Genomic DNA, 72,089 nt, shown 5'->3' with positions numbered 1-72,089 from the left:
GTACATGCATTATATTAGTGGTGTGGGGTTAATTCTTCAGTGTAGACAGAATGTTATATAATAATAAGTTTTATAAAGTAGTAAGGTTAATGTTATTAGTGGCAAATGTTCTAAAATGTTGAGTATGCTCTAGAGAGCCTTTTTCTACTTGAGAGATGGGTTGGGTGGCTTACTAATTGAATTTCTTATTTGTGGTTAAAAAAAATGTCTTTATGTTTATTTTTGACGGTGAGACATAGTAAGGGGTTATTGTATGTATTTGTATGCAAGGTTTATTACCTCAAGTAGTTGTGCACATGCTACATGCCACAAGGTTCACGTCGGTTTTAGTTACAGAAAAAAGTACACTTATTTTTTGAAGAGCAACCAAGTTAACGAGAAAAATAATACAATTATGTAAATGCAAGTTTTAGGCTTAAAACAGTATGAAAAAAGCACACAACATGGCTTGTTATGTACACATATATAGTTGATGCGTTTTAAGCAACATATATATATAGTAGCCTCCAAACGAGAAAAGGGTCATTCATGTTATATAAATATCCATTTTAGCCAACATCCTGCAGAGGCTTGGAATTGAAGTTGTTGAAAACCCTAGGTGTTGAGCACAGCAATGAAGGTATAAAGTTATGGATAGCTCATATCTGTCCCTAGCCATAAGTCCAAAGGCCCGTAAATCTCAGTAGAGATTATAAGCTAGCAAGATGTTCAGGCTGTTAGATATAGAGATGGCAGTGAAAGATCTTGATTTGCATAGAAACCAAACATGAGTGTTTCACTGACTCAAGTTTGGTTAATTAAAAATACAGATGGCAAGGTGTATACACCTGAAATCAAATTTATTCAGGTCTGTACCATTATCCACTCAACCCACGAGCAAGAAACGGGGAGGCATGCCCTGTAACTATAAATTATGTTACACCATGCCAACAGTCCTTTCATCCACCACCCTGTTGCTAAGAGAGCAGAGCGCCCCTTCCCAGCATTGCCCAACAAACTCCCACCAGCAGCTCTTCAGGACAGCTGCTCGGTGGTTAGGTGTGAGTAACCAGACATGGAGTCCCAGTTTCTGAACATTGCGGTCCCTGTCCCTCCGCCTAACACGTTCCATCTCTTTGTTAAGCCATGCCTGGCCTGATTGTACAGCATGGTCCGTCACCCTTTCTGTAGGCCTTTCTTTGGGAACCACCGAACTGGGTCACGTTTAGCTGTGAACCAAGGTTTGTTGTTACTATATATACGCAAGTTCCTGGTTGGTATACAAAGATCTTCTCACAGAAGCTGACATATGATGTTACAGTATCTGTGAGTTCATCCAAATCTGCAGAGGAGTCTTTAAAAATATTCCAGTCTGTACAGTCAAGGCAAGCCTTCCGCAGCTTTAACTTTGCCTCTTCAGTCCAAGTTCTCACTGGATTTAGTTATTGGTTTTGTGGCTTTAAATCTTTGTTTGTAAGCAGGTACAAGGTGAATCATGCAATGATCAGAATGGCCTACAGCTGCTCGTGGTAAAGACCGATAAGCATCTTTCAGTGTTGTATTAGCAGTGGGTCTAAGATATTCTTGCCTCTGGTGGGACAGTTGACATGCTGAAAGTATTTTGGAGGGTCTTCCCTTAAGTTTGCTTTGTTTAAATCTCCCAAAAAATAATAAATCCAGTGAATCAGGGTATTTGGCTTCAGCCTCCATAATCTGATCGGGCTAGGAGTTCTTAATGCCTTTTTTTACAGACGCTTGTGGATGAACGTGAAACCAAAAAAAGAACAGAACTGGAATTCATATCTCGAGGGGAATAAAAGGGTTTGCCATTGCAAGCTAAGGACTCCAAGTTTTCATCAAAGCAAGAATTTTTTGAATTATTGTTGTGTGCTGACAACAGCTTTTGTTGATGTATATACATAATCCTCCTCCTTTTTTTTCTTTCCCTCTGATAATTCTGCAATCCTGTCTGAATCGAAATATCTGAAACCCCGTATGCACATGCTATTATCATCAATGCTCTCATTTAGCCAGGTTTCAGTAAAGCATAGGGCAGATGCGCTAGAAAGTAATCAGAATTGCATCTGTTTAAAAGAAGTATTTCATCTATCTTGTTGGCAAGTGAGCATAAATTGGTAAGAAAGATTGAAGGGAGCGGGGTTTTTTTAATTCCCCTTATTCCTTAGTCTATTTTAAAATTCTCACTCTTTACCTCCTTCGCCTCTGCCGCCGCTTGCAAGCTTGTTTCTTTGCTGATCTGTTGTTGCCGGGAAATGGCTGCCTCCTGTGCTGAAATTTCCTCCATGGTTGTAAAGATCTGTTGTTGCCAGGAAATGGCTGCCTCCTGTGCTGAAATTTCCTCCGTGGTTGTAAAGACAGATAGGGGTAAAGTTGCAGAGAGCCACTCCTTAAGGAAACGTTCCCTAATTCTTAGCAGATGGTCTCTGGAGTATGAAATTCGTTGTAAATTGCAGGAAATAGTAGAAAGTGTAGAAGCCATTTGAGAGCATTCCACCGAGGCAGCCCTCGTCGGCGCCATCTTGGGGGAGGAGCATTTATACAGTATATCAGGCACCCATCCAACCTGAGATCAAACGTGAGACTCTGTATGTATATCTGTGTACATAACTGAATATAACTGTAATTTTCAATCTTTTCAAACAACCAAGAAACATTTTCCATATTGATTTGTCTGCCATGGTATCACTGAATGTTGAAGAATATTCTGAGGCATATTCTAGACTTCCCTTTCAGTTCACGCAGACAGTATAGGGTCTCAGTTATTATGGTTTTTGCACATAACATTTTTCATGGCTGTTCATTCCCTAAGATGACCGGTGATAAGTAAAGCTACATTCTAGAGAAAGTTTGTCCACCAGTCCTGATGCTCTAAACAATGCAGAGTTATTAATGCTGTTATATCACATTAAGACAGTATTTGAGGATATTTATCATATTATAAGCTTTGATCGATAGCATGCAATGATAATTAGTACTTCATCTTTGACAGCTTGTGAGATGTCATAGCTGAAGCCTGCCAAAATAAAATCAAGAAATGGAAACAAGCTTAAAGCACTCAAATTTTGCAGCAGAAAGCTCACATTTTAAATTAACTTTGAAATTTCCCATTAAAATTTTGAATCTAGGACACTTAGAATATTTACAAGTATTTCAGTTTTTCCTCCTCTCTCACCAAAAATAGACCTGCGAGCTGGAGGCTACTAGATCCATATTTCATCAGTGAAAAACTCAGGTGGCTGCAGCTGACAGTGGAAACAGGTGACATCAATGAGGGGTCTGCCTCTTCTGTGGTAGAAAGACCTGGCCTCTTCTCTCACGTACTTTCATGGAAAACTGTGTGGGATGAGCTCCTGGATACAATCCCATGCTGTCAAGGTGCCACTCATGTGAGAAAAACCCTCACAATTAGCTCTGCCCACATGGTTGTAACACTTTCAAGCTACAGAATCACTCTGGAGAAAGAGGTTGTCATGCCAGCACCCAGTACCGAGACTACATTACAGGAGATACACTCATACCTAACAATGCCCACTAATGTCTCTTGTCTCCCACTGACCCTCCAACTCCCCCTCCCCACCCACTCTGTATCTATTATCCCTTTCTTCCTATTTTATCCTTTGTGCTATTATTTACACTAATATGGTGCTTGGAAAATTACAAGATATTGTCTGAGGTTTTTGTTGTTGTTCAAAGCAAACAGTAGATAATATATTTAATACATAGCATTGCAGTAAAAATAATTAATTGAATTTTCTACAGTCAAATGTGACACTTGGGGCTGGATTCTGATTTCCCAACTTTGCTACTGTTACTTATGAATTTGAATTACCTCCCAGCAGTGGTGGGATCCAAAAATGTTAATAACAGGTTCTGATGGTGGTGAGATTCAAACAGTGGTGCCACCGCACACACGTACGATCCAGTCCCTATTGGGCAGGGAGGTTGCTTTAGTAACCCCTTCTCGGCACTCAGAAAAAATTAGTAACCACTTCTAGAGAAGTGGTGAGAACTGGTTGGATCCCACCTCTGCCCCCCAGACTGTGAGGGCTTCCATCTGAAATTTGAAACTACCATATGGAAATATGAAATAATAAGCAGGAACCCACAAGGACTTGCAGGAGACAACTCATTCTCTCCTTCCTCACTATTTCCTCTTTCTCGTTCCTGAAAGTCCCCATACTTGCAATTTTCCTTGTAAGCTGTGCAGGTGCATGCCCCCACAGTTACAGTACTGGTGCCATGCAGCTAAGGGGCCACCCAGCAAGGGGAGCTCTCCCAGGCGGCTCAGTTCTGCTCAGTGTCTGTGATGTTCCATGCAGCACTGGGGAACGATTACAGGGACTATTGCACCACCACAGTTTCTTCCCATTTCTTGCTTCCTTCTCTTTCCACAGGTTGCCAACCTCCAGGTAGGGTGTGGAGATCACTACAGATTTCCCAACAACTGTTCCTCAAAGACCTGTGGGATGGCACCTCACTTTCTCCTGTATCCCTCTTGCTGTGCTATTTTCTCTTTCCCTCCTCCTGGCAACCCTTATCCTCTCCTCTTCCCCGGCTTCACTCCTTCTCAGCCATTCACCAACTTCCATTTTATCTACCTTCCATCTTCAGCTATATTTACTTCATTTCTACTGCACCTTTTTCCACAGCAAGAACCAAAGCAGCTTACATTATTCTCCTCTTCTCCTTTTCATTCATACAACAACCCTGTAAAGTAGGTTACTCCAAAAGTATGTGACTGGTCCAAAATCACCCACAAAGTTTCCACAGCAAGATGGGGATTCAAACGGAAGCTCTAACTGCTACACCACAGTGACGTGTGTAGTAAGATGACTTCTGTCAAACAGTAGCAACAGTTGAACAATAGAGTTATGCAAGTTGTATAGTACTAAGTCACCCAGAAGTTGCTTCCAGGACTAGTGCTACCAACCTCCAGGTGGGATGAAATTTCCCATACTTACAGTTGAACTCCAGACAACAGAGATCTGTCCCCTTGGAGAAAATAACTGCTTTGAGCTGTAGGGCATTGCACCCTTCTGAAGACTCTCTCTTCCCCAAACCCTGCCCTCCTCCTCAGACTGCATCACAAAATCTCCAGTAATTTCTCAACCTAGAATGGGCAAACCTCACTATCCTGGTTCCAATGAGTCCTCCCTCAATGGCCAAAAATAGGCCTAGAAAGGACTGCCATTTAACTTACAGAAACCCAGCCTGCAATATTGTAGTTGCCTATCAACAGACACTGAGAGAATCCGTTATTTAAACTTACAGGCACTCCTTTTATCATTTTTGTTTGTTTATTTATTTTTAGATTTCACAGTTTTCTGCAAACTCAGGGGCCTTTTTAGGTTTGTAGAAAGATCTGTCTTGCCCATTTGCAGCTCCAATCATCGGATTTAAGTATCCTCAGATTTGGCTGACTTGACAAGTGGGTGTCCACAAGGATTTGCAAGGAGACATCTTGTTTTCCTTCTACTCCACTATTCTCTCTTTCCCTTTCCTGAACACCACCATGGCCTCTCCCCTTTTGTTACTTCATTCTTTCCTTCTAGTGGTATATAGGGGTTGAGGTGCTAGGCTGGGACCTGGGAAACCCAGCTTCAGATCTGCAGTCATGCCATGGAAGCTTGCTGGGTGACCTTGCACCAGTCATACACTCTCAGCCCTGAGCCTGGCTAGTATTTGGATGGGAGACCTCCAAGGAATTGTGACGCAGAGGCAAGTAATGACAAACCAGCCCCACCTGTCTCTTGCCTTGAAAACCGTATGGATTGCTATCAGTCTGCTGTGACCTGACAGCAAAAAAGTGTCCCCAACCTCCAGAAAGGCCCTGGAAATCTCCTGAAATTACACCAGATCTCCCAACTACAGATATCTGTTCCATTTAGGGTTGCCAACTCCAGCTTGGAACATTTCTGAAGATTTGGGACTGGAATTTTGGGGAGGATGAGATTTGGGGATGGCAGCGACCTCACCAGGGTATGAGACCATAAAGTCCACCCTCTAAAGCAGCCATTTTCTCCAGGGGAAGTGATCTCTGTCATCAGAAGAGCAGATGTAATTCTGGGTGATCTCCAGCCCCTGCATGGAGGTTGGCAACCCTAGTTTCCCTGGAGAAGCCAGGCTGAGTTGAATAGTGCAAGTTGGGCAGTATCAAGTCACCCAGTTGTTGCTGCCAGGCTTAGGCTTGGCCCCAATCAATTCTCCCTCAGCCAAAACAGTCCTGGGAAGGACACCCCCCGCCCCCCGCCATATGCAGAAAATGAAGCCTGCAATGCTGTGGCTGCCTACCAACAGCCACTGGAAGCACAAGGTTTTTTTTAAAGCTACAGGAACCCCCACTTCACACACACACACTTTTTGTTTTAATATTCCAATGTATTTTTTTTATTTCAGATTTTTCTGCAAACCTGTGGCCCTTTTCAGGTTTGTAGAAAAGATCTGACACTGGATTTAAGCATTCCAAGATTTGGCCAACATTGCTATTAGAATATAAGATTTTCCAGCCCACAGTAGCTAGCCCCACATCAGAGCATTATTTGACCAGATTTCTTTAAATGCCAGGTTACCTAGGATGCAGCAACTATGACCATACTGCAATGTATTTTTCAAGCTTAACTTTTTAAACAAATCAAATTCTAATATTCCTCATGATGCATCGTTCAGTGTCTAATGAAACACCATCTGGTGAACTTTTGCTTGTGGCACACAGGATCAGAAAGGTTTACATTTCAAACTGGGAACAAATTCCCTTGAGTCATTACTTGTAATGCCTCTGATCCTGATGATCTTGTCCACTAGGCTTTAAAGGCAGAGGCTGCAGTCATGCTGAAATCCTGACCAGATCAATGCTTGCAAGTGTAAAGCTTTTCTCACACAGTGTAGAAATGACGGAAGAACTCCTCTGCATCTGAATTTTAATGTAATGAAAAGAGCATCTGGCTTTCTTCCTTCCTGATCCCTAGCGCTATGACAGAGAAATGTGAATGACATCTATCATTCAAGTAAATTCCTTCCATGCCTCACTCAGTTGTGTAGGATTCTATTTTTAAAAAGCCATATTGCTTTAAAACATAAAAGAAAATGTCTACTCTCTGTAGTGAAGATCAAAAAGAAACTAATATTCATGTATTACAGCTGTGACTTAAAACAGCTGGAACACAATCCAGCCCCAAGTTAAATTCCATTAGTTCAATTATAGCAATGTAATGTTTCGTGCAGATTACACCCCTTAAGATGCTTCTAATATTCTGTTATTCACACAGTGGGGTGGGGTGGGGGGTGTCAAAGCCCTGTCTTATAAGGAGAAGCTCTAGGTATAGTAGTTTAGGGTAGCAGGAAGAATGGCACTCCTCTTGATGGCCTCTTCCAGGTCATGAGACATTGGCCTCACCCCAGCCATGGCTGTAGATGAACCACTGCCCCCTCTGGCACAGCACATGCAGAATAATGCACTTTCAATCCACTTTCAATGCACTTTGCAGCTGGATTTTATTGTGCGGAATAGCAAAATCCACTTGCAGACAATTGTGAAAGTGGATTGAAAGTGCATTATTCTGCATGTGCAGAAGGGGCCTTAGCTTTGCCCTGGCAACTGGCCATGGCACTGTTGATTGGGGAAGCTCTTTGGAGGTCAGGCCAGTTGTGATGGGTGATGGAGGATAGGCTGGAAGGGCCTTTCAGGCTTCTGAGGGAGGAGTTGGAGGGACGGAGCTGCAGGACGAGTGAGAGAATTACCTGAACCTCCACAATCAAGGGCTGAGGATACCCCCTGCACTCATTCCTAGCGCTCTGAGTGACAGCGGGCTCAAAGCAACAGCAAGAGCTAGGCAAGACAAAGGTGCTTGAAACCATTTCCCAGGGGACTACATTAGCAGACCAATAGGATGGGGGCCTCAGCACTCAGAAACCTTTACCCTTCCTTTTGCAGTCTCAAGAACTGCCACAGCTAGTCTAGACCATTTATTTTATTTGAATGTTTACATTCTGCCTTTCTCAAAAAAGATTCAAGACAGACAACTAGCTGGCTCACAATAGAATTTTACACCTAGCTGATCGTGTATGTTTTTATTCCCCTCTTCTTTCACAGGGCAAACAACAGCTCCCCAGGGCCATTTTGGATCAGGAAAACAGAACAGTGGAGAAGCTGAAGGCTCTTCCTGCCTTCGATCCCAACCTGAATGAGGTCCCTGCAGCACTTCAGAACTGGGTTCCCACAGGGAAAGTGCAGCTGCTATCTGGCTGCAAGTTCCTGGAGCAATCACATTTTACACATAATGTTTAGTTTGGCTTCAGTTGGCTACTGGGAGAAAAAAAAGATTTTCACAGCTGGGTCAAGAAAGGTGATGAATGGAAGCTGCCAATTACCGACATGTCAGGGTGCAATTAAGCCGGATAGTCTTGGTGTGATTCTTGATGCCTTCCTATCTATGGAGGCTATCTATGTTTCTTGCCTGGCTTTTTTCCATCTTTACCAGGCTAGACTATTGGTGCCCGATCTATTCCAAACTGATCAAGTTACAGTGATCCATGCAACAGTCACCTCTAGACTTGTTCAGTGCCATTCTCTCTACACAGCACTTCCCTTGGGCTTGCTCCAGAAACTCCAGCCAGTGCAAAATGCAGCAGCACATGTCCTTACTGGGGCCCCGTAACTGATGCACATTCAGCCAGTGATTTGCCAGCTGCACTGGCTCCAGGTGGAGTACAAATCAGGTTCAAGGTTCTGGTACTTACTTTCAAGGCTCTGAATCAGTGGTTCTCAACCTTCCTAATGCCGCGACCCTTTAATACAGTTCCTCATGTTGTGGTGACCCCCAACCATAAAATTATTTGTGTCTTGGTTCCTAAGACCATTGGAAATATGTGTTTTCCGATGGTTTTAGGCAATCCCTGTGAAAGGGTCATTTGACCTCCAAAGGGGTCGCGACCCACAGGTTGAGAACTGCTGCTCTAAATGGTCTGGGCCCATTGCACCCACAGGACCCTTTCTTCCAATAGTGCCCTTAAGGATACTGTGTTTGGCAAGTAGCAACCTACTGGTGATCCCGGACTCAAAAGATATCCAGCTGGCCTCTACCAGGGCCAGGACATTCTCAGCCCTGGCACCAGCCTGGTGGAATACTCTGTCCTGTGAGATCAGAGCCCTGGAGGACCTGATGCAGTTTCACTGGGCCTGTAAGCCAGAGCATATGGTTGAGGCATATGGTTGAGGCAGCTATAATTCCTTTACCATCAAAACAGCTTCTCCCCTCCCCCTTTGCTTATATTGTCATTGAGATGTAGTCATTGAGATTCTTGGTACTTCAGTATTTGGCTTAGATTGTCTACCTTGCTATTTAGCCATAGATTTTCTACTAATGCTTGATTTTATTGTTCTCTTGTGTTGGAAGCTGCTCTGAGTCTTTGTAAGGGGAAGAGCAGCATGTAAACTGAATAAACTAAAACAAACATATAGCAGCCTATTAGGGAATCCTAACATCTGAGACTGCTCTTCTTTATTAACTCTCTTTCTAATCACAGTATGGCATGAAATCCAATAAGGAGAAACTAAATCAGTGATTCAAAACTGCAGTGAGAAATAGGCTGGACTGTCCATGATGTGACAGTCTACCCCTCCACATTGGCAGTTGCTAAAGGAATGTAGACTCTTCCCAGAAAATCAGGGCCATCTGTGTACCACGTACAATTCAAATATTACAACCCATACATGCTGAGAAGTGTTTGTGGGCTTTGCAGAGATTCCTAAATTCTTTAAGATAATGCCATAGTTTCCCCCAGATTGTGGAAATGTTCAGCAGTAACACTGGAGAGCCCCTATTTACTCCCCTGGCATTTAAAAAAAGTGTTTAGTAGCAAATAAATAGCACATTTAAAGTGCAATCCTAAACATAGTTATACCCTTCTAAACCTCTTGACTCTAGTGGTCTTAGAGAGGTGCATCTCTGCTGAAGATTGCACTATTAATTTGACAAAGACCAGATCTCTGACTGCATAAATTGCAGCTGAGAATCAAAGGTGTCTGGGTAATTAGAAACAGGTCTTGTTACTTGCTTGGCAAGTGTGAAGAAGAGGCATCTCAGTTGAGCAGCTGCAGGCACTTGACAGAGCAGCTTTGCTTAATGCCACTGTTCTAATTGTGATACTGTATTCCATGCAACATGAAACTGCAAGTTGAAATTTATAATGGAAGTTATGATCTACCTCTTTCAGGAGACTCTGGGGTCTTGTCACTGGGTCTTGAAGTTCCCCTTTATCAAGAGGGAAATTTACTGAGGCAAGGCTGTTAGTCTGCTCCTGTGGAAGCTAGATTTGCTGTTCTTTTTGAAACATACTGCCTTTTAAATGACTTATGACGCATTCTAGGGATCAGAGACCTGTGACTGCTCATTAATCACACTCTTGATTAAAAATGAATACAGGAGCCAGGATGCTCCAAGCATCAGGTCACGTGTTCTTCCTGAAATGCTTCGTGGAGCTTGTCAGCAGAAGCTACTAGGCTTGAAGCAATGACAGGTTCATTACGCATGGAATACTTACCTCAGGCCTGTTCTCTGTGACGTGGGCTTATAGTGGGCTCTCCTCTCAGTTCTCTGTTTACATGTGAGGAGGCAATCTGCAGCATGGTTTGTCTGCTGAACTCTGCTGAGCCTCTGCTTCTCCAGATTCTCTTAACTCTGCCTATCAGAAGCCTTAAAGGCACAGAGCTGATACTCTTTTCCCCACTCCCTTCCCCTCTACACACACATGCACACAAACACACACTCTCTATGTATCTCTGCTACTGTCGGCAGAGAAGAGAACAGAGAGACTTGTTTGAAAACAGAGCCTTGACTGAAATAAAGTTCTAAAAGCCCTCTCAGCCACTGGGGAAGGCAGAAGCAGATTGGGGGAGGTGGGATGGCGCCATAAAGATGCCTGCTTGCACTGTTTCTTGCAAAAGACCTCTTTATTGTTACTTTGTATTGAAAGATCGATCTCTCAATCTGTGCACTTTAGAGAAGCAGGAAGCAACAGGCAGCATGCAAAGGGGGACGAGGGGGAAGGTCGATTCCCCACAGTCAATTAATCGCGGGATACTCGGGCAAAATATCAAGGTTTCAGCAAGAACTCCCCACTGCTTAACTGCTGAACACAGATTCATTCTGGTTCTGGCGCTCCTACCATGTGTTTTTTAAGAACCTGCATGGAAGTACACCTTTTAAAAAAAACACGTGCTGAAGCTGGATGAGTGGGGAGGTTCAGGGGTTGAATGTAAGTTTGTTTCCCAGCCGTTGGGAGTGACGTGGAGCCTTCCAGCCAATCAGAGTGCAGTGGGATGTGTGCAAAGTGCGCACAGCCCTTTTTTTGTTTCATGCTGGTGGAGGCAACGTTGAAACGTGGCTGCATGGAAGTGATTTCTGTGCCAACTGTAAACTAAAATTAGACTTTCGTGCCAGCACACCTGCGTGGGTAAAGAGTGCCGAAGCTGCGCATAAATGTAGCTTAGCGTGAAAAACTGCTACCGTTCTATCTACGCATGCGCATGCTGACGTAGCTGCGCAAAAAAAGTTGTTTTTAAATTCCCACCCCAATACAGCACAACAGCCAATCAGGATGAGAAAGAAAGAACCGCTAAGCAGATCATGCGATCGTGGGGATCGCTGCATCACACACACGCTGCAGTGGGGAAGGTGAAATCGCGATGAAAAGGTGCCATTTCTTTTGAAACCTGGTTGTATCCTGCTTTAATTTCTCAGTGGGGAAATGGCCTATGTGTGCAGGGAAGTGGACAACAACCACAACTTTATTGCATACAAACTGGAATATATAATCTGTACATTTTAAAAGCACAGTTATAGTGAAATGGTAAAATCTCTTCTGATAGATGATGAAAGAAAATCTTTATTATCTTTCCCTACTCCCCATAAATACAATAAGAATGTGACCCCATAAATCTTGTAAAAGTTGTCCCTCCCCTTATAACCAAGAACAAAGCACCTACACAACAGCATAGAGTGACAGACCTTGGCAAGAGCCAGCTCCTTACTTCCTGGCAGATAACAGATCAGAATTTCTTTTCAGCTTTCAGCAGGCAGAAGCTGGCAGGATGTATAAACAGCTGAGCCTGAATTACCTTAACAATGAAACAAGATTTACAAAAGCAGCAAGCTAAATCTGAGGATAGCTGCAGAAACTGATCTTCATTAAGCACTGTTAAAAACCACACACACGCTCAAATACATAACATATGCACACACACTGCAGGGAAGGGTACACATTTGAACCTTCCTGCACCCAAGATATAATCAAGCAACATCGCTTGGAATGCAGTTGATCCCCTCACGTTTGTTTTTACATATTATACATGTATCTATAAATACTTCCACAGCTTCTTTGATAGTCACAACTTGGCTGTTTCTTCAGCAAGCCATAAAAGGAGGTGAAATGTTTCTGGGTGGAGAAAATGGCATCTCTAGCTACCTGGTGGCTACTTGCATTTATGTCCGATCAACCACCATTTTCCTTAGTGATATCTCCACTTAGACCAGTGGCTGCCTCCTGCTTTGGGAATGGCTTGACTGCCACAATGGTGTGTTGGTTACGCCAGTCTATGAATCCATGTGGCAGTGCCTCCACAGTGGAGCTTGCTATAAAAGTGATCAGTGAAGGTCACTCTCCGCTGTTCGGCACCTTCGCTCCGCTGGACAAATAGAACGAGAGAGGGAGAGAGAGAGAGAGAGAGAGAGATTAGACAAAAATGGTATTGCTGCCACTACACTCACTCAGAACTATGATGTTGTATTTTCTATAGCCAAGATAAATGGAAAGAGATTAGAACCATTATTTATTTGCATCACAATTTCAGCAACCTGCTTGTTCCCTCTGAAGCTCTGCAAGACTACATGAAGCTGGTGTGAGAGGCTGCAGTCATCGAGTAGGAACTAACTAAAGCAGGGATCAGCAACCTTTACCACCCAAAGAGCCATTTGGACCCATTTTCCACGGTCCTGAAGATCTACAGAGTCGCCTCTGGTTCAGCCCCTCCACTCACCTTTTCTTCCAGCGCTGGGAGGCAGTGGCGCCAGGCAGGGAAATCCCCGGGCAGAGAGGGGTTGGTGGTTGTGGGGATGGCAGAGGGGGGATGGCAGCTGCTCTGGAGGGACACACCCACGCTACCCTCTGACCTCCAGGGGTCAGAAGGCAGCGTGCACGAGTCCCTCCAGCCCTCCAGAGCTGCACTGGAAGGAGAGGTGAATGGAGGGGACGTGAAAAGGATCACTCTCACGCATGGAACCGCCTCCGGTTCGGCCCCTCCACTCACCTTTCCTTTCAGCACTGCTCTGGAGGGCTGGAGGGACATGCCCATGCTACCCTCTGACCTCCAGGCTATGCGGAGCCACAGTATAAGGCTGAAAGAGCTGCATGCGGCTGCGGAGCCGCAGGTTGCAGACCCCTGAACTAAAGCAAGGCAATGGGTATTCTGAATTGGCATTCTTGAGCACAGAACTGGGTATCAGCTATCAGCTATCTGACATCGTAGGAACCTCAATATTAATTTTTAATTTTTTTAGAAAGAGTTTTATTAGAATTCTACAGGTTCTCAAAAGAAAAAATCCAACACATTCCTTGATTGGGATGCAATAAATAAATAAATATAAACAGAGATTATTTTTGGTGATCACCAAGAATGAGGGCTATTGCCAGGTAGGGAACAGAACAAACATTCATTTGCATTTCATAAACAAAGTGCAGAAACAAGATTTTAAAGTCCACAGACTGAAAAGCACAGAAATGCAGGACATGATTATGTGCTCTGATGCACACATGCTGATTGTGGTTTAAAACCCTGCAGCCCAAACCTGCATGCTGATTTCGAATGAATTTTGCTTCAAATAACAGTGCTAAGCTTTGCAAGGAACTAAGAAAAGCATACCTTGTGAAACTTTGTTGATCATTTAGAAGAGGCAAAAGAAGCATGAAAAAGAGAAAAAATGGAAATGTAACTGTCAAGAGTATTTGAAACACATAAAGAAACTCAGTAAAAGAGGCCAGCCCCTTGTACAGTAAATGATATGCATGTAGAGGTATATGCAGCAAAGAATTTTTCTCCTTTAGAAGACTCTGAAATTGTTTATTGCAAATTTACTATTGACTTTCTAACTGGATGTACCATGGGAAAACACCCCAATATCTCCCCACTATACATTCAAGCACAGATTTGAGAATGCTTAGAAGAGAGATGTGACATGCAAGCATACAGGCAGAAGGGTGAAAACCAAGCTCGAGTCTTCAGGGCAGCCCAAATTCTTATCCCATCCATCTATCGTAATCATCTTATGAACATTCTGATTGCTGATGCAATCATTTCACGGCCAAACTCCACCTGCTCTGTGCCACATGGCCAGAGATGCTGGCACAACCGCAAAGATTATGGAACTCCTCATTTACACTCACAAAACTTTACCAGTCAAAATACACTAGAGGTTAGTTACCTATTACCGACAAGCAGCGTTTTGATCTGTACGTTAGGGATGTCAAATAAACTTAGAATGAAGTACCTGTTTGACCAGTAATTCTTAAGAAGTGGTCACCAGCAGCCACTATGCAAAGTAAGTACTGCTGCCCTAACAACGACATCTGGTGTGCAGCAAGTGAATAGCCATGCCACCTTTAATCAAGGCATTTTTTCCTCAGAAAGAGGAAATGCAACATCCTGGTCTATGGCAAATTAAATTGCTATACTCTCCTCTCTTCAGAAATTATAAAATCAGCTTTGACAAGGATCACTGTCTGAGTGGGCAGCTAATTTGGACTCAGTCCATGACATATGATGGCATTCCCCAAGACAGACATATGAGTACTGTTTGTTAGACCAAGAAAATAAAAGATCTCTATTTCTGGATTACTCTGCTAGTTACACTGGCTAGCTGGCTAGATTCCACTCATGAGGTGCATCTTCAGTGCGCTTCCATCTCGACATGAATAAGTGGAGACTAATGCCTGAAACTTGGAGGAGAGGGTGGTTACAATTAATGCTGAAATTCATAAAATGAATACCAAGGCTTTTCAGAGTACATTATTAGAAAACCTCAGAACAGCAACCTTTTGCATATATTCCTCTCCTGCCTCATAGAGATCTGAGTGGTTGGAAAGAGTGTAAAATCTTGTGATTCAATAAAAATCAACATTTCAATCTGTTTTGTGTCGTGATTTTTGCATGTGGTAGCATAACAGATATTTAAAATACACTAGACATGTGAAACTTATTTCCAAAAGGCTTAGTCAGTTAAAGTTTCAATCAAATAACTCGTTCTATTAATTCCTGTGTGTCTTATCAAAAATTGCTGTCCACCCACCTTTCACAAGCAGGGGTGGCAGACCTGTGCTGCAGTGTCTCTATGGAAGAACAAACGTGGGCTAGGGCCTCATCAAGTTCTGTTCTGACAAATATTAAGCAGCTCTGTAATTGCTGATAGGTATAGAGCCCTGCAATTAGTCCAGGAGTGACAAGTGGACTGAATAATTGCATGTAACTAATTACAACTCACTAATAAATCCTTGAGGGTCAGTAGCCTGGCAGTCATTGACATCCAACTGTGAAAGCACACACAGTCCCTGGAAGTCATATCATTTGAGATTCTTGCCCACAAACCAATAAGACATAAAGAACAAGAACGATAATGGTAGGTAGACTGGTTCATGCTACTGCAGTGGCACAGGATCCCTTCCTCTGGACCAATAACACAAGTTACTGCTGCAGTAACTGAAAAACTGTGTGGATAAGGAAATTTACATTATTTCCTTCCCACAACACCCTTCTCTTCCTGGAAGCTAGGTAATATTTGCAAAGGAAGGAGTACCATTCACTTACTTTGCCAGTATGGTTCCTTCATATGTGTTACTCAAGTATCATGGAACCATGGGACAAAAGCTCCTCTTACATGTGGGCTCCCACCACTTCTTGCTTGAAAAGTGCAATTCAGAAGCAGAAAGTAGCCACAGTTTGATCATTTGGGTGTTACAGCACTTCATGTTTCACATAAAATCAAAGAAGGAATAGAGAACCCATGCACTTGTTGGAAGACGGGAGCTTAAAAAACCATGAGGTTGCTACTGAACTGAACTGAACCAGTGCAAACTTCCAACTGATACTGAGATGCTGATGATTTCTGGAAATGGGGGAGTCAAGAATATGAACTTCCAAACTAATTATCATTTAACCCTTTATTGTTCTTGGTGGATCCCAAGGCTCTTTAAGGTATAACCAGTTTCGTTTTGAGGTAAGAAAGGGGGGGGGGAACCATACAGAGCTACAACAATGTATTGTTGAAGGTTTTCATGGCGGAAACACTGGGGTGCTGTGCGGTTTCCGGGCTGTATGGCCATGTTCTAGCAGCATTCTCTCCTGACGTTTCGCCTGCATCTGTGGCTGGCATCTTCAGAGGATCTGATAGTAGGAAAGGAAAGCAAGTGGAGTATATATGCCTGTGAGTAAAGGTCAATAGGTGAGGGCATCTGAATAGGAGTGGCCTGGCAAGTGCATAACAATGGAGATAGCAAGGTCAATAGGTGAGGCATCTGAATAGAAGTAGTCTATCCTTTGTTCCCTTTGATTGTTATTGTCTATAGTCCTCCTGTGTTTGTGTGGAGCTGATTAGTCACTGTCTTGACTCTAGTGAACAGAATTTGGCTGCCAGTTTTGAAAAAAACTTCTATTCAAATGCCTCACCTATTGACCTTGCTCTCTCCATTGTTACGCACTTGCCAGGCCACTCCTATTCAGATGCCCTCGCCTATTGACCTTTACTCATAGGTATATATACTCCATTTGTTTTGCTTTCCTACTATCAGATCCTCTGAAGATGCCAGCCACAGATGCAGGCAAAACGTCAGGAGAGAATGCTGCCAGAACACAGCCATACAGCCCGGAAACCCCACAACACCCCAGAGCTACAACAGGTTTTTAAAAGCTTCTAAATTATGTGCAGGCAGTTTTTATATTATAATAGTTTCCTGATAGCTTGGAGCCCCTCTCTAGCCTTTGGAATACAATATTCGCTAGAGTTTGGGAAGGAACACTGGTCGCTAGTGACAGGGAGCACGGAACAGTTTGGAGACAGTTCTGCAATTTGAATTTAAAGAGGTAGCAAAAGAGTGTGGAGTTAATAGGACATGCAGTTGTAAAACTGGTAGAAACATTTGCTCTCTTGGATCCAGACCAAGATCAGGGGCTATTTTGCCTGCTTCTGTTATGCTCAGTTTGTAATTTTAGTACCTATTTTGTTTATACCTCGACTTGGATGGCCCAGGCTAGATCTTGTCAGATCTCAGCAGCTAAGAAGGATCAGCCCTGATTAGAACTTGGATGGGAGACACCAATGCATGCCAGGGTTGTTGTGCAAACCATTTCTTTGTAGATCCAGTAACAAAAATTCAGTAATTTGACCTAAAACTTGTATTTCTCAAAAAGAAAATAGTTTTCCTTCACTAAAATACATTGTAATTCTGAAATGAACTTTAGTGGTTTTTTTAATGTTGTAAGTCTTGCAAAAGAAAGAGCATTTATTACCTCTTTGGTACAAGTATTCAGCATAGAAAGTCCTGATTCCCTTGCAAGACCAACTGCTGCATGCAGACTCAGAGCCCAGTTCCATACAAAAAATATTTGAAGTACTTGTTACCATTCAGAAGGCCATTTTAGGAAGTGAATATAAAGTGAAGTGAATATAAAGGAGGAAAGGGGTTGTATGAATCATCTTGATGTTGCATCAGACTGGGGGGAAAAGTGGACAGCCAGTGTATCTCGGCTGTTTCCACACAGCCAGAGGCAGCAGCTTCCCACCAGCATAAATGAAGCCAGTGGAGCATCGGGACCATTCACATGGTCCCACGCGGGCAGTCCCGATGCTGCTGCTGCCCGCGGGGGCGGCTCCGCACTGAGCCGCCCAGGGTGTCTGCGAGGGACTTACCTTGCCTTCCTCTGCAGCTCCGGGTAGCTGGAAGGACATGCCCATGCTGCCCTCTGACCCTCAGGGGTCACAGGGCAGCGTGGGTTTGTCTTTCCAGCTGTCCGGAGCTGCAGAGGAAGGCAAGTAAGTCCCTCACAGATACTGGAGAGGCCAAAAGCAGCGGTCACATGCTGGTGCAGTTCGCCGGGAAGACACCGCTTTTTAAAAACCTTGTTCAGGGAGCCGCTTGGATGGACCCAGCACGGCCGCAGCAGCACCTGCTGTGCGAACAGCTCCCCAGAGACGGTGTTTTAACTGTGCCTAGGGCGCTGTTTTCCACCCGTGCAGAAACATCCATCAAGATTAAAGAACAGAGGAAGAAACGAAGAAGCAAACCCCATGCTTACCCACATTTCAGTGAGATCTTACCAATACAATGAATCAAAATAAAATAACTTGTGGCTGCACAGAGAAAATATGTTTAGCAGAAATACCTACTGCCATGAATGGACAGCTGAATTTCAACAATAGGAAAGGACAGGGGCGGGCAGGGGGGGGGGGACTACTGTTCGGTACTTACTCGCAAGAATGACCATGTCCATCCCCCAAAATATACTCATGATCCATCCAACCATTACAATGGCAGTGAGGATCTGAATCAGAGCTGCAGCAATGTTCAACCAGAAGACACAGCAAACGTGTCTGTCAGGGAGGTCAGTTCGGGCTCCACACAGTACTGTGAAGGCTGACACAAATGTCCCTATAAAAAAGAAGATTGCCAGTTAAAAGAATTTTCAGAGGACAGAGAAATACCACAGGTACAGTAGTCTCTCTTCATGACAATTCTTTCCAAGCTCCATGCCACATTGCATAGTTTTCACCATAAATTCCCAGTATACCCAAGTGCTACCTCAGTGCTTAACAAAAACAAACACCCCAGTACTTGTAGCCACTGGAAAGGAACTTGAAGCCACTGTAGCCACTGGAAAAGAATGTGGAGATGTGCAGGAAATCCCCCATTTGCAACTTTATTTTCTCAATGTTTGACAGTGACACCAATTTTTCACAAGGATTGTTTGCTGCAGATTTGATGTTACTGGGAAGTGTTTTCTTCTGCTTTTCCACAGAATTGTGGTGTTATTGTGTCCCTCCCAGGTTTTCCCAAAATTTTCTCTGCTCTTTCCTAAAGCTGTTTTATTGAAAAGTTTTGGGGAAAATTCCAGCAAAGCCTGGATTTGCTGCCTCTGTAGCCTGAAAATCTTGGATTTTCCCTGCCAGATTCATCTTCTTTTTAAAAAGAATCTTCTTTTAAAAAAGAATCCATCTTCTTTTAAAAAAGAATCTCCAAGATACTGGAAAGCTAAGCTACATGGTTTCATTAAGATACTGTTTCTGTCCAAAATCCATTTGAGCTTGTGAAGTAATATTCCTTTAGGACTTTACTCCGTGCACAGGAAACAAGGATATACAAATATCAATGCAATATATCAAACTATGCAAATCTCCCCATATGTTTTCAGAGTGTACTCACAGAACTACAAAGTAATGGTCTTCAGACATCTTAACCATAAAAGCAAGCAAATAGGAAAAGAATATTATTCATAGATCACAGACTGGAAGAAACCACTCCCACATATTACTGTTATCATGGATATATTTTAAAAAAGGAACAACCAAGGAATACAATGCTGATCAGATTCTATAACCTTTCTACATTGTTACAACAAAAACATGACCTAAATCATCTCCAAGTGCTGCTAAAAGGAGCACACAATTATAAGTGCAGTTAACATTGTTTTTGTTTTGTTTATCCATCTGAAGTACTTCTGAGCTGGCTCTCAATCTAGGCCAATGTGGCACAGTGGTTAAGAGTGTCAGATCAGGATTTGGGTTAGAATCCCCACTCTGCCACGAAAGCATGCTGAGTAACCTTGGACAAATCACACACTCAGCCTAACTATCTCACAGGACTGTTGTGAAAGTAAAATGGAGGAGAGAACAGTATAACTCACTTTGAGTTCCTGCTGGGAATAAAGGCAGGATATGAATTAATAAATGAAATTCCCACAGAAATTCACAGCAGTACAAATACCAAAATGGTATTTTTGGTTGTATAAACACCAAAAAACCCTCAATGAAAATAATTTGGAAATTATTCATTAGCTTGTGCACTCCAACACATGCCAGCTGGGTGACCTTGGGCTAGTCACAGTTCTTCAGAGCTCTCTCAGCCCCACCTACCTCACAGGGTGTTTGTTGTGAGGGGGGAAGGGCAAAAAGATTGTAAGCCACCTTGAGTCTCCTTACAAGAGAGAAAGGTAGGGTATAAATCCAAACTACTCCTCCTCTTCTTCTTCAGTGCCTGGACTGGTTGAGATTTCTCCCCCTCACAATGGGATAAACTACAGATATTACAGCAGTGTAGTGCTGGGATGAACAGAAAGAGTAGGAGATAGTTCAGGATGTGGACCCTGAACAGCAATGCTTGAACAAGGGTAGCAGTCAATCAACAAACATGTGGAATGAACTAAAACATTGGTGGGAGGAACTGTTCTGTCACAGACCACTGAAAATCTTTTACAAACTCAAATCATGCAGTTTTCACGTTCGGCACATCTAAAGGCTCCTCCCCCTCCTTTACTGCTGCTGCTTTCACTTCCAACTCCCACTTTCTTCTAAAGCCTCTGGAATTTAGAGAAGCAGTTCAAAAGAGCTGTAGAGAAATGAAGTGAGTGGGCGCTGCTCAGCCTATGGAAACTAACCCTACTTTGAAATGGGGGAGGGATGAGTTTCCTTTAGTGTGATAATTCTTTCACCTTCCCCAACAGTATAGCTCATCCAATGAATAAAATCAATAGCTGTTGTAGGCTGAGGAGAAGGTCTTCCATTTTGCAAGCTGGCCAACATGCTGGCTCCATGTAGTCAAGTCTTGTGGAGCAAGAAAAGTAGGCTCTGTTATAACTCTAGGATTGTCCACAGACATTGTTCTTTGTTATTCTTCTAGGAAGAAATTATGTACAACATTGTATATTTGTAAAAGAATTCCTTATTACCAGTTTTTCCCCTTACAATACATTATAGGATCCCCTGCAAAGTGTGAAATGTTGCTTCTCAGAGCAATTTTTCCATGTATTCATTGAATATATAGTACACACCCATGTGTGCTAGAAATACTACAGACATGCATATGCATTTCTGATACAAGCATTGAACTACATCTGTGTATAGTATCTACATGTGAAAAATCTTTTTCATGAAATTAGGACCAACAACAGATGCAACAATCCCAGTTATAGTGATACTGCTGTTGTGCAATATATTGCCCAACAGTGTGATATAGTAGTTAACAGCAGGTAGACTCTAATCTGAGGAATCATGTTTGTTTCCCCACTCCTCCACATGAGCAGTGGACTGTTATCTGGTGAACTGGATTTGTTTCTCCTACATTCCAACTGGGTGACTTTGGGCTAGTCACAGTTCTCTTAGAACTCTCTCAGTCCCACCTATTTTACAAGGTGTCTGTTGTGAGGAGAGGAAGGGAAAGGTCACCTTGAGTCTCCTTACAGGAGAGTAAGGCGGCGTATAAATCCAAACTCCTACTCTTCTATAAATCCATAATTACCATTACGCCAAGAATTGGAATGCAAACATGAGATATAATAAATTCTAAGTCTAAAGAAATACATCAAAGCTCGAGAGTGTGTAACTATCCAAACTTGTTTCATCTTCACTTTTTCCTATGTACAGTTCACATTTAGAACTGGCCAGGCAAAAGATGTCAAGTACAGCGTTTCTATTGGCCACTCCCCACTCCCCATAAGCCGCGGGGTCACCTCTTTAAAAGACAAGAGGAGAATGGACGTTCCCCACGTCACCAGCACCCACTGCTCAGCTGCCCTTAATTTGCCGCTCTCCCACCTCCTTGTGGCGCGGCAAATTAGGTCCTCTGAAAAGAGCAACATTTTCAAAAACCCCGCAGGTGCCACACAGGTGGGAACCTCGCTGTTTACGCGCGGCTGATTCGCCTGACGCCAAGAAGCTTCCGCCAATCAGGAAACAGGAACCGCCATTTTGTTTAGGAGGGTATTCCCACAGAAAGTGCTCGAAATTGAGACGTAGTACACAAACAAGACGCGGCTTTCAACATTGCTCTTTTTTTTACTCTTTTTGCTCTCGAAAGCTCCACTGTTTTGCAGCTTGGCAAAGTGCTGCTGGAGCACATTGTGGGTTGTCGGCGGGGTAAACCTAAACCGAGCATTTACTTTCATTTACTCTTTCTGCCCAAGCAATTTGCAGTAACAGGTAGCATGACATCAGCATGTGCAGACGCCTTTAAAAAACAATGCGCTCAGCTTATCCAAACGTAATCCTTTCTCGGGTCAGCCAATCAAAATGGAGCCCCGCCTTCGGCTGGCTGCGTAACTCCCAATCGCAAAATGATGCACACGCGTGCCAGCCAATCAGAACGCTCGATTGCCTCTTTGACTCTTGATGTGGAACCCCGCGCTATTTCCTGAATGGAAAATGAGTGGGGAACAAATGTCTCCGTTGTCAAAAGAAACGGAGGCTTTTCTACGAGGGGTCGCTGCGGGGTTGCACTCAGACGAGGTAAGTGGGGAGTGGCCCTATGATTCTGGTTGTAGATCTTGGGCACAGCAATCAGAAATTTAAGAGATCACTAGTTAATTTAAGAAATTTAAGAGATCACTAGTTATAAAAGGATGTCATAAATGTTCTCCTGGGAGAATGACTATATAGCACTCTGCACTGCCTTGATTAAAGATATATTTTTCAATAAATGCAATTTGCTCTAATTATAATTTTTCCTCTGAGCAATTTATATACTCCCTCCTTTCTTCCCATTCAAGTCCACACTCTGGAATGCAAAGAGACAATTCCTTTTCCTCCAGGAGTCTATACATTTCAGATTATTTTGTGGGATGTGTCCCAGGATATTCCAAGATTAGGCACTGAGGTCCACACCTCATTCTAAACTGGGTTTGTTTGGTTCATTTTCAAGCCCTACTGTTAAGGAAGTCAGTAGTATCTCATATAAAAAAGGTAGTGTTGAGCCAATAAGGCTATAGACAAGGAGCATTACTACTTTAAACTGCAGGGTCAGATGTTTCTTTGTATGCAGATCCAGAACAGGAAAGCATAGTTTTAATAAGCAAGCCAAAGGCAGATTTACCAAAAGGTGTCACCGGTCTGCTAATTCAGCAGGAATGATGGAGCATCCCCCCCATAGATAAATGTACTCAATAGAGAGCAGCATCAACCAGTCACTTCAAATATCAGAATCTCCTGAAGAAACTGAGAAAGCAGTATACAGTTTATAGGTGTGTAAATATAATGATAAATAGAGTCCTTCGTTAGCTATTACTTGAATAATTAGACTGCTTTCTAAGTAGCTAACATGAATGAATTACACCTTGGAAAATCATCTACATCTGACTTCTTAGGGACATTTACAATTTGCTGATATTTGTATTGATTTGTCCATTGTATTTTATATTTAACATCTGGCATTCCCCTAATGGCTTCTGATATGATGCAAATATTTGCTGTTCTCCTTTATGTTCAATATTTGATACTACTATTCCATTATCAATAATTTCTAAAAACAAAGGCCTGCAGCTCAAGCATCTCTGGAAAACTATTGGAAGCCCTGACTCAAGATCTCAGGTCAAAATGTAGAAATGATGGGTGTGATTGCCAAAAAAGCACTCTGTACATGCTCATGCACACAATTTTCCCCATTTGTAAACACTGGCTCCCACTCAACCCTGGTAACCCTGTGTTAACCTACTAAAATTTCCTATTTAGAATCAACACAAGTTTAACATCAAAATTATTGGGGAGTTCCAATTCTCTATTCAAAATTCAGTATATAAAACTTAGACAGTTAATGGTTACCAAGGAAACCACCAGCTTAAAAATACAGGAAAAACAGTTTTAAGATACTGAATTGATTTGAATTGTGCCTGGTCCCTGGATAAATTTAAACTTTTAAATCTCACTGAACTTTGGAGATAAACATACAAAATTTCAAAGATATTAAAGGTTACAATATATTGTTTCAGCGTACACAAGGGGAAATTTAACTAAGTACAATTTCTCCTATCATAGTTTTAGAACAGGAGGATTCAGAAGGATCTGTCCTATTTTTTCCAATCTTGTAAAGAACATTTAAAACTGGTGACCATCCCCTTGGCCAGAAAAAGAAACCCTGACCAAGATAATGTACAAAATAAGTCAATGTTCTTCATTATAGGCTCCAGTCATGACACATGAGATGAAAAAAATCCCACCATGAAATCATTTCCAAACTCAACAATCAGCAGTCACATGGTGCAATTCTTGCCAGACTGTATCACTTCAGACAGTCTGAAGAACTCTGCACATGTAAAAGCACCCACACAAACACTCTCTCTGCAGATAGACCACTAGAACATCAGGAATAAGCATAGCCTAGCCAGATTACTTCTCACAACATACTAATTTTCATAGTGACAGCCAGTATTGTACAGTGAGTTGAGTGTTGGTGTATAACCTAAGTCACTACCATGATAGTATCTTGTGTGGAGATTTTTATATAAATGACAATTTATGCACATACAATCCCCCACCTTCATCATGAAGTGGAACAGGCCTGAATGGCTACACCACAGGACTCTGCTGACTGTGCAGCTCAGTGCTAACAGTACAGCCCACCAGCTCTTAGAGACATTCTTTGGAAGATGAGTTAGCAAGAAGGAAGTGAGCTGAGATACCATCTCTAGGTTGTGAGATGCAAGAGTGCTCACAGGTACCTGGTAAGTGCAATATTGTTATACCTCTCAGGGGTCCCTTTACTACCTCTCTGCAAATTTACAGCTGCCAGGACCCTGTTGACATCTAAAGAGAGCGAGCTGAAGGAGTTAAAAAAAAAGGGTCCTGTAAAGCAGGGTCCAAAGACTCCAAACCATTCTGCTGCTGGATCCTGGCTGCTAAGTCCTGGAGGAGCAAAGAGAATTTATCCATAAAGAATGCTAACTCATTAAGTTTGCCACCAATGTCACCCTAGCTGTCTAAGCTCCCTTTTTAGATCTCTCAGGTCATCTGTATACCGAGGGATGAGGGAAGTCTAAGGGCATCAGAGAATATTGGTGGATAGTCTCCTGAAGACCTTTATTCCAGGTCTCAGTCAGCTCACTGAGAGAACTGCTGGCAAGACCAGAAGTCCTGCAGAGCATTCTGGAAACCAAGCAAGATTGACAAGTCTCGATGGGCAAGAAGCTAGGTTTGCCTTCCTGCAGAAGTAGGAAAATGATCTCAATTTGATCTTCATGAGAAAATGGTCCAATCATGGCACCAGTCCACTTAGAGAATTCAGATCTACTCTCAGACCCAACTCTTTAAAAACATGATTACACATTTTGGCCCTGACTTGGTGATGCTCTGCCATTCTTCATTGCACGTGCTGCACTTCTGCATTGTTCTGCCATTATCATATCCCTCTCTGTGATCACACTGTCATAGTGAGTTTTTCTGGTTTTAAAAACTCACTTTAGTTTTGTACAGATGTACAAATATCTTTCTATGGCCGTTTCCGCACAGGCGGAATATGGCGGCCTGGGGACAGCAAAAACGCCGTCCCCAGGCCGCCATTTGCACAGGGGGCGCAGCTGCATCGCAGCTGCGCCGCCCTCGCGCCGTCTGACCGGCGCGAAGCCGGCGTTTCCAGAGTGCACTGGGAAGCGCACTTTTCCGGAAAAGCCGGCTTGAAGCCGCTGCCGTGCGAACGGCAGCGGCTTCAAGGTGCCTCCCCCCCCACTCCCTCCCTGCACTTACCTTGTCCCTGGGCCTTCGGCACATCGCCGAGGCCTGGGGACACGCCCCCCTGCCCTGCGACGCTGGAGCAGGCGCACAGGGCCCGGGGGGGGGGGGTTCCTCAGGTCTCGGCGACGTGCCGGAGGCCCGGGGACATGCCGGGTCGGTCGGGTGACGGCGCTCTGCGGTGCCGTCGTCCCGGCTCTTTCTGGGACCGTCGGGTCAGCGTCGAGTACGCCGACCCGGCCGCTTCTGCCTCCGTGCGGAAGTGGCCTATGTTAATTTAAAACTGATCTTAATTTAATACTGATCTCATTCCATTCCTAAATAAACTGTAGACAATTAAAACGCTGAAATTGGTCCTTTATTGAGTCATTGCCACTTTTCAGTCATACTAATTAATCTGTTTCCTTATTTATTTAGTACATTGTTACTGTTTATTGATAAATCAAAACTGAGCATTTAAACATTGTTTTGTTGCCAAAATAAATGAATGGCATTAATAAAACCTAAAGGGAACAAAAAATGGATGTGAAAAGGAAATGGCTAAGCTGGGAGAGGGAGTAGCCTCTGTACCGCACACCAAATGGAGAAAAGTTTGCTGAAATAATGCTGCTAACCTAAACTCACATTCTAGGAGTAAGTCCCACTGAATACTGATGGAGAGGAGGCATCCACCCTGCCTGAATCTAACACAGGTGAGAATTTCCCCCTCAAGGACTCTTTGCATGATGTTTTAATAAACTTTTAATAAACATTTCTGTGAACAGTCAGGAAGCCAGTTTTTGATTAAAATAAACATACTTAGGCTATACACTCCTTTGGAGGCACTGTGACGTTGTGAAGGGAGATTTTGTGCTATATTGCATGCCATATGGAATCAGGGTTTTAATTCTAGTTTTATATAGCACATTATACTAATTTGCATAATAGTATTGAATTTATAGTTGCTATATTATAAGCCACTCTGAGCCCCGCATTGGTGGATGAGGGAAGGATAAATAAAATAAATAATAAAAATAAATTAAAAAGGCCTAATGTGCTAAATATTAACAGCTGTACACAGGCATTAAAAAAATTCAGAAGTGAGGTATTCTCAGCCTTGTTAATGCCCTCTCCCCAAATACTCTAGGGCCTAGGGCCTAGGCAAGCTGGCCACATAGATTTGTTTATGTTGCAGAATGAAAAAGAGTCATACCACTGATGGGGACATGGGGTATCTCATGTCCCCAGCTGCACGCCATTTGAGCATTGGGGAGGGGCAGTGCCTAGTGGCTCCCTCTATGCTATTCAGGTGGGCACCATGGCAACAGGCTAGCTTCTGCACTCTCCAGCCTCCCTGCTGACAGGGTCAGGAGGAAGCAAACAGCTCAGGCGGGCACCTGATGCTCCCTGGCCTCCCTGCTGACAGGGAGGCTGGCTCTCGGGCAGGAGCCAGCCTGCTGTTCGGTGGCGAGTGGCCGCCATGGCAGCAGATCAGCTCCTGCCCTCCAGGAGCCGGCCCGCCACTAAGCCCTGCCCTGGGAGAGCAGGGCCTGGCAGTGGGCGGCCCAGGTGGGCGCTGAGGCAGCAGGCAAGCCCCGGAGGGCAGGAACTGGCCTGCTGCCATGGTACCCACCTGAGCTGCTCACCTCCTCCCCCCCGGTAAGTGGGGCGTGGAGGCAGGGGGGTGGCCCGGAGCAGGTGTTGCCCCCGGGCGCCATTTTCCCTGAAACACCTCTACATGCATACTTTATTTATTTTATGTATATCTATTTGACTTTTTATCTACCCTTTCTCCAGAGAAGAATACACAGTTATTCTCATCTGATCTTCATAACAGCTCATTGAGTCAGGTTAGGGCGGTGGTCTGCCAAGGTAATACAGTTGGCCTTCATAGCTGTGTGAGGAGTGGGGATTTGTGCCCAGCTCTAGCACAAAACCTGAAGCCAACTTTTAACATGTACAGCAATGAGACTAGGAGCCTATCTCACTCTGTTTATTCAAGAAGATATGAAATTATTCCAAGAGAATAAACCAGATTATTTTATGAACATTTACAGAATGCTTGGTGCCACTGATAAAGGTCAAATATCTCATGGTTTTTAACAAAAATACTGAACACTAATGAAAGTTAGCACACCTGTCCCTCTGATGATCTATATCACACAAAGAGTATCCAAGAGGTGTATGAGGGTCGCCACTACCCAGACACTGACCTGTTCTTCTACTATCCGTGGTTTGAGGTGGAGATAGAGTCTGTATATATGCTTGTGAACTGTTACACTTACCCCTTCTCCCCTGCCTGCTAATTGCCTTTTTTGGTCCATGCATGGAAAGTGGCAGGTGTCCTGGGTGAGATCATTTGAATATCATCTGAGATCTTTAGAAGGAAAGAAGATCTTTATTTACTAAAACACAACTCTATTCACCAAGAGCACAGAACACTGGAAAATGATGTCATAATACTACAGAGGTGTTACAGAGCTAAGAAAAAGAAGCAGAACATGAGGCCAATGAAAGACCAGCCTAGACATGACAATGTCCTTGTGGCTTCCACGAGGCTACTGCTGCCATTTTAAAATGCTACAAGCCTTCCCCCACACAGCTGCAGAAAACTGATGGCAGAAACTGGAGGAACAGTTGCTGTCGGAAAGAGAGTCAAATTAGGTAACTGTTTGGTGTCAGTAATGTCAGTATTTTATTGTATGCACGACGTTTTGCAATGTACCATAATCTGTGTGTGTGCACGGAGAGCTCTGCAATACAAATTCTATTGGTTGTGTAGGAGTTAAATGCACCTATAAATAGAATTGTATAAATAGGAGGGCTCATGGAGCTCTAATGACATCTAGATACACTGAGTTATTCCCCTCTATTTCAGTAACTATTTGCAGACTTCAGTGGAGGAATGCTTAACTTTATGGAAAGTTAAAAAATAGCTATTAATAGCTGCTTTTTGAAGGGACAAAGGCATGGAGACTGCAGAAAGAGGAATGCTGTGTGTTTTCATTCAGTGTATATGTGTATGAGGAGCCATTAGGGCAGAGGGTAAGGCTTCAGTCCAAATTTCTTTTCTTTGTTTATATTTGATTGATGTTATTAAGAAAAACATCTAGATTTATACTAAACGAAATTCCGGAAAGCTATTTCAGAATAAATACCTGGAATCCATCATATCTGCCTAGGTACATTTTTTTTGCTCATGCTGTTTCTCCCCTTTCCCTTTCTCTGTTTCTAGTCCATGGCCTGTTTTTGCATAGCTAGACATTGAGATTGCTACCATCTCTTATTTGACAGCAGCACTATGGCATTTGGATTACTTAATCAGCACTGACTGTCAGTTTTTTGAAAACTACTTCTCTGATGGCTTCTGATGCTGCAGATAAAATGTGGAGCAGATTGTTGATGCATAAGAAGTTTTCTAAAGCCAATGTATTTGCTTATTCCTGAAGCTGTATTTTGTACTTTATAAAGGCCTCCAGCATGGCTGAGAGAAATCATTGAGAAGACTGGTCTTCAGTCCTTGAGTGATAGTGTGTGCATTTCTCATTACCTAATAGCTATCAGCTAATAAATACACTGTAGTCATAGTAGTATTGTAGGCTTCTGTGTCTATCTTTGTTGGTGTCTACAATTGATTTGCTAGTGATGATACATTGAGGACAAGATTACAGCAAGCTTTCCTAGAAGAAGAGTTAGGATGCATATCCTGCTTTTCTCAACTGTAAGGTAATTCAAAGCAGATTACAAACTCCTTCCCTTCTTCTTCCCACAACAGACATCTTGTGAGGTAGGTGGGGCTTGGAGAGTTCTGAGAGAACTGGGACTAGCCCATGGTCACCCAGCAGGCTTCATGTGTATGAGTAAGGAAACGAACTCAGTTCACCAGATTAGATTCCGCTGCCTCTGTGGAAGAGTGAGGAATCAAATCTGTTTCTCCAGATGGAGTTCACCACATTTAACCACTATACTATGTTGGCTCTAGTCATGTGACCAAAATAAGTCATAAATGATTTTTAACTTATTATCTTTGCCTATTAGTGAGGAATTATATTAGCTACCTTAAGCTTTTTTCAAGAAAGATCTTATGTCAATTCAGACATATTTTCATCCCTCAGTATAAGATAAGGTTCATTGGGACAAATAGATAAGGGAGGATATCTGAAAGAGGCAACATCCAAAATGTGGGTGTGTTCAAATAATTATTGAGATACCTAAGGACCTCTTAACACCACCTTTCTTATCAACGAGAAAATAACTTCAATAAAAACCACTTTCCAAAAAAGGCAGAATGAGTTGACTGATGACACCTTTTTGAAGCCACATTGAAATCTCAGCTGCCAAAAGAGGCGAAGAACAAAAGATAAGGTGGAAAGAAAAAAAAAGATAAGGATACATTAAACCAAACTTTATTATAGAAAGGACCCAGTGATCTTGGGCAATCATCAACCACTGGTCATAGAACAGTGACAATCTATTATGAAAGTAGCATTTGCCTCATGTAGTTATATCACCTGCTTTCTCCCTAGGAGCATGGCCCCGCAGTCTCCTCTTGTGGCTACCTTGGAAATATTTCCCTTGTTGCTGGAGAACGCATTGGGGCTTCAATCCCTGGAGAAAATGGTATTATTGGTAGTGATATGGCATTAAGAGGGAAATACATCTGTTTGAAATCCCCTGTGCTCTGGGAGGTAATACTCAACAGCTTTGCAGTTAGTTGACTCCTCTTAATCCTATCAGTTCCTCACTGAAGACGGTCTTGCCCTCAAAAAGGTCTTCCACCCAGCCCTAATGTCAGGGAGTAAAAAGGAAGCCATGAGCCAATATGTTTCCTCTGAACCGTTCCAGATGCCATGATTCTGTTAGCACTGCCAGCAATATGTCAGGTTGCATTCAACCATCCAATAAAGTCATACATGTTTCTAAAAAACTAATGCCTATTTAAAGTAATTATGGGGAAGACTCAGGTGACAGTAAGACAGAATTGGAACAAAGAAAGAATGGAGAAGCTTAGGTCCTCAAAGAAGCCAAAAAGAAAAATTTATGCTGCCTGTCCTGAACAGGAGGGGTCAAGTATTTTCAAATCCATGATACCAGAAGAAGGTCTTGGGGGGAATCCAGTGGGTTCAGCACTGGGTGAGAGTCTGTGGAGAGCAATACAGAAGGGTTTGGGGAAAGAATCTAGGAGTTTCAGCTGTGGGAGAGATTCAGAAGCAAAGCTAGTTAAACCAGCAAAGAGGTTAAAAGGCTTTTTATGTACCTACACTTTGCCTAGGCTTCAATGAGGGAGACCTATTACTGGCCAAATTCTTTGCAGAGCTGGAATCTCTTGGAACCCAAGAATATAGGCCAGGTTTTGCTTCCTATTGACGGATTTGTATCCAGGTGAAAGAATGATGTTTTCTAGAGATGGGGGAAATCCAGAAATGGTCATGTCAGGTATGGGGACAGCAGGGTGATCTCGATGAAATTATTGAGTGACCTGGGCAGATGCTTGTTGGCCTTCCCTGGGTTTTGACTGGATTACTGAAGAAGGCTGTATTGTGAAGAGGCTCTGGGGTTCCAGGTCATTGTCCAGCAAACTCAAGTTAGTTACTTGTGGGGGTAAGGAAGCTCTGGAGGCTTTAGACAAAAGGCTTTTAATCAGTGTGCTGTGTGAGACATTGCAGCAGTTGTGCCACTCGTGAGAACTCCGAAAAGAATCCCTATCAATTTCAGAGTTTCTTCTTTGATATCTGCTGACAGCCGGTTCAGATAATCTTTTGATAGCAGCAAATACAGGTTTCCCTCACGGGGGAAAGTCTTGTAGGTAACAGTACTCATGATGAGAAATACATGTAAAGATGTGACTGGTTCTGAAGGTAAAACTGAATGATCTCAAGGCAAATCTGAGAAGTTGCTTGTCTCTTTCCCATTAACAGAAAATCCAGTTAGAATTGGAAATGTATTTTCCCCAGCATATCAAAAGGATGTTTCTCTCCTCTTGTAGACTGAGCATGGTTTAAGACCCAGAGGAAGGAAAAATTGGGTCACTCATCTTCAGCTTGATGTCACCTCCAAAAACTGTTTATGACATTTTAGAAAACACATCCAAGCCAAATCATCTTTGCTATCTGAAGGAGGGATTGTATTTTCCTAGTAAGAATATATTTATTATCTCTGAAGCAGAAGCACTGCCTTGAGGGGAGGCGATTGTTCCAGCACAACAAAAGATTGGCTGCACTGACTGAAAAGCCCTAAACTCAGCAGAAGCCATTCCAAAAGATGCCTAACGGGTGGTCCTAACTGCAGGGACAACATTCGGTTTAGGTTTACAAAAACAAAAGGAACAATTCAACTATTTTGAAGCATAATTAGTCTTATGATTGTAAACTCCCTTGAATTGGTCTTCTTCTGTTAGTTTTATTATGACAGTTTTTTAAAAAATATATTTTTAAAGAGGAGCCCTGCTGAGTCAGACTGAAGGTCCTTCTAATACAGAATCCTCTTCCTAACAGCAGCTAAGCAAATGATACTTGGAGGTTCCCAAGCAGGATAAAAAGAGAAACAGAGTGGTATAGTGGAATATGGACAGCTTTGGTTCAAATTGCTCTGAAACATAGTTGGGTGATTTTCAGCAAATCTCTTTCCCTCAGCCAAGTCTACTTCACAGCAGTAAAGACAAAATGGAGGGAGAACTATGTTTGCCACCTTGAGCTTCTTAGAGAAAGGATGAGGTCATAAGGAGACAACAACAATCCTTGTTATTGCCCCTTCACCAAACAGCGTTCAGCAGTATACTGCCTTTGAATGCGGAATTTCTTTTATGCATCATTAACAACTAAGTGTTTTTATTTCACCCAGGAGAAATAAAAACACGTGACATGGCTGTTATGCTTACTCACAGCTATAGGTGTAGAACACCATAGGCCTTGCAGTTGATGGTCACTAGATCATGACCTAATAGCTCCTCCAATCCACCAATGCCATCCAAGCACAATCTTCGCACCTCTTTCACCACTTGCAGATTAAGGCTTCTGGGCATGGTCTTTGGCTTAATGCTGGCCTCTTCTCTGAGAATGCAGTGGAGCTCTTTGTAGAAAGGATAGGCTGCTGATGGATTGCCAGATTGGTTACTATATGCCACAACCCGCTTGTAATCCTGCTGCAGGAATACAATCTTGGTGTAGCACTCCACCACAGAGTACTTGTGTCTCCTGGAAACCATCCATCTCGCAATCCTTTCATGTTTATCAGTATTACGATGGAAGGTCCCCAATGCTTCCTGTATCTTTTCCTGACCCCAAAAGGAGTGTAGATCCAGCATCTCTTTATCACGCCAGGACTCCCCACAGTTGCCATTAGCCTTATTTGTTTCTGCCATCCTGTAAAAGGTAAGTAAGCACTTTATGAGATAGCAAGAAGAATGAAAATAGGAAAATGATGCTTCTCAGGTTAACTCACACAACTCATCCAAAAATAGTTTTAGGGTTTAGAAAAATGAAGAAACCTAGATGTTCAGCAGAATTCCTTTCATTAGCACAGTATGGCTTGTACGGTTAATACTCAAAGGTTTACAGGTGGAGGACACAGTGAATAGGAAAAGGGTGTGGAAATGGTGTGTGGTTTTGCATAAACTATTAAACATTTAAAAAACAGAAACAGTACCAATCAGGTTTCCTGTAGCACTCTATTCCTAGTCCATTTAATTGAAACTTTTAAAAGAGCACTGTGGGAAATCTTCAACTTATCATTTTTAGAAAGAATTAGCCCAACAAAAACGAAGCTGATACCTAGGCTATCTGTCCTGTTTATAAATCTACACTCTACAATTTCAGATAGAATCTTGAAGGAGTGGCAACAAACAATTTTTAATTGGCATAGTAAAAAAAATGAAGGTTAACTTGAATGTGGTTCAAAGGATTGTATAGATAATGGAGAGTTTAGAATTTCTAATCTACAAAGATATGAGACAGCTAAATTGGAATGGACAAGAAGATGGTTACCCAAGGGTGGTGGTTGGCTACATATAAGAGTGGAACTATTATGGGTTAAGATCCCACTAAGACCTTTTATCTGGACTAACAAGACAGGAAGAAAGTATATCATGATAATTGTTGAGTTACAAATAATAGTTGAGTTATAAATATTGCACAGCAATAATTATATTTGAGAAGATACCACTGAAAACTGGCTGCAAGGTTCTCGGCACTCACTTCTTTTGTATAGGATATGAAATTTGCGCTTTGTTACAAATCTTATTATTTTATAAAGTAGGAACATGATGGTCTGGACCAACATGAAACAGTCCTAGATGATAATAAAGTAGCATCCTTTGAGGCAGTTCAACAAACAAGTGAAGGCTTGATATTTATTTGATTATCTACAAGGTAAAATTGTCTGGTTTAAGGTTAAGGAAGCAGATGGAACTTAAGCATTAAGGGCTCAAAAAGCTGATGATTCTGAAGTAGGCAGATAGTGAGGGCTGAAGGTACAAAGTGTAGAGTGTAGTCTGGAAGGCAGTCCAAGGTCAAACACAGTTCAGAGTCCAAGGTGTCAACACAGGAGAAGGCAGTCCAAGAAGTTAGGATGCCAGGAATCCAAAGTATAACAGAGATACAAGGCGGATACACATGGGGGAGGGGAGAGGTGATGTTGCTTCCACAATAGCGAATCCTAATTGCCAGCTAATTGACGAGTTGTGTAACTTAGACAGGCTACCGTATATACTCGTGTATAAGTCGACTTTTTCAGCACATTTTTTGTGCTGAAAAAGCCCCCCTCGACTTATACACAAGTCAGCTGTATTTTAAAAAATATTTTAGGGTTTTTACTTTGTCAGCCACCAGGGGGTGCAGTTTTTAGGGTAGTGGCACCAAAATTTCAGGATATCATCAGGCTATACTCCTGATGATACCTGCCAAGTTTGGTTCAGTTTGGTTCAGGGGGTCCAAAGTTATGGATCCCCAAAGGGAGCTAATAGTAGATGGGGCTACATTTTGAGGGTCCATAACTTTGGACCCCTTAGGATAATCTCTTGCTGATATCAACCAGGTTTGGTGATGTTTGGTTCAGGGGGTCCAAAGTTATGGATCCCCAAAGTGGGTGCTCCCATCCCCCGTTGTTTCCAATGGAAGCTAATAGTAGATGGGGCTACCCTTTTGAGGGGCCATAACTTTGGACCCCCTGAACCAAACTTAACCAAACCTGGGTGGTATCATCAGGAGGGTCTCCTAAAGATATTCTGAAATGTTGGTACTGCTAACATAAACACTCCTCCCCTGACAGGCACGCTCAAATTTTCCCCAGATTCTCCCTTTAAATCACCCACCCCCTCTTCTGAGTGGATTTAAAGGGAGAATCAGGGCTTTCTAGATTAAAAAACATTGAAAGTATTGTCAAAGGCTTTCACAGATGGATTCAACTGGTTATTGTGGGTTTTCCAATCTGTGTGGCCGTAGTCTGGTAGAATTTGTTCCTAACGTTTCACCTGCATCTGTGGCTGGCATCTTCAGAGGTGTATCACAGAGAGAAGTCTGTTATAAGAGCATAAGCATAAGCATTTTATTGTCATTGTGCACGCACAACGAAATTTACAGCAGCATTCCTCGATGCACACAATTTCAGACTCATACCCCATCCTCACTTTCCCCTTCCTCCACCCATCCCTACACAGCCCCAAACACATCAAACCGAAGCCACAGAGATTAGCATAGCCACAGCTCTAGAGTAGAAGCTGTCTCTAAGCCTCTTTGTAGACCTGTATCGTCTGCCGGATGGTAACAGTTCAAAAAGAAAGTGTGCTGGATGAGACGGGTCTCAGAATATTTTGGGCTTTTTTTAGGCTTCGGGAATTATAGAGTTCTTCCAAGGAGGGGAGAGGGCAGCCGATAATTCTCTGTGCAGTAGTGATCACCCTTTGGAGCGCCTTCCTATCTGCCACTGTGCAACTGGAGAACCATACACAGATGCAGTAGGTTAAGACACTCTCTATAGCACAGCGGTAAAAGGACACCAGGAGTTTTCCATTCAGTTGTTGTTTCCTTAAAAGTTTCAGATAGTCTGGACACAGGGTTTAACAGACTTCTCTCTGTGACACACCTCTGAAGATGCCAGCCACAGATGCAGGCGAAACGTTAGGAACAAGATCTACCAGATCACAGCCACGCAGCCTGGAAAACCCACAACAACCAACATGGAAAGTGATGCTGTTTTTGGGGGGGGGGGGGATCTACCCTGAAACAGCATCAGTTTGTTGAAACGAGGGATCCCAGATTCTCCCTTTAAGGTGGTTTTAAAAGGAGAATCTGGGCTCTCTAGCCTAAACAATATTAAAAGTGATTCTGTTTCACATGCAATAGTCTGAGGTGTGTGCATTTAAACAGTTTTGTAAATATTTTAGAATCCTTTACTTCTATGTGGTTTTAACCATGAGTAGTTGCCACAGATACCACCTTATGAAAGCCATTCCTGCTTCTATGTGTGAACAGGTTGTGTGAATGTCCCTTCTAAAATGACACCTGCCATGTGCAATTTTAAAAATATGTACACTAAAAATAATGAACTATTATTTAAAAAAGCAGGGTAGTTTTGAGTCACAGTGAACAGGCATGTTCATTCCAGTTTTTATTGTAAGACCCATTGTTTAAAACCCTTCCTTACAAAAAAGCTAAGGTTTTTGTACTTTTAAAGCTATTGTTGATACCATATTGTTCTTGTTGATCCTCTTTTCCACTTACAGATCTAGTTTACTGTTTTCTTTGAAATAAATATTCAAAAACATTTAACCTACTGGTGCCTCAATTAATGTAATTTTATTGGTATCTATTTTTATTTTTGAAATTTACCAGTAGCTGCTGCATTTCCCACCCTCGACTTATATGCAAGTCAATAAGTTTTCCCAGTTTTTTGTGATAAAATTAGGTGCCTCGACTTATATGCGGGTCAACTTATATACTAGTACATATGGTAATTAGGCTGATGTGACATTCCAAGCCAGGTGGTGTGCTTCAGTTCTGGTCTGCCTTGTCACTGCTGTCAGGAAAGACTCTGAATTGAATTTGCAACCTTGCACTCCAATGCCTCTTTTGTATTACTTGTCGAACCCATATATTCCAGTGGCCTTGGCAAGCCCTCTGGGGATGCTGTTTGTTGCAAGGTGTCAGGCCAAACTGGAGTTCTTGAGTGGAAGACTGAAGACAAAGTGAGCCATCTTATGGTTGTGACTGTTCTTCTGTTCTCACTGACTCCTAATTTCCTCTTTGTCTGAGGAAGTCTCAGCAGGATGGCTCACGACACTGATCATATTGTTTCAAAGATATATAATCCGTCAATTAAGAGTGATCTGCATAAACTTTCCAGGCCAAGTGGAGTAAATCTTTGGCTTGAAACACTGCACCTGACCATTAAGTTTTTATTATCTAGAAGATACTGTTTTCACATAAGCTTGATTATGAGGGAAAACCTAGAGATGATTCATCACTTATATCTTTCTCCTTACTGAATTGCAAAAATGTATGGTTTATCTTTAAATAAATGTCAGTACTGTAATGAATCCTCAGATTTTATTCATATGTGGTGGTCATGTAAACATGCAAGGAAATACTGAGTTAAGACTGCTGATCTGATAAGTATGCTGCTTGGATCCAGGCACAACAGGCTGGCAGACGACTGAGGCAGCCAGGGAACAGTTGCACAGGTTAAACAGGTCAGGGGGCTAGGCAGGTGGTGCAAGATAGAGCAGGTCCAACAGTGCAGAAGTCAGGCAGGTAATGTCTGTGGGCATAAATCAGGCATTTCAAGAGTCAAGGCACATGGCATTCATAAGTGGAGGTCAAGGCACAAACTAGAGGCAATGGCTAATGAGGAGCCCAGGCACACAGTGGTTCTTAAGGAATCACTCTTGTTCCAGCCATGCAGAGTCATGCTCAAGTCAAGGCTTAAATCAGCCACCTATTACTAAAACTAGCAACCTACACAGACTTAACTTTCTCTCAATCCTCCTCTGAAGCAGCTGTTTCCAGTTCACAGAGCCTCTTGCCATAACAAGCTGCAAAGCCAACACTTCTCCTTTTATTGCTTAATGCCTGTCTCACTCAGATCTTGCCACAGCGATCCATGTAATGATTACCATGTAATGGATTACTGTAACTCGCTCAATGCTGGCCTATTTGAGACTACTCCAGAAACTACAACTGGTCCAGAATGTGTTCTGCACAGTTCTTACCAGGACTCTGGTAAGAGCACACATTAGACCTGTGCTCCTCCAGATGCACTGGTTGCCAGTTGAATTCCAGATCATCTTTGCGGTTTTGGTGTTAACCTTTAAGGAGCAGCAGTGGCATAGTGGTTAAGAGCAGGTGTACTCTAATCTGGAGGAACGGGTTTGATTTCCCGCTCTGCCGCTTGAGCTGTGGAGGCTTATCTGGGGAATTCAGATTAGCCTGAGCACTCCAACACATGCCAGCTAGGTGACCTTGGGCTAGTCACAGTTCTTCTGAGCTCTCTGAACCCTACCTACCTCACAGGGTGTTTGTAAGCCCCCTTTGAGTCTCCTATAGGAGAGAAAGGAGAGAGATAAACCCAACTCTTCTTCTTCCTTCTTCTTCCTTCTTCCTCTTCTTCTTCTTTGGTCTAGGATCTTCATATCTTCAGGAAAGAATCTCCCCATACTGCCCACAGAGGGTACTCTTCTGATAGTAACCTTATGGCGATCCCTGGCCCCAAGGACTTTTGGTTAGCCTCAATCAGAGCCAGGGCCTTTTCAGCCCTGGCCATGGCCTGGTGGAACTCCCTACCATCAGACATCAGGGGCCTTGCGGGATCTTAATCAGTTCTGCAGGATCTGCAAGACGAAGATGTTCCACCAGGCCTTTTGGTAGAGGCACCCATGGGTCTGTTCCATCTCGCTGGCCTTCCAATTTTGTCTCCCTCCTCCCCATCCTGATAGTTAGAGATTGATTGGATGGTTGGTGATGAATTCTTAGGTTTACAGGGGTCTTTAACAGATACCCTGATTTATCACCATCAAGGATATTAATGAATTGTATTTTAATGTTTTAATGTTGTGGTTATGGCAATCTGAGTTCTATGAATTGATGTTCTTAAGTTATGTGTGTGAGCAGCCATGAGTCCAGCCTTAGCTGGGAAAGTGTGGGGTATTAAATTTAATAAAATAACAAATTAAGAATATTGCTAAAGCTTGGCAGCCAAATGGCAGCTTAGCTGTTTCTTCAGCAATAATATTTCTATGCATTCTCAGCATCAGCTCTACAATATACTGATCATAAAACTGATCTCACTTGCCAAGTTATTATAACCGCTATATATGAATATTAGCCAGTAGCAGTTCCCAGCCTGAGGGACATAATTGGACTTGTTTACTACAAGCAGAACCTATTGTTTTATAGGTCACTGCAAGGTACTTCTGAGTTTGTTAAGAAGCCACAACAAGGTACTTCTGAGTTTGTTAAGAAGCCACAACAAGCAAAGTAAAAATAAAAAGATAACTATTACAAAATAGGATACCTGTCTACATTGGCTCTCATTTGGTGGCATGAACTGGCCCTTCAGTCTGACAAAGACAAGTTCTTCTCTAAATCTGTGTTTTGACTGCTCTTTTTCATCTCAGTGCCCTTGACCATTATCAGAAGACTTCCAAGCCCTCAAAAACATCCTATAATTCCTTGCACCTTTTAGTCTTTTATTCTAGTCCTTTTTCCATTTGCTTTCTTCTTCAGGGCAGTTTTTTTTACAACACTGATATCATTCACAAGGCTTAGATGTGCACTGTTGCTAGGAAACAAGTCCCAACAGTGCCTTTAAAACTCAGATTTTAAACATACAAGTCAAGAAAATAGCAAGTTTTTTCCCTTCAACAAACAGCATTGTGTCATGCATTTATCTAAAAGTCCTGTTCCATTTCATCCTTGCAACCTTCCAGTGAAGGGTGTGTCTTTACTTTAGTTGCCTGTATGCCATTCTGATCATAGATGTCACAGGACAACCATCACTGGGAAGAGGGCAGTCATCTTCTCCCCACATACTGTTTTCCTATGTCAGTTAAAAGGAACTTGACAGTTTATTTTCAAGATCAGGCATATCCAAGTGTACACTCCTGTATTATGACTATTACTCCTGTTTGAGTTTCTTTAGTCCTTGGCTTTATCTATTCATTTTCATTTACTTAAAAGGGTTAAAATAATTATTTTAAAATTAAAAACAGATTTTAAACTGTAAATGTGATTTTAATATGTATTTACATTTCTGTTACAATGCTTTTCTTTTTCTATAACCTGATTCAAAACAAAATGGGAACTTAATGCAAACATATAATCCTTTAAAACAGAACTGGTGGCCTTTTTATAAAGGACTGGCTTTTGTTCTGTTTTGTTAAAGGACTATAGGTGAATTTTTAATTTCTGTTTCCTATCTGTTTTCTTCAGCTTAGTGCTAGTGGAAAGTACTGCATAGGATTTTCAAGCCAAGAAACGTTAACAGGATGTTTGCTATTGACTGTCTCTGAGGCATGGGGCTCTTTGGAGGTCTCCCAACTCAATGCTAGTCAGGGCAAAATCGGGCTAGTCTGACCTATCCAGTCTATCAGGGCCTTCACCTTAGTATTCCAACTATAAATATTAATCAAACAATATAGACATGTACCCTTGATCACTGATCTCTATAGTAATAGTTGAAGAAATGGCAGATTAAGGCAGAAAGTAATAGTGGAAAGGATCACCTTCTCGTATGGATTCCACTGAATACCTCTCTACCAAAACTCGTCACTGAAGCTGGAGAACAAACAGAAAACAACAAGAAAGTATCCTACTATCATCTAATCAAAAAAGTTCTTCCCAAGGCAGTGCAAATGCAATGAGCACAGAAAGTCAAAGTGAAGTGCCCGGAAATGCCCATGACAGTGATGACTGAGGCACTTCTCTGTATTACTTGCTTGAAGTCTATCAAAACTAAGCCCCCTTCCGCACATGCAAAATAATGCGTTTTCAAACCACTTTCACAATTGTTTGCAAGTGGATTTTGCCATTCCACACAGCTTCAAAGAGCACTGACAGCAGTTTGAAAGTGCATTATTCTGCATGTGCGGAATGAGCCTCAGACTCCTAATTCCCTATGCAGAAAGCCCAGTTCATGTCTTCCTCCACACCACACCATCTATTTTAGGACCCTCAGATATTTCTATTAGTAATACCAAAAGCCCTCTGACATACCTACTCTGTCAAACTCAAGCCTAAAAAAATAGCAGCTTCTAGCCACTTCTCAGCAAATCTCCTGCCAGTCACCGAAAAGAAGGCTCATGCTGACAAGTCATTTCCCCCTCCCTTTTATACAATTATACAGAATATTTTATATAAATTATTGTACAGAATATTTTAATGTGCTGTGAAGTTCCTTAAACAATTAAAATTAAACTGTGCTTATTAAATGAAGAACATAATACACTTCATAATACATTATTCTTGCATTTTAAATCTTGGCTGTTTGCACATTTGAAGTATATGATCTCACAATAGGTTTTTCCTTCGAAATTAGCAACATTTAGTTTTTTCTGAACTTAATTTGAGACCTAATAAGTAAATAATAAGCTAAATTATAAGTAAGTAACTTGCAATTAAATACTCAACACAGTAAGTAACAGAATCTTGGGTACATTACCTTTCTGAAAAGTATAACAAACTCCAGGATTCTTAGCTTTGTTTTTCCTCTCTACAGGGATCATGCAAGGGCCCATTCTGAAATCTGTTTTCCCCAAACTAGTATTTTAGTGTGAGCAACTGCAATTTTGCATTCTTCCTGCTTTAAGTCAGCCATGTTAATTATTTAGCAAACGATATCTCCAGTCTGAATGCCTAATAAATTCTTAAAAGTTTTTCCCCTTTTCAGCCCATTATATGTTTTACAAAAACCAAATACTACGAAGGGTTTATTTTCTGTAGGGGTCATTGTTAGATCATTCTATCATAATTACCTGTACTTCAGAGTTATGAAATAAGATTTAGCATCAATTGTTAAACACTCAGTAATGAAAGAGGAAAAGTGTCTGCATGGGAACTTCTCCCATCTGTTACTGGGTACTTAAATCAGAGAAATGAAAAATGTATTTTTTTAAGTTGAAAAATGGTATATGGGAGAATCTGCACAGTTGGCTCTAGACTTGCAGCTGTCTGCCCTAAATTGCCCAAAGCTAGCAAAAGGTAATAGTGAGTCTGATCGCAAAAGTGAGTCTGATCGCAACTGTTAGCACAGTAATTACTACACCAAGATCCTTAATTTTCAATTCCAAACATTAACCTAAACTTAATAAGAGCACCCTACTTGAATCAACAAAAAAGCCTAATGTAACCATACTGTGGTTGGAATTTTCAGCCGATTGGAAAATAGTACTTATCTCATTACATATAAAACACTGTTTCAGGAATTACATACCTCAGTCCACCATCCTAACTAAATTTTGTGCCTTTACCTTTACACAAACAGTCCACAGATACTGGAGACACAGAACTGCCACTGATTCATGTCTCTTTCCCGTATCCTGTGTAATATGAACAATCCATGAGTCAACATTGTTAGTCTTTTCTCTTCTTTATGTCACTGGTTAGCAGGAGATGTATAGTACAATGAAACAACATTACACGCTATGTTACACACTCCACGAAAGTAAACCAATGCCATTGAAGCACATAGTTCACGTATTCAAAAATATTTTGATCCCACCTTTCTATTTAGGACAAATATTTAATGAAAAAATTTCAGAAGCCACATACAATCAACATATATTTCACAATCAGCAGCCAATAAAAACCATTTAAAAGTACCAGAGGAAAAATAACCTTAAAAAAACTTTCTGATATAAAAAGTCATCTTCACTGCAGGAAACAGTGAGTTTCTGTGAAGGCAGCAGCCTTGGGGAACAGCTGACAGGGGACCAGAACTTCCACCTGCATTCCATCGGTATTAAAGAGCCCCAACTTGCAGCGCAATCATTGGCAAGGAAACCAAAGCAGAATGGAATGGAACATCTAATATATTTGTCAGCCAGTTCAGAGAGCATTTAGTCATCAGCTCTAAAGAGCCCCACCCCCACTTGCTTCTTTGTGCAATGGTTGTAAATTGCCCTGGTGAGATCTGGATGGGCACAAATATGTTGAGAGCAATGGAGACTCAGGAAACTCCAAGAATGACTGGAGTTGTTTGGATTTCTCTTAGAACACTTCCAAGAATCTTAAAGTCAGCTGGAGTGCCCGGGGAATGCTTGGAACTGATGGAACTTACCCAGAAGATCATTGTGGGAATCAGTATTATCAAATACCTCACGAAAAGAATTAAGGCTCCCAATTTATTGCCCGTTAATCAACAGTTTGCAGAAAGAAGTTTTTTTCATCCTGTTGTTACAAGTTGAAGCCGTACCTACTGATGGTTAATTAGTTGCCAGTTATAGGACTAGTGGTGGAACATCTTGGGGATTTTATTGGGGGGGGGTTGCTCTGGGATTATTATTCTTAGGGTTAGGGATAAGAATTTAGGAATAGGCAGTCCATCTCCAAAATTCTGCAGTATTTTTTAAACTCAACTGATTGAAACAATGTCTGTCAATTCACCATGTGTGCAACTCTCTTTTTTGTTCTTATAGGTTCTTTTACAAGTTAAAACTTCTTCCAATGTGGAGGAGGATCTATTATTCCTGTAGTTGTCCTAAAGTCAGATAAGTTTTTCTTTGGTCACCAAACAATCCTTATCAAACCATTTTTTTGAAGAAGTTCTTAAGATAGCAAGATTAGTACAAGTTCTAGATAGGGGTGGACTAAGACTTTGAATCAAATGCTCATAAACTAGCAGAATAGAGGCCCCTCAAGTGACTTTCTCAAGAAACTACTTAAGAAACTATATACATAATTATAGCTTGAGTAGTATTAACCCAGTCCATAAGATTAAATTTGAGTATTCCATTTGAATTTTAATCTGCTCAAATCTGTTGAACAACCTGGAATTGAATTCTTATCATTTTTAACATTGAATTCTTATCATTTTTAACCAATGATTTCTAAAAATCATAAGATAAGTGGTAAATGATCACTTTCAGGTCTAGTTGGAATCATAAATAATAATCTCCAGGGACAGCACAATTCAAAATATTTAAATTTGTTGCCTTTTTGGGACAAGGCAGGAACCAAGAAAATTCACTACTGGGTCAAGGGACAATTGAATCATATGAAATTACTTTTTAACTTCCTCATCCAACCAAAGCCCAAATCAGCCAACTGAGCATAACTACTCCCTATCTTGCCATTTTAGCATATGTAAGAAAGAATGAAGTTGCCTAATTCTTATTTACTTATGCTAAAATGCATGGATTCCACTCAACACATGCAAATCATACCTTTACACTTGTTAACCAATGCAAATGGTCCTTTCACCCACCCTGGACATTCCACAGGTATATATACTCCACTTGCTTTACAAACATCAGATCCTCTAAAGATGCCAGCCACAGATGCAAGTGGAACGTCAGGAGAAAATGCTACACCGCCATACTGCCCGGAAACCCCACAATACTCCAGTGATTCTGGCCCTGAAAGCCTTCAACAATACAAAGTTGTTGTATCTGGCTCAGTATTTGGAGGCTGTGGAGGTTTGGTTAAGAAAAACCAGACTGAAAAACATAACACAAGATGATGCCAGGAGCAGAACGCTAGTAAAGAGCTCCATGGTTTTCTTTTTTTCTGCTTCTATTTTTACTTAATCTATTCCCAACAGTGATTCACTTACTTGGGTTACTCTTTCCTTTTACTTTCACCTCTTTTGGTTTGGGAATTGGTTATGTGGCTGCTCAGTTCTTGTTTGCTTCCCCCCACGATACGGAAGGCTGGGGACTCAGCCGTCGAAGCACCCAGAGGCGCCAAAACGAATGTTGAGGCTTCTGCTCAACCCGGCCCTGAAGCTAGCTGGGTGAGACAGGGGAAACAAGGGCGCTGGGAAGTGTGAGGACGCCGTCAGCAACAACAGCAGCAACAGCGGTGGCGAGGATGGAGCCTAGAACACGTGCGTGTCCCTGGCAAGCCTGACATCGGAGAGCCAGTGGCAGTAGCCTCCGAGTGCAGGCTGCCGAGAGGATCCCGTGAAACGTCAAAAACCGCACTGGAGACAACAACAGCACCCTGCCAGCGGTGTGAGGGCTGGAGAGCGGCGCGCCTACCGAGCTGTACAAGCTGCCCACCAAGTTCACAGTTTCTCCCGCCAGTGGCCCCACCGGAGTCAACAATAACATCCCCCCGGTGGTGTGAAGGCTGGAGAGGGGCATATCTACTGAACTGTCCAAGCTGTCCAGCAAGTCAGCAGCGTCTCCCGGCGGTGGCAGAGCTGATGCCACCAGGTTGGGGTCATGGGGACCATATTTCAGCTAATATGCTGTGGAGGGCCAGTGAGAGAGGTTTCTCTACAGTTGATTTACAAAATGTTGCCTTTAAGAGACATCAAGGACTGGTGGCAGAAGTCCTTACTGTTTATATCTACACACTCTCTGACTAGAGAGCTCCACGGAGGATGTGGCAGCAACAACAATGATATTGACACCTTGGGCAGGTATCTGCTGACAGTGAGAGAGCCAGTAGAACCCTGGTTTTGAGATCTTGAGGAGAGAGTAAAGCCTTGATTCAGAAAGGTAGCCCTATGTGGCCCTGATGCTTTGAGGCTTCTTACCTCCTCTGTCTTTCCCGTTCTCTTCTTAGATATTGGGCTGTTTTTTCTTTTAATTTTGATGGGTTAGAACTTTTTACTGTAAGGGTTTTTTGGCAGTTATTAATACTTGGGCTAGTTAAGGTAGGGTTTGGGGAAGATAGGGTTAGAGCACAGTGACTTCTGTTGTAATTCTGACATAGATCTCTTAGTAGGCGCGGGGTTTTCTCCAGCGCCAGGGATGCCGCGCGCTGAGGGGGCGTGACAGTGGCAGCCTCGGGGCGGCTGTGCTGTCACCACCCCTGTCGTGGGGAGTGTAGGGGGACCCCACGCTACTTGAGGAGAGTAGCGTGGGGCTTAAGGTAAGTGGGGAAAGGCCCTATATATCCCTCGGTGTCTCTTATATGGCTTAGGCCTACCGTCATATCTCCCACGCCTTGAAATCACAGTGATCCCCGGCCCTCACCCCAGCCTCACAGTGGGAACAGACAAAAAGTCATGCCTAATCTAAATTCCTAACAACTAACTCAGCCAACTCCACTAACCTGGTAACTTTACCTAACACTAGTAAAACAATAAAAATTTACCTAGCCTAGCAACTGACCTAACTATACCCAATAACAACAACAGAACAACACCCTCAACAATAATACCAAGCTATCTAAAATTATCCAACCTAGTATATGAATTAACAGAGGGGATATGAATAGGGGGGAAAACCTACCAGCTAACTACACCAACATTATTCTAAGTCCCCAATAACATTTCCCTACAAAGCCTGAGCTTGGGAATAACGTACATGTGTAGTGCCCAGAACTCTCACATCTGGGACTCCCAATATTGTGATATATATATGTGCTGTACCCAGCTCTCTCACAGCCAGGATTCCTGCTATTAGTGATGATATTCTTCTACCAGCATATTCGTTACAGTCTTTGTTTACAGTTAGATTAGCAATGAGGTCAACCTGTACAACAGAGTTGTCATTCTCATTTTATCAAAGTTCTATGTTTGATACTGCACGGCATAATGTTTTTGATGAAAGCAGCGCTCAAATACGATCCTCTGACAGTAAAAGAGAATGGCGGGGGCAGCCACTAGGACCCAGCAGAGCATTCAACATAAAGAAGACCCAGGAAAATGTGGTGAATTAATTCATACATCTCCTTGGATCTTTATGTTGAACAGAGCATAGAATGGTGTGGAGTGGAGTGGTAAACCACTGTCCTGCTAGTCTGATCTTGTGTCAGGGTTGATTTGATTTAAATTATATTGATTTAAATCACAAGTCAGTAAGACTTGATTAAATCACTGTTTGCCACATAAAGGCCCTTTCCGCACAAACCTTTTAAAATATTTTGAGGCAAGAAAGAAAATGTTTCCTCCATGGAGTCCCGCATTGTTTTTTCCCCCTTACATTCCCAAAATGTTCCATTCCCAGCCTGGAAACATTTTATCTGAAAACTCTTTTACAACAATTCTTTTTGCGGGAAACGTTTTCAAAACATCTTCCCTAGCTGTATGGACATATTTAAAACATTTTATCTTTCCCACTGCATTTTCCACTCCTTTGTGCTGTCCCTGAACTTCCCCCAAGAGCCATTTTATTGCATCCCTGAGCTCACTCTGTTCCCCCTCACCCAGGGGTATAGCTAGGGTAAATGGAGCCCGGGGCAAAATCTGAGTTTTGCGACCCCCCCCCCCGCCATATGGGCAGTGTCCCTTCCCCACCACGACCAAACGACATTTTTTGCACCAAGTCATCTCAAAGTCACCATTGCATTATAGAACATGCCCCAACACACAAATCTGAACACACCCAGGACTCCCTAGTTTAAACAACGTTGAAAGTGATGCTATTTTTTGAAAGCGGGGAATCCACCCTGAAACAGTATCACTTTTAATGTTGTTTAAACTACAGAGCCCAGATTCTCCTTTTAAATCCACCTTAAGGGGATACTCTGGGCTCCCTAGTTTAAACAACATTGAAAGTGATGCTGTTTCAGGGTAGATTCCCCACCCCAAACAGCATCATTTTCAATGTTGGTTATTGTGGGTTTTCTGGGCTGCATGGCCGTGGTCTGGTATATCTTGTTCCTAATGTTTCACCTGCATCTGTGGCTGGTATCTTCAGAGGTGTATCACAGAGAGAAGTCTATTATACACTGTGTCCAGCCTTCTCTTATAACAGACTTCTCTCTGTGATACACCTCTGAAGATGCCAGCCACAGATGCAGGCAAAACGTTAGGAACAAGATCTACTAGACCACGGCCACACAGCCTGTAAAACTCACAACTACCAGTTGAATCTGGTTTTGAAAGCCTGCAACAATACTTTCAATGTTTTTTTTTTAAATCTAGGGAGCCCAGATTCTCCCTTTAAATCCACTCCAAAGGAGGTGGATTTAAAGAGAGAACCTGGGGAAAATTTGAGGGTGCCTGTCAGGGGAGCAATGTTTAAGCTAACAGTACCAAACTTTTAGGCTATCTTCAGGAGACTCTCCTGATGAAACCACCCAGGTTTAGTGAAGTTTGGTTCAGGAAGCCCAAAGTTATGGACCCTCAAAAGGGTAGCCCCATCTACCATTAGCTCCCATTGGAAACAATGGGGGATGGGGGCACCCCTTTTGGGGGTCCATAACTTTGGACCCCCTGAACCAACCTTCACCAAACCTGGGTGGTATCAGCAGGAGACTATCCTTATGATACCACCTAGGTTTAGTGAAGTTTGATTCAGGAGGTCCAAAGTTATGGACCCTCAAAATGGTAGCCCCATTTACTATTAGCTCCCATTTGAAACAATGGAGTATGGGGTCACGCATTTTGGGGGTCCATAACTTTGGACCCCCTGAAGCAAACTGCACCAAACTTGGCTGGTATCATCAGGAGAGTCACCTGACAATAGCCTGAAATTGTGGTGCCGCTAGCCTAAAACCTGCGCCCCCTGCAGGTCAAAAATGGAAAAAACCCTGAAAAATAGAAAAAGCCACAAACGAACCTGCAATTTTTGCGCCCACCACAAGGGGGTGCCTGGGGCACTTGTCCCCGAATGTCCCCATGGTAGCTACGCCTCTGCCCTCACCTTTTTATTTTCGTCAGTTTTTAAAAATTGTTCAATCTTCAAAGCATCAATTACACACAGCAGCAGAGAATTCATGCATCAAGTCTTCAAAGCATTGATTCTACACAGAGACAAAAAAAGGGAGAGAAAAAACTCCTCACAGGGCCATGAAATGTTTCAAGGGGATGAATGTGAACAAATGGCGGCGGCGGGGGGGGGTGTTCAAAAATATTTTGCAACCACTTTGCAGATGTTTTAGATGACTTGTGTGGAAAGGGCCACTGACTCATTCTTTCCTGTTTAATTTTAATATTTACAACCAGATTAAGGTTCCATTTTTAGAATAATAAGTTTTCAGATTAGTTCTATAGTTATATTAAAAATTACTGATTTGGTGATACTACTAGAAATACATAATTATGAAATTATTTCAAGGTGAACTATCTTCAGTTTCATTTGGGGTATCAGGCTTTGCATTTCCGTACTGCGTTGTTTGCATTCTGTATGCATGCATGCCTTACCCATAGGTAGAGGATTATTTCATTAAAATATTCCCAAACTAGATCTTTTTCATGGCCTACTGACATTACAGATCTTCTCCTCCTGGGACAGAATATGATAAAACCTCAGGCTATTCACACAAAGACTTGTGGAGTATTCTGCTCAAAAGGTTTCACTTTCATTTTACTGCTTGCCCCACCCTCCTCACACTTAGCTCCTTGTGCAGATCTATTCAACTCCAACTAAACTTCTATTTATTCAACTTCTTGAAATTTAGTACTTAAAAAGTAAGGGGTTGAATCTGTGTACAAACATTTGCAAAGGAACAATGGCGATAGGAGTATTCAACTCCGTATGTTCATTTCATAACATTTTTACTGTGAAGAAGAAAGATGATATATCTGCAGATATAAATTCATAATTTTCAGAACTGCAAAACCAAGCATCTGTGATAATATCTTCTAGAAGGACAAACTGTCCAAAATAATCTTACATAAACCTGTGGGAGGTTTCTGAATGGATTAATAGAATTTATTTACTACAAAATTTAAACACTGTATGAATATACAGTCTCCTGCTACCTAAGGCAAATGAATCCTTATTTCATGAAAAATAACCTTTGGACTATAATTTATTTTAAATAGGAGACTATTTAAATTATCTTCAGACAATTTTTTCCCCAAAAAAGCATTTTATCAAGAAAAATCGGATTTAAATTTTAAAAGTCTATTTTTTCTTTTAAAACCATTGATTTTAATCCATCCTGTCTTGTGTCCACCATAAAAATGTATTGGCTGTCACTGCTACTTGGAAACTGCTTTGATTCTAACCTTACAATCATTTTAGATTGAAGCACTCATTTGCAACTTTATCTCAGGTTACAAAACATAAAAATTCTTACAATTCTTCTGAAATTCTTCTAACAGCAAAAAAATCTTAAAGGTATATTGACCATTTTTACACCAAAATTTCCACTCTTTCCCCTCAGATCATTGGAAGGGTCGAATAGGTGCACACACAGACACACCAAATCATGTTTATGGAAATGGAATTGTCATGGCAACAGGAAAGGTCTGACAAGTATTTTAAAAATAGCAAATTAACAAGACCCATTTATGAAATCCAAAATCCATTGTTACATTTAAATACTTTTTTCTTTGCAGAAAGAGAATAAAGTAGGATTGCATCTACACACTTCTACACAAGCTTAAAATCAGAGATTTGGTGCTGATGGGTACCTCACGTTTAAAGGACACTGCAGTGGGAATATTTAATTATTGTACAAAACCCTGAAGGACCCCTTCCGCGCATGCAGAATAATACACTTTCAATCCACTTTCAATGTACTTATCAGCTGGATTTTACTGTGCGGAATAGCAAAATCCACTTGCAAACAATTGTGAAAGTGGATTGAAAGTGCATTATTCTGCATGGGCGGAAGGGGTCTTTCAGATTTTGCTCTGTTTTTGTTTCTTTTCTTTTTTGTCTTATAAAGGTAGCTTACACAAAATGCAATTATTCTTATTTTCAACTTATTTTCAATAAGAATTCACACTGATTACTACAATAATTATTTATGTAGGGATTTCCATAGAAACTGTAGTCTGAATCCAAAGAACTGCTCACTCAGCTAAATCCATATGCCCAAGGGAGTTTAGATTTATGTTTTTTAAGCAACTGTTCCCTGTTCTACATGAAAAACAGCTTGGAGGAAAAGATTGGAGTTTACCCACATTGGGAAAATCCACCCATTCATCAGAAGCACAGTAGCATTGCGACAGTTGCGTAAGTGAAAATTAAACTTGGATAATGTCGCAAATATGTTGCATAACTGAAAATCTTCCTTGAAGTGAAGGTGGGCTTGCCTCAAGGATAAGCCCTGTACACAAATGGCCTAGGATGACATACATTCTTTACAAAATCAATCACCAAAATAACTACTATACTGGCCTCATGAAGAAGAACATGATATGGATCCAACATAAGAACATCACTTTACAAGATTATAGGCTTAAAAGTAACTGGCTAGCATTGAAACTGGGTACTCTAATAACCAAATTGTGTGTATATAAAGTGCTGTCAACTCACAGTTATGTCCACCCTTATGGAGTTTTCAAGGCAAGAAGTAGTTTGCCATTACCTTCCTCTGCATAGCAGCCCTGGTATTTCTTGGTGGTCTCCCATCCAAATACCAACCAGGCCTGAACCTGGTGATATTGGGCTAGCCTAGGCCATCCTGGTCAGGGGATAATCAAATTAAATATCCATAATTCTTACTTAGGATCTTTCCTGGCCATTATCAAGGGCTTACAAAATAATTTTGTATTTCTTTAATATCACAAACATGGCCAAGGAAACCTAGCTCAAACAGTAATGATTTATTAAAAGCTAGTAAGCTTCACGAATAAACAAAGAGACTTCCTCAATGAAGAAACACCATGTAACAGCTTCCACCCCCATGAAGCTCCATACATTCAATAAACCTTTGTATATATGCCAATGGATCAGAGATATTCTCTTCCAAGGTTATTACTATAACAATTTGTACTTCTAATGAGTTACAGTTATTTTACACATGTTTACAGTCTGAGCCGATGTACATAATCCAAAGCTCCCAATCAAAGAGGATTTTTGTACTACAGAATCAGATCCAGTCCACATTAAAATAATCTTTAAAAACAATATTTGTAACTCATTTTTGTGTAAACAGGAAAGTAGTGGATGGGGAAAGAGGCAAAATTTTAATCTGTTTACTCAGAAGCACACAAGGAGCCAAATCAGCTCCCACACTGACTGACACACAGTAGTTCTAACGATACATGGTCAGCCAACTATGGGGCATAGCCAAATCTTTCCTTTCAGCTCTTATTCAAAGAACATTTAAATGAAGCATACAAATAAGGGGAGAAGGAAATATACAAAACAAGATATTCTACCTTATACTAGCGAAGCTAGATTTTGCTAATGTAGACTCCAACTATATACAGCAGTGATACAGTTGTTTATTTAAACCAAAGTTCCCAGCATGGTGCCTGTTGGTGCCACAGAACCCAACAACACCTTTTCTGGTACCTACCAAGAGTTTCTAAACTATGGATGGGGATTTTGCCTAGCAAGGTTTCTGATTGGCCATTGGAGGTTGATGGATTGTGCAGATTTTTTAAAATGTTGCTTTGAAGCATCAGCCACCACAATACCAGAATCTTTACTGTGTGGCTGAATGTAAACTGTAACAGCAGTTTTGTGGCTGTAACAGCAGTTTTGTGGCTGGCTCAACCACATTGTATAAGAATTCCAAAGATGCCCACAGAAACTAAAAGGGTGGAAACCCCATATTTTAACCTTTATCCTAATTATATATAAAGTCATCGGTATGTCCACAAAGAAAAGCAAAAAAGAATGCATCTAAGTGGAACTGAATTCTCCCACCACCATTTAGTGCTTAAGTGTCTCCCTAGTCAGGGGTCAGAAACCAGAAATGACCTCAACTAGAAAAAAATCCCTGGGGTGATGGACTGTGACAAAATCAATTACAGACCAGTAAACTGTGGAAAGGCTCCATTTCCTTCAGTCATACACAGCATTTGTGGAGTGTGTTAGGGATGAACCTGGAGGAGGGAGCTAAGGAAATCATGCCCTATGATAGAAATTCCTTTCATCAGAGGAGGTTTAATGCCCGATCCAAAATACCATGTTTTCTACTCCCTTCTCCCACTCCACATCCCTGGCTGCTGTTAGATGGAAAGGATACCTCAGTTATGCCAAAACACTGGAGTAAGAGTGAATGGAAAAAGAAATCTGCACAGGACCATCTTCAGATACACCCTTGTGTGCCCAGCACAACATCTGCTGCTACGACTCTCACTGCAGGCCACTTGGAAACCAGAATTTAGAAAGAGACAGCTTGAAGATGTCACAAGTCACTTACAATCGCCTGGCTGACACCACCTACACTACCCAAACAGGCAGGCTGGGGAGCAGTTCCTAAACCAAGTTATCCATACTAAGATTTACAGTGGTTTTGTTTTTTAAAATCCCTAAATTAGAACAATGCATTCTAGCCTACAAATATAAACCAAAAAAAACCCCAACTAGAATTAACACCTCTCTCCAGCTAAGGAACTTGTCAATCTTTAATTATAGAGCTAAACTAGCAGAAGAAATAATTTCTTACCTTTTCTTCTATATCTAGGTTCATTTCTCCAAGGCAGGAAAGCATATTCAGTGCAACAGAACAAAAAGTTTTAGGTACAGCCAGGGGGCAGAAAACATTACATAGGAATAATTAAAGTATAAGTAATTAAACGAATTGAAGAGAAGGTTACACTACTAGGTTATTAAAATTCACACCACTATGCTGTTAGGGCTGAGCTTCTGTCTTCCTGAGCATTGACAATTTTCCCCTTAAATAATTAAATTTAATATCAGGCACTTTGTCACAACTATATACTACAGACCATGTCTCATCATAGGCACTCAAATCAGAGACCTAATATAAAGATCCACGAGTGACTGTTTTTCACATAAAGATGAGCATTTCAGTGTTAAAGCCACTGTCAAAACAACAATGAAAAAATAGAATGGTGACGGTTTATATTATACCTTTAAAAATCCCTTGGGGGTACTGCTATTTTACAGTAAGTTTCCCACATCTTGTTATTTGATGTAGGACACATTTTGGTTGCTGCCACTTGTACATGATGGACTTTTCAAAATGGATGGAAGATCATTCTATACAGGCGATTATACTTTCAGGTGTAGAGTGCCTGCTTGACAAGTGATCTAATAAGCATAGCGGAGGAACAGCACACAGCATAATGTAAGCATGTGTGCATTTAATAAACAATTGATAACACCATAGCTCAAGGAAGCTTTGAATACATAACTAATCATCTAATGAATATAAAATCCCATACTGCCCAAACCTAACAAAATACCTGCAACCTACACTCCATTACAAGTCCTGGTAAATAAAATAGCCCTATTGTACCTCCTAAAAGTTTCCAAGGATGGTACTCCCCTCACCTCCTCAAGAAGTCCATTCCATAAAGTGGGGAAAACCACAGAATACTGTACATACCAGGCCTAGAATGTTTTCTTTACTCTTTTCAATGTTTCTATCATATTCCTTTGTCTGCTTTAACCACTATTGTCTCACTATGCATATTCTCTCAGAAGTTGCATAATATTTAATACTATATCAATACTAGTAAATCTAGATCTGAAGTACTTCAGGGTAGCTATTTAATAATTCATTTTTTCTGCAGATGAGTTGCTCAAGAGCAGTCTCACAGAAGTGTGTCTGACTCCTGGTAAAAGTTTCACTGTAGTCTTCTCCAAATTTTTGAGAGTAGCCTTTTGCAACCAGTCTTGCCTTGTATCTTTTCCATTTCCCCTTCTGCATCATGCTGGGTCTTGAAAACCTACTTACATCCTGCTGCTTTCTTTCCAGGTGGTAGTTCTGTAAATGTCCATGTTTTGTTATGAGTTAACGTTTCAGTCTCTTCTTCTGTGACTTTCCTCCATCTCTCAGCTTCTCTAGCAGTTGTCCTCGCAATGTGCTTCCATATGAAGGGCTCTGAGACCATTGCTGCCTTCACAAGACAAACATTTCTCAAAAGTGATATGGCCATGTTTGTTCTGCTAGAACACCTGAGGCTTGCAACCCCTTCTGGTTGTTTGGCTCTGTAAATGCTTCATGTTTGCTGTCCATGGTGCTGTCATCCTCAGGTGCCTCAAACATGCTGTCCATGATATTGAGATAGACTACATATGGCTGCTGCACTTGATTTTGCTCTGCTGAGGTGAAATCGCTGGAATCAGCTTTCTCCTTTTCATCAATGTAAATTGCATCACAAATCTTTAATTCACCAATTTTAAGATTAAGATCTGTATCCTCTGCACCCCTGAGCATATCCTATGAAAATATCTTCTTCAGTTCTGAGATTCATCTTGGAATGCTTTTCCTTAGAAATATAAGCATATACTTTTGATCTAAACACTCTCAAATGGCTCAAACTGGTTTTCTGCCCAAACCAAAGTTTATAAAGAGTCTTATCAGCTCCCTTAGCTAGATGTGTGTTTTGTAAATTGCTGTATTAATGGCCTCTGTCCAATAGTTATCTGGTAGTTTGGCCTCAAACAACATGCATCTGGCCACTTCAGTAAGAGATCTATGTTTTCTTTCAGCCTTGAGTTCATTTCTGGGCAAAGTGGACTAGTCAATTGATGTCTAATTCAATATTCAGTCAATAATGCTTTCATTTCATTTGAGGAATATTCTCCCCCACTGTCTGAGAGTAAGGCCACTGGTATCCTTTAGAATCTGTTTAAGAGTAACATAAGCTTTAAATTTACTCAAAATTTTGCTTTAAGGGAATACGTCACAGTATATTTTGAAAAATCATCTATAAATGTGAGGTAATATTTGCTTCCAGGTGGAGTTTTTGTGTTGAAAGGTCCACACAAATTAGTGTGAGTAAGCTCCAGAGGATATTTTGCTCTTTCTCTGCTTGATTCCTTGAAAAACCTTTAGACAAGTATCACATCTCTCTTTCAGCTGAAAGCAGTTAGCAATTTGCATATTCTTTGTTAGATTCTGTCTCTCAAGTTGTTTTATGGCTTCAAGTGACCTATGTCCAATGTGTCTATGCCATAAATTTAGAAGAAGAAGAAGAAGAAGAAGAAGAAGAAGAAGAAGAAGAAGAAGAAGAAGAAGAAGAAGAAGAAGAAGAAGAAGAAGAAGAAGAAGAAGAAGAAGAAGAAAAGGAAGGAACGAAGGAACGAAGGAACGAAGGAATGAGGAGGAGGAGGAGGAGGAAGAAGAGTTTGGATTTATACTTCACCTTTCTTTCCTGTAAGGAGACTCAAGGTATCTAATCAGTGTGTTAATCAGTGTGTTAGTTCCTTACAAGCTCCTTTCCCTTCCTTTCCCCACAACAGACACCTTGTGATGTAGGTGGGGCTGAGAGAGTTCTAAAGAACTGTGACTAGCCCAAGGTCACCAAGCAGGAATGAAGGTGTGCGGAAACACATCTGGCACATCAGATAAGCCTCTGCCACTCAGGTGGAGGAGTGGGGAATCAAACCCAGTTCTCCAGGTTAGAATCCACCTGCTCTTAACCATGACACCACACAGGCTCTCAAAGTACACTTCTGAACAAGATTTACTTTGTATTGTCGAAGGCTTTCACGGCCGGATTCAACTGGTTGTGGTGGGTTTGCCGGGCTGTGTGGCTACGGTCTGGTGGATCTTGTTCCTAACGTTATGCCTGCATTTGTGGCTGGCATCTTCAGAGGTGTATCACAGGGAAAAGTCTGTTACACACTGTGTCCAGTAAGAAGGGAATGTTTAGTGGGGTATATATTGTCCATGTCCCAGGGCGGGAAACCAATCAGTAAGTGTTTGGGTAGAACTTGTTATGCAAAGATGTGGTTGATAGTATTGTATTGCGGGTGGGCTAGCTTTCTCTCTGGGTAAACTGCTGCTACCACCTAGTCGTTTGAGGAACTGCCCACTGGGGAAGGTCAGGGTTCCCCAACTTCCTTTCCTACCATGAGGCCTAGCTTCGGTTTCCCTTGGTTCCCCCTCCTGGGTTCCACAGGGCATATTGGAGGTCCCGGAGGAAAAGCTGCAGGAAACTCGCTAGCCTTCCTCTCCCCTCCTATTTAGATAGCAAATCCAAGACGGTGGGGCATTTGTGATACAGGAAACTGTTCCCCACATCTAAGGTTTAAAAAGTATTTATTCAAAATACAATGGCCACAAGTATATTTTAGAACTGCACCAGATTGAGCAAGGATTTCCAAAACAAAGGAGATATAAACGCAAATCCTCTGTCCCTCTCCCTAAACATGCCCTAGCAATTGTTGAAAATAGGGTAGGCCCTTAAAGCTTAGAAGGTTACAATTCTCAAAGGGTTCCCATTACCTGGCAGGCTGAGTGAGCTGAGTGAGCTCCCTGGATGAGCACATGGTTCAAAAATGGCCGCTCTCTGCACAGCCCCAGCAAGAGGTCTGCTCCCTTCAGTGACCCACCAGAAAGAGAAAGAGAAAAGAGCCCTCGCCCCTCTCTTCCCAGAGTTTTATCAGTTCCCAGACCCCACCCTCTTTTGACCTGGTCAGGCTGGGTCAAGATAACTTTTCCCCCTAGGTCAGGTAGCTCTTCCTGGCATTCCCCTGGAATTTCTAAGTCCTCCAAATCTATGACACCTGGTTGGAGAAGGGGAGAAGGAAAAAAGGGGGGAGGAGCCATTTCTCTACAGCATGTATCACAGTATATATTATTGGGTAATAATATTTACTTTGGGAGAAAAAAATCTGGTACAACTAAAGTGACATTTTCTGGCTTCTGTGATTGGGTTCAAAAAGTTGTAAAGTAACAGAAAAAATGCAAGCAAAAATTACAATTCAGAATCTGGATGGCTTTTAAAGGCAATTTTCAAGGGAAAATTAACACTGAATTTCTTAACTAGACAAAAAGACACAGGCAAAGCATCAAGGTACAAGCTACAAACATTTTCTTGTGGCTAAACTCCACTGAACTCAGTGGCTCTCAAGAAAGTATGCATAAGAATAGGCAGCACACACAAAGACAATTGAAATGTAAATAAAGAACAAGGAGGCATGCCTTTTCACAAGACTACCCATAAAAAAACACACACAAAAAACAGAAATTTAGATAGTTGAAAAAATAATGAAATTGCAACCTCTTTCCATTTCAGGTAAGAAAAAACAAGAAATAAGTTTTTAGTGTAAAATGTGTCATAGAAATATAACAACTGGAAAAGATCTGTTTGATGTAGTCTCCCAATGTGACGAGAAGGTGACTAGCTCCATGTCTGTCACTGATTGGCTTAAAGCAGGGGTCCCCAAACTTTTTAAACAGGGGGCCAGTTCACTGTCCCTCAGACTGTTGGAGGGCCGGACTAAAAAAAACTATGAACAAATTCCTATGCACAAATGATTGTAAAATGTTTGATTTCACCTTTCAGCCTTTCTGTCATTGTCTACGTTTAGAACAGTGACCAAAGTATGTCAAGTACAGGGTGGGCTCCAAATATTGTTGGGGAGGCTGTGGAATACCTTCCCCTGTAAAAAAAAAAAGCAGAACTTTCCCAATGAAGCATTCCATCTAACCCAGGATCAGGTATCTTCCTGGGTTCTTTCCTCCCTAGCAGCCAGTGAGCGATTAGCCAGCCTGGCTGATGCCAATGGGAGTGCGGCGGAACAGAAAGCCTGAGAGCAACATATGGAGTAGCCGAGCGGGAAGGGAGGAGCAGGCGTTGCCACGTGTAAGGTTTCCAACTCTGAGTCAGAAAATTCATGGAGATTTGGGGGTGCCATCATGTAACTGCAATCAATGGCTGTTGGGGGCAGTTCCTCCTCTCCCTCGAGCCCCCACTGCACATGAATGGAGCCATCGCCGCCATGCCTGGCGGGCCGGATAAATGCCTTCAGGGGGCCACATTTGGCCCCCGGGCCGTAGTTTGGGGACCCCTGGCTTAAAGTAATGGATACTGAAGCATAATGGGTTACAAGCTGGCAAGCTAACAGTACTGACAGATATGACCTAAAGTCCTAACTCCTTTTTCAGATTTATTATTGTTACAGAGCACTATGCACAAGTAACAAGCATGGGAATCAGCCACAAAACAATAGAGAAGTGCTGATATGCAGTATGGGAAACTTTAGAAAAACAGCAACTACACCAATACAAAGGCATTATCAAAAAACAAAGTCATCATAGCTCTATAGCTCTGGAGTCCTTAAAAATACAGCATGTTGACAGAACATCTTAAGTTCTTGCTCAGCAATGTCCTTTGGCTATAAAAGTGTTTACAAAGGGATAATATGGCTTCCCAAAGAAAGCAATGTTATTTTAATAGTGCTAACATCTGTAACACCTTCTCTCATAAATTCCATTATAATAAATTTCTCTCACTGTAACACTTTCTTTCACTGAATGCTACCTAATGAAATGAAAGCCAACTGCCTCTATCAGAAGAGACTCCAAATTTTTTTGGTGTTGCTTCATACAGCCACAATCCTTGTTTTTACTGGTACTGCAATTTTACTGGTACTACAATTTATCTCACACCACGGTTGTTCACACTGCTTTCAAAAGTAAAGACAGTCAGTCCCCTGTGCACGCACTCATGGGGTGACATCACATCACAATGTTTACTAGACAACTATGTTTACAGGGTGGTTTGCCATTGCCTTCCCCAATAATCTACACTTGAGCCCCAGAAAGCTCAGAAGGAAAGAAGGCTGAGTTAACCTTGAGCTGGCTACCTGAAACTCCCTTCTGTCGGGATTGAACTCAGGTAATGAGCAGAGTTTTTGACTGAAATATTGCAGTTTACCACTCTGCCCCATGGGGCTCAGTCTCAGCCCCATTATGCATGGAAACTTACCTCAGGGCTCTTCACTGTGCAGTGGGCTTGTAGTGGGATCTCCTCACGTTTCTGTTTGCATGTGAGGAGGCACTCACTCCTTGCTGCACAGTTTGTGTGCTGAACTCTCCCATGCCAGCTTTTCCTGATTCTCTTCACTCCACCCATCAACTCACTCTTAAAGGCACAGGTCTTATCACACTCAGTAGTCTCAAGATTACTGGCTTTGTTAAAGCCCTTCAAACCATAGTTATATCAATATTGCTGTTCTTGCAATTATATCAATTTGGTGGCCCCTTTCCAGAAATAATCCCGCCCCCAAGTGAAAGAGGCAAAGCAAGTCCCTGGACAACATTCTACTGAAGAAGGGGACCATGTCCTAGAACTGATATTCTCTCCCCCCTCCTCTCCTCATACACACTTCTTGATGCTGCTGCTGTGGGAGGAGAGATTGTTATTTCAATATTCCTATATTAGATCTATCATTATTTCAATACATCTAATATGATACAAACGCTTGAAGATGAAATAAAGTTTTTAAAAGCCTTCCCCGATCATGGGGAAGGTGGAAGCACAGCAGGGCAGGTGGGGTAGCCATAGAGGGAAGATGTCCAGGGCAAAGCTGTGCTCACTGGCAAATCTGCCCTGTTCTGAAGGCAAAGAAAAGTGAAGTTGTGTTGATTGCCACAGAAAGAATGAAAAGTGAAAGTGGGCCTCAAGGATATACTTCTGGACAAGAAATTTTGCTGCAATGAATATATGCCCCTGCAGCGCAGCAGACACCTTTGTGTATACTCAGACTAAGTCATGCCACTTTACAATTCAATAATTTAACATCTATTTCCTCATAGTATGTGGCTTTCACGTTTAATAAGTGACACAATAAAAAGGCAATGGTGTTTTGAAGAAGAATGCAGTAATGGTGTCATTGTCTTTACAAGAAACTGTGCCTCTGACAGCTGCACAACAGGAAGAAAACAATGGGTATAGAAAGTGTGGTACAACAGTTAAAGACTAGTACCTGGGGGACTGAGGTTCAGATCCCCTACTTTGCCATGAGCCTTGCTAAGTAATCTTGCACCAGTCACTCTCTTTCAGCCTAACTAACCGCATAGGGGAGACATTAGGTCCCCATTGGGAGAAAGGTGGACTATAAATATCTAAGTAAATAAATTATTTCTAGAATGAAAACATGTATCTCACGGCTTTTGCACACTAAGGCTACACCTATTGAATTTCTACCTGCTGGGTAGTTGCAAAATGAAAATGTCTCTTGCAGCAACAACAGTAGGAGGGGACCTTGAATTTGAGAAGCCCTGACTGAAGACTGCTCTTTGGTTCTTCACATAGTCTGTGCCAATCACAGAATTGATCATTCTGTAGTTTGAATTCCTTTTCCCCACTTGAACAGAAGATGTTTCAGCCTTTGAAAGAGCAATGTGTTCCTCTCCCCCATACAGAAATCCTTCAAGTATCAGTGGAAGAATGATGCTTTCCTGCATTTCCTTCAGGGAAAGAAGGGAAGTCAATAACGTAGTTCATCAACTTGCTTTCCTGCAAGTTGGAATACACAAGCCTTACTGTCTGCAGAGCAAAGGGAACTGCTTTTGCTTTATGTGTTGCTCATATTTTCACTGTCCAAGCAGAAGTTGCTTTTGTGTCTACCCAGTCTCACCACTATGCACTTGCCCAATGAGATCCAAGTGCACAACATTTAAAAGGACATCATTTGGTACCAGATTAATTAAAAATAGACGGTTGTTGTTCAGAGTCATCACTATGGATTAGCATCACCATGCAACATCAGAAAAGTGGCAAGCAATGTCTTCTGCAGAGCTCATCCAGAGTAATGGCAACTATGAATGGAGGATTAAAGTAGGTTAAGATCTAACTGATGCAAATAATAAGTGGTACATCGATTTTTATTTATTTAGCTTTTTCTAGGCTTCTCGCAGCCTGACATTACTCAGTGACCCTGGCTTGCTTGCTATAGAGTGCACAACAACCTTCCCTCTGCGACCCACTTTCCAATCTTCCAAATCAGAGAAAGCAGCAGGTTGCAGCGAACTAATTAGCTGCTTGTTCATAAGAATAGCAGTTAGACCTCGAAAAGCTCTCGTACGAGAGGGTTCCCAGTGTTCCCACTATTCTTAAAAGCAACAGCAACATACCGATGCAGAATGGAGAAACAACCGGCCCACTCTCAAAGGTGCGGGAGTATACTTCCACGCGATCCTGAGTGGCACAGCTGTCTAACCCAGATCCACAGGCGGGCACCCTCCCACGCCTTAAGAGTGTCTCCCACCCAAGCAGTTTTGCACGCGCGCACAGGCAGTCGTGGTGCCGCCTGGAGGCGGGCGTGCAAGCACTCCACGCGGCTGCCTAGAGGGCAGCGACCGCTTACCTAACCCCGGCACGAAGGTGTTGAGGAACAAACAGATAACGGCCACGGGGAACGGCATATAGGGGATCGCCGCGCGCAGGGGTCCTTTCTTCTCTCGAACTTGCACCACCACCCCGCCGGAGGAAGAGGCGGCGCCCCGACCACCATCTCCGGGGGCTGCTCCGGCTGAGTCCCCTTCCTTGGGACCGTGGTCCATGATGACGCCTGTTGAAGCCGGCGCGCCTCGAGGAGGGAGGAGAGGACACGAGGCGGCCGCGCCCAAAGGATCGAGGGAGGTGCCGGGGCGAGCGTCCCAATCTGTCACAGCCGGCGCCGGGCTTTGCCTCGGGAGTGGAGAGAGCGCGAGGCGCTGAACCGAACTGGCTGACAGAAGAGGCAGAGCGGCGCCCTCGGTCTCCCCGGGTCTTTTTCTCACGCGCTCCCTCCCGCGCGCTCTCCGAGTTGTTCGGCCCGCGCGAACACGCGCGCGCTCCTGGCTCTGCCTGGCTCCCTTCCCGCGCAACCTCGTGCGCCCACGTCCTCCACTGCCGCTTCTTTCGCGCCTCAGTTTCTCTTGCTCTCTCAGTTACGCGCATAGGTTTGTTCTGCCTTCGAGCAGAAATTTAGCAGGGGCGGCTTTTCCCACGTTGCCTGGGAAAGCAACGCCTGAAGTTCTGCCACTTTGAAGACTCAAGAACCTTTCTCCCCGCCGCCCGCACATTGTGATGTGTATTGTGTACAGTCTGTATTAACAATCGACTGAATTTTTAACTATCCCAGACTTTCAAAATAACCGACCGCATTCTAGGAACTAGTTTTCTGCCCGTTTCATAGTTGTGGAGAAGTTGGCAAGGGCATTTTTTTAAAAACACCACAATGGGATGAAAGAAGAGGTGCCTTTGGAAAATGAAGATTCCTATTGTGTTCTATAAAGAAATCATTATCCAGGTTATAGCAAATTTGATGCACAGAAAGAAAGCAGTTCGGCACCTTGAGAAATGATTAATCTATAATAGCTTGCCCTATGGACACCCGATTTCTGCCAGCCCTCCCCCTCCTTGCCACAATAAACATTGCTGTGGTGTGGAGAAAAAAGGCAGATCTGCCCAGCAAATACATTATACATCCAAAGTGTCCATACCATAGCAGTTTAAGCAACACAGCTTCCTGTGTGTGTACATTTGAGCAAAATATCACAAGTTCATGAGCTAGGGATTCATTCGCATGCTAAAGTTAATAAGAGAGACTGTCATGGAAAGGGGACTTTCAGCAACAGCAGAACAATGATGCCTTTGCTATGGCAATACATGAGGATGCATACATCCTAACTTGCAGCAATTTCACATGCAAACATTTCACAATTTTCTATGTCCCTACATATTTATCCTACAGCAAATATATTTTCAGAGTCACAGGTGCATTCCAGAGCACATAGCCTATGCTTAGAGATGGTTTCTGAGATGCAAGTAAGGTAAGAGCTCTCATGACCTATTTCCAAGAGAGGCATTCTTCTGACATTCAGCATTTCCTGCTTTTTAGACATGAAATGCAGCTTCCAAGATATAGTAATGTTATTACATAATAACAGCTCCAACAAACCATACACAAGATAGCTTTGGGCTATCTGGCTGAGATATTAGGTATGGATCAATGCAGATGGCACAGCTCATAGAAAAGGAAGCTGCATAATAAATCCTTATTCAACCTGACACTTTCATTTGTGGGCCCTGATTCCTACACTGCCATCCTAAGAACAGTCCCAAGATCCCCCATCCCATCCCATCTTAAAAGGGTATAACTCTGCTTAGGCAGGACTCCAACATACTAGCATGAGGCTAGCAGAGACGCTGAAAGTCACAGTAGGACTTGAACAAGCATATAACAGTGTTAACTAAAATTTCTCCCCAAAAGAATATTTGATCTCATGTAGTGTTCAATGTTTTTTTTTTCTGTCACACATTAAAATACAATTCTGCTAGTCTGGGCCTACCTATGCTTTCTCATGTGATTTCTCTTGGTAGTCTCCCACACAACCACTCATTTCATTGCCTGTATACGCCCACAAGGAATATCTTAACACTGTTGCACAAAAGGTAAATTCACAATACAGATCCAGATTAGAAAATTGTTTGCATTGTATGCATATACTTCTTAGTGCAATTAGTACACCTATATCTAATTTAACTCTGTATGTATGCTATAAAAATCCTCTGCCAACCAGGGCTTTCAGCTGCCTATGGAGTTTCAATGGTGTCCATTTAGTATACAAGCAATTCCCTACATTTTATATGTTTGTTTGTTTATTATTTCATTTTTAAACCACCCTCCCCTGGAGGGCTCAGGGTGGTGTACATCATCATATAATAGTACAAATCTCAGTAAAATCCGCATAAAACAATGAGTTAAAATTTGCAACACAATAGGTATATATACACACAGCTAATGGTGACTTTTCCCTCCCAATCCCACTCCGCCCATTTAACTGGTACCTATGGGACATTTTACCTGTGGCAATCATACTCTTTTATTCATTAATATTTCTCACATATTTTTTCTCCCCTATCATCAAGGCATGTGTGCCTGGCTTGAGTTTGTCATTTAGATCCCTACAAACCACTTCATTTATTTTAGCTCATGGAAAATATGATTACTAAGAGGCTCACACTTTCTTCCACATTGACACACAAAGAACTTAAGCAAGTGTATTTTGATTCAGCACTAAATCCTAATGATGAATATTATTTAATACATGTATGAAGGGCAGTAATAATACATTGTGACTTTTTTATATGGATATCTGCTTCACACTGTCTTATGCAAAGGTACTCCCGGGAAGAAAGAGGGAAAGGCTGAGACAAGATAGCAAGATATTTTATGCAGTTTCATTATTTTTGTGATAATTGATTACAAAGTCCTGAAGCAGCTAATAGTTCTTACATTCTAAAAATACCCATCTCTGGGGATGTGGGATTGATGGGTAGATTAAACCTGTGGAAGCATGCACTGACAGACTGCTAAATGTGCCTTCATTGCTTTTCCTAATCTCTGAGTTCCTGACATATTGGAATACAATTTATTAATACCATAAGATGTAAAACTCTTCCTACAAGATGGGTAATTGGAATCCACCACACAGGCTGGGGAACAGAATGTTACTAGAACATGAAGACGTTTGCTGTTAGAAATGGGGGCACTGCTGATCACTGTAGGTGGGCATCAATTTTTAATGGAAATATTACAAACATTATTCATCAAAGTGTAGATTGACAAATCTGTGTATGTGTGTGAGAGACAGACAGACAGACAGACAGACAGACAGACACACACACACACACACACACACACACACACACACACACACACACACACACACAGAGCTCTAATGATAGAGTGGTTAGAGGATCAGACTAGGCTCTGGGAGCTCCAGGTTTGAATATCCTCTCTGTCATGCACATTCAGTGGGTGATCCTGGGCAGTCATTCTCTGTTAGCCTAACTTTTCTCCTAGCATTGTTATAAGGATAAAATGCAGAAAAGGAGAATGATGTTGAAAGCTGCTATGGGTACCCACTGGGGAGAAAAGGGGACTATACATATCTAAAATAATATTAATAAAATAATGAAATGTGTAATTTGGTAGCAGAATAAATATAAATCCTCAGTGAAAACCAAGATATAGTTTGGAATAAAATTATCTGCCATGAGTTTATTTCAACCACTGGAAAAGTTTATAAAGATATTAGCTGTTCCATGGAAATATAAGTCTTTATTCTTACATTATTTGCCATACATTGATTCTACCTAGGGAATTATACATTGGCCTGGTATGTAGCCTCGACATTCAATGGACAACAGAATCATGTCTCAGACATGCATATACTGTTCGCACTACAAGATCATGAAGGATGTGCATCTGATTAGGCATAAACATGGATACATCCTTACATACATGGATTTAGTCAGGTAATTCATATATCCTTGTTGTGGCAGGTGGATTGTATGGACAGTCAATTACAAAACTTCCATGTCAGTTCTCATGACCTCTTCAAAAGATTTAGACTGGAGCAACTGCATAGAATTGCACTAAACCTTGCTTCTTCACACCACCCTGCCTACAATCTACATGATCAGTTAGTGAGTATTCTGTCTCACCCAAATTTCAAAGCTGATATTCAGGGGCAAATGCTTGAAAACTAGTTACATCAATCTGTTCTACATGATGGCTTCCCTGTTGCTGTCCAGAAATATTTATATTGATTTGTAATTCAGCTAGTTCTTCTAATGGGATCTTATTAAATTTTAAACTTTAAAACTTGAATAGAAGCATTGTAAATAAACACTGACTTGGAGGGAGGGGGGATACAGATATACTATCACTTTACAACATATTTAGGACTCCAGCCAAAATGTTTGTAGGTGCTACTGACTTAAAGGGAAACATGCATTTAAATCATTCTCATTGAAATAAATGGAATAAAAAGTGCTTAACTTTGGTGGGATCATGTTTTAAGTTTGCTCAACTAAAGTTATATGTGATTTTAAAATGAATAGTTTATAATTAATATTAATTAAGTTGTATCTTTCAATAATTTCCATTGCTGAATAAGCAGATGGCAGCTGTGACCAGGAGTGCCCTTTACCAGCCTCGACTGGTTAGCTAGCTGGGGCATTGTTTAACCCAATAATTGTTTAACCCCATTGTTTAACTTTAACCCAATAAACGAACTCCGAAATGGTAATCAGCAGCGCTTATTGAAGAGATAGTCAAGTACCACACTTGGCAAAGCTAGTTCTACTGAACTTGGCATCTCAGGTCCCATATATTCCACAAGGATCCCCCCTCCTGAATTCCCAGAGACAGCATCTGGGGCCAAAACTGAAAGTAGTCCCACCCCAAGTTCAGCAACAGATAGAGAGGAGCCACCTGGTCTGCTGCCCACGACAAGATAACAGTTGTAACTCTTTTCTCATGGGACAAGCAAGACAGGGGAGCTACTTTACTACAAAGCATGCAAAGCCATAAAGTACAGGACAAGGAAAGAATGCATAGAAGAAGAAGAGAAGAAGAGTTTGGATTTATATCCCCCCTTTCTCTCTTGTAGGAGACTCAAAGGGGCTGACAATCTCCTTTCCCTTCCCCCCTCACAACAAATACCCTGTGAGGTGGGTGGGGCTGAGAGAGCTTGGAACAGCTGTGACTATCCCAAGGTCACCCAGCTGGCGTGTGTTGGAGTGCACAGGCTAATTTGAATTCCCCAGATAAGCCTCCACAGCTCAAGCGGCAGAGTGGGGAATCAAACCCGGTACCTCCAATTTAGAATGCACCTGCTCTTAACCACTACGCCACTGCTGCTCACTGCTGCTCACTGCTGCATAGATGGCAGTGGTTACATATAACAGAGCTGATTACATTTATCAAAAAGAAGCATTGAGTTACCATGTACAGCCGATTACATTGATTAAAAATGCACCCATTTTACTCAGATAAGTATCCCCCTGACAGGCATGCACTGTATGTGAGGCTGCCCTTGAAAAGTGTTCAGAAACATGAACTGGTACAGAATGCTGCCGCCAGGATATTGACTGGGGTGGGTCATAGCCATCATATCACTCCAACCTACGGCCATCTACACCGGCTCCCAATTTACTTGCAGGCACAATGCAAGATCCTGGGTTTGACCTTTAAAACCTTATATTGTTTGGGACTAGCATACCTGATGGACTTCATAAATGTGATTTTATTGTGTATGTTTAATTTGTTAGCTCCCTTAGTGCCCCCAGTGAGGGCAGAAAGGTGGGATATAAATTTTGTAAATAAAATAAAAATAATAAATATATCCCCAGTTAAGAATAGGATTTTTCAATGTGTGTTATATAGTGGTATAAGTGGATTTTAGTTCCTAGAAGCTCAAGTTTACTTTTATGTGTTGTAGAACTAACAATCCATGTGTATAGCAGAATAATACGAAATAAGTTTGGAAATGGATTTAGAGGATCTTTCTTCTGTCTATTCTGCTGCATCCCCTTATCAGACAAAATCTTCCCCAGAAAAAGTTATTAAGAGGGATTAGAACAGCAAATGTAGAATCCCTTGCTAGACTTCCTGAGGCAAACTAAGCACTTCTAAGAATGAGTTGTTTACTAACACTCTAGCCAAGGGAAAACATGAACAAATTGTATCAACTTGAAATACTGCTGCAGATTACAGGTGCCAGTTACTCCATTTTATTTCATTTTATTAATCTTTTATGCCACTGTGATGGACCCCTCCCTACCCCCTTATTCACACTCACTGACTTCACACTCACTGACTTGTCCTGTCGGTTTTTCTCACCATTTCCCCTTCAGGGACTGAAGTGCTTCAGAAAATGGTAGCATTTGGTTGTTTCAGAAAATGACGTGAAGCATTGAGGTGCTTCAGAAAATGGTAGTGTTTGGTTGAAAGCACTTCCCCATAGCTCTCTAACACCCAAAACATGAAGGATGCCCATTGACTTTATTCCTTTCCAGGCACTCCCTTCACTAAGACACTCTAAAAAAAAATACCAGAGGCAGATTTAAACTTGAACCGATTAAAGATTTATTAACAGAGGAGATGGTAAAAGGAGGAATAATAACTTGGAGATTGATTTTGATGAGGCAAATAAGGCAGGAGGCAGGATAAATATCTATATACTATACAAAAAAGGTTGGCACAGAGGTGCAGAGGTTTGTTTTGCTGCACAGTGCTTAACAAGATTGTTCGGCTTCAGTTCAGCTTAGATATTATTGTTTCTTAGCTATTTCACAGATTGTACAGTTCCTTTAAGTTTGAAGATGGTACTGCCTTTTGGCTTCTTCAGATACAGGATCCTAACACTGGCTTGGTACTTATACACAGTACCCTCATACAGTCCATTCAGTTAGAAAAATCCTTGAAATAAAACATAAACTCTCTATTGAAGTAAACCAAAGCAAATCACAGACCCACTTGTATACAGGAATCCTCTCACTAGAAGACATTCCTTTCCTGGTTGATTATGTACTACACTACAGCTTGGCCCTCCAATAAACCCTTCCACCAATATACTTGGTCTGTGTTTATATTTGCTTTCACCAATAACTCAGGCTGATATCACTTTGACTGTCTATGTCCCTCAGAGATGTTTAGTTTTTCACACACAGTTAAGGCAGACAGCCCTTAACAGCAGGAATGCTCAAGACCAAAAAGCCTCACTGATTCTTCTGACAGTTAACCTCCTTCCCCTTTGCATCATACAGTCCCTTGGACAATTAGAGTACAGGAGGCCACAGCCAATCAGGTGGCTTCCCTGTTCCTAGACCTTTCTGCCTCACTCTGACTGTAAACAATAAGTTGTTTTAGACAAAACTGCACTTAAAAAAAAATCACATTTCCTTGCAGTCCATCACAGTAACCTTTTCCCTTTTGGGCTCAGGGTGGCTCACACCCTATCAAAAATTACAGTATAAAATATAGGGCCAAAAATCCACATGCACTTCAAAATAAAACTATAAATAGTTCATAAAAAGCCAAATAGTGATTTGATATTTCCTGCTGTTATTTCATACCTACCCTGAAGCTAGGAATCCCATAAAAATTAAACCCATTCAGTGTGGTTGAAAGATTTTTCAGAGGCTCTGAAGAAATGGACAACTGGAATTCTGGTTTGTATTAATAAATTCCACCATACTATTGTATATTTTATTGCCTATAAGAAAGCCAGTCCAATCATATTATTATGTAGTATCCTATTTCTCATTATGTCTGCTAAAATGTTATGATTAAGTAACGAAACTGGCCTATAGTATTGTAGCGTGATAGCACATTTGCCTTCTTTAACAACTGAAGTTCTTTGAGAGACTATGACTAAAGCCCCTCATTCCACCCTGATAGACCCAAAGAGGACACAAGAATAATACAACCTATAGTTAGGCTTCATGACTGATCACACCTTTGAAGCCTTATGCCAGCACAACAGCACTTGCACTGGTTGTAGGCTCTCACCAGGGGGAAATTAAGCACAGTTGGAGACACATAATGGAGGAGTGGAAATCAGTTGGAATTTTATGCTATATCAACACAAAAGCTCCTTCATTCCTCTATTGTAAAGCACTCTGTTATGAAGGCACATTGCAGTAGAGAAGGGGCCATTGGTTGAAGGTCCAAATGATCTCATTCAGTAGCCTCAAACCAATATTTCAGGGTGTGGGTGAGAGAATACATCCTTGTACCACTTCACAAAAGAACCCCCCATGGGAGAATGGGAATTATACATAGGTAAAGATTGATTCAGCTCCTCTGGTGGAAACTCTTTGCAGCCAATCAGACAAAAAAGACCAAAGTCAGCAAAAGGTTATTTAACACAAATTCAATTTTCCAACTGATGGAGAACACAGGAGTGGTCCACTAAATCAATAGCCAGTGAAGGATCTAGCAATATCTAATAGTATCAATAGGAGTGACTGTCCCCTGTCCAACCTTAAACAAAGATCATCCACCAGTAAAAATAAAGCCATCTCAATTCTCAACCCAGGACTGAAGCTAAAGTGAAATAGATCAAAGGAAGGGCATTTGTAAATAAAAAAATATTCTAAAGCTCTAGTGCTCTCCAGGGTTCCCAACGCTGCTATGGCAAATGCTGGCAGATTTGGAGGGTCTTTACTGTATAGACTAGAGAAAATTCCTGGAGTGTCACTATGGAAAGACCATTTTTTGTTCCTGTTTCATGGGAGTAGGAAAGTGGAGATGGGGACAGGTAATTCCCCTCCCACAATGTGTCAATGTGAAGCCTGGTGCTTTCTTATCCAAAGCATAATAAGGTCAACCAATGTAATACCTCCAAGCATGTGACTGAGGAATTGCAGGAACTGAGGCAGCTGAAATTGATGGGACCTGTAATACCACAAAAGGAGATGTTTAACAGTTTTCTCAGTCCAAAAAAGCCTCCTGAACTGCTTTGGGCAGAGAAAGTATTGGACCCAGGGCTTCAAACAGCAGGAGGGATAATTTCCTACTGGGGAAATTTCAAAGTTCTCCCCCCCCCCCCCATGCATTTATCCAGCATTGTGGCCACAGTCCAAATTGGGCTTCCTCTGTAGCTATCTCAAAGCCACACATTGGGCATTCCAGTCATGGAACTCCAGCTCTGCATGTTATTTAAGTGAACAGCTGCATTCCTATGTACACTGTCTTTAAGTTGGAAGTCCTATTAAAACCAGTGGGACTTACTTCTGAGTAAACATGCATGGGCTTCACAGCTGGCAGCACTATTCTTGACTTTTTATAATTCTGTAAAATGGAGATTGCTTAATATTTTAAATTTAAAATTGTATACAAATTCTAATGCGAGCAAACAGGACCAGAGTATAAAGGGCAAAGTCCTTGGAAAATGTGCATCTCATACACAGATCCTGAATTCTTTCCAAGGCAATCTTACATAGTTAAGAGACACACTGAGAAAGATACAAAAATAAACTAAATCCAAAACAAATTAGGAATGCTATTAAGAAAAACAGTAAGTGGTGTTTGCTGACAAATCCCTAGGGGCCTGACATATCCCACCATAGCTTACAATATCCCAACTTCATTTGTATTGGCATAAATATGGAATCAGCCAACCCTAGAATGCTCTACTGTTGTTTAGATGACAGGTCTAATTTCCATAACTTTCAGATTATTTTTAATGCAGTAAGTTAATTATTGTCTATGTGAATGAAGAATGGAATTTATACATAGGTAAAGATATAAATAGTAACATGGCCATCACAGTATCAGTTATGAGCAATGTCCCTAGAAGCTCAGGAGGGAAACTAAAATTAGGGACTTCTTCTAATAGCAAAATTTGATGGATCTGTGTCTATCTACAAAATTGAGTAATCTCACAGACATAATCAGAGGAATCCCTATGTATGCAGGAAAATATTAGTTTATATATCAAGAAAAATACTTTAGTGAGCACAAGGCATGCTCATTGGCTCCAGGGTCCAATTGCCAATTAAAGCTATGAGGAAAGCTTAGTAGATTGATGGCCTGGCGGAGTATTGCCCCCAATGCTCCAGGTAATGTGGCATGAGGTGAGTGAGAGTTGCCACCATCAGCAGCAGCCCCCATTTCACTGGAGACAGTGGCCACTGCCACACACAAAGGTTTGTGGCTGTCACAAGGCAGATGAAGTCACCACAGCTGCCTTGAGTAAACCACTGCCCCCATGCACAAGATGTATGGGAGCTGCCATTGCTACAAGTCTAAAACCACTGCCTCACACAAGTTGTTGTTCAGGTACTTGCAGGGCAGGAGCTGCAGTGAATCAGTTCCTTCCTTTCTCATCTTCAACTGGGGCAAGAGCCACAGCAATT

The 72,089-nt window shown here is 41.9% G+C and overlaps 1 protein-coding gene across 2 annotated transcripts; it reads right to left on the bottom strand.

Annotated features, from left to right (window-relative positions):
* Positions 1-11,857: 11,857 nt before the first annotated feature.
* Positions 11,858-62,226, bottom strand: STUM (stum, mechanosensory transduction mediator homolog). 2 transcript variants are annotated; one of them, XM_048507789.1, is made up of 4 exons: positions 61,756-62,226; positions 18,511-18,690; positions 13,916-13,924; positions 11,858-12,682 (listed from the first exon to the last, which is right to left on the bottom strand). In XM_048507789.1, the coding sequence occupies exons 1-4, from the start codon at positions 61,949-61,951 to the stop codon at positions 12,642-12,644; spliced, it is 426 nt and encodes a 141-aa protein (XP_048363746.1). In that variant the 5' UTR covers positions 61,952-62,226; the 3' UTR covers positions 11,858-12,641. The 2 variants fall into 2 exon arrangements, with proteins under 2 accessions (XP_048363746.1, XP_048363831.1); XM_048507874.1 differs by lacking the exon at positions 13,916-13,924.
* Between the last annotated feature and the right edge of the window lie 9,863 nt (positions 62,227-72,089).

The sequence above is a fragment of the Sphaerodactylus townsendi genome, linkage group LG01 (assembly GCF_021028975.2).
Source record: "Sphaerodactylus townsendi isolate TG3544 linkage group LG01, MPM_Stown_v2.3, whole genome shotgun sequence".
Lineage (NCBI taxonomy): Eukaryota > Metazoa > Chordata > Lepidosauria > Squamata > Sphaerodactylidae > Sphaerodactylus > Sphaerodactylus townsendi.
Note: the sequence above shows the minus strand (reverse complement) of the source record. Positions and strands in the feature narration are given on the sequence as shown.

What these genes read in the sequence shown, in the direction of transcription:
- STUM (XM_048507789.1), bottom strand. Translation starts at nt 61,951, where the DNA reads ATGGACCACGGTCCCAAGGAAGGGGACTCAGCCGGAGCAGCCCCCGGA. An exon ending in CACCTTCGTGCCGGGGTTAG is followed by an intron (nt 18,691 to 61,755) that starts GTAAGCGGTCGC and finishes TCTTTTTTATAG; the next exon opens with GGACATTTGTGTCAGCCTTC.